Source organism: Erpetoichthys calabaricus, chromosome 12 (assembly GCF_900747795.2).
Source record: "Erpetoichthys calabaricus chromosome 12, fErpCal1.3, whole genome shotgun sequence".
In the NCBI taxonomy this organism is placed as follows: domain Eukaryota; kingdom Metazoa; phylum Chordata; class Cladistia; order Polypteriformes; family Polypteridae; genus Erpetoichthys; species Erpetoichthys calabaricus.
This window is the reverse complement of record NC_041405.2, coordinates 121047753-121119841: the sequence shown is the minus strand read 5'-3', so window position 1 is coordinate 121119841 and position 72089 is coordinate 121047753. Positions and strand designations below refer to the sequence as shown.

The following is a 72089-nucleotide window of genomic DNA, read 5'->3' as shown; positions in this document are numbered from 1 at the left end:
ACTACAGAAAAAAAAGTTGGGAAACACTGATCTAGACAATAACATGAGGCTAAATTGTTTTGGCAGGCTTAGTGAAATGACTCAATTTAGGCAGAAAGTAACAGATATGTTCAGCCCTGAAGAAAAGGAGGGCAAACTTCATGTTCAAGGAAATATAGATATCCAGATCATAAAGGCAGAATAAGATTTATCCTGGGTGTAGTGCAAAACAGGTTGGAGGCGAGTAATGTTTTATGATGTGGGAGTCTGTGGATCTTACAATGTGAATTTGTGCCCAGGTGCATAAGCCTGACAAACTTGCATAGGACTGGGCAGACTGGCAGCAAGAGTACTATACAATTAGGGTGTGAATGACTCTGTGGGTGTGCTAAATGAGAAACTGGGATGCAAGACTTGAGGAAAATCAGAGGATTGTAGAATGTGGATTTATGGAATACAGTGGAAATGGCCAAGAACTGGGCACTCTATTAGCAGAGGAAGAATAAGATTTGGATTGGACTTATGCTATGGATGTGCTATAAGACAGACAGAAGTGCTCATTATTGGAAGAGCTAGGTGTATGGACATTATGGTGTGGGTTTTGACAGAATGGGGAACTGGGTAGGTTGGCTGGGCAATTTAGAGCCAGGCGTAAATTTTGGGTGGCAGGTGCACCTGTTCCTATACACATATGTTGGGCAAGTTCTAGGAAGAAAAAGGGGACTGAGGATGTCATGGACTGAAGATTTGGAGCACAGTAGAAATGGGGGCATCAGGTTGGGAAGCATAGTGGAAAGAGTGTAATACATTTTAGTCTGAATTTGTCCTATGGGTCTCGTACTGGACAGGCCAAGATGTGCATTGTTGATGCTATGATGAGGACAATGAGAGCATGTGGAATGACCAAATAGATTGATAGATATGAAAGGCACTATATAATAGATAGATAGATAGATGGATGTGAAAAGCACTATATAATAGATAAGTGCTGCCTCAGTTTGCACCCCAAAAACTGCGCCCCCACCCAATATTTTTTCCCCAGCTGCACTGCCCACAGGCCATAACATTCATGGCCAGTGTGCAGTTTGCATGTTCTCCATTTGTGTGTGGGACTTTAATGTGAGTCTTTACTAAGTTACTTGGCAGTTCCAAGGTTCATTTCTGCTTTGTGTCTGATATTAGATATTTTTTATGACATCATTATTTTTGTGTTTATATTGTATGCCATATTGCCTTTGTAATTATTGTTTAATGCAATGAGCTCTTAATTGAAAGTATACTGTATAAGAACAAACTGAATTAAAATAAATATATTCTGTTAAATCTTCTGTAAATTGTTTTCCAAATAACAATCCCTGGATTATTAACCCTTTCAGGGCTGATGTCGACTTTTGTCATAAGGAGGAGTTGACGATGGTAATCAACTGTAAACTGTGAAAGAACCAACTGTTATGTTTTAGTTGGACTCTCGTTGCTAGAAGGAAAGTTAGATCCATTGGTTTGACCAAGACTTCCTGCGCTCGCGTGAGTAGCAAGGCGCAAAGAACGGCAAAAATGGGACTGGCATCTGGCGAGAGATCAAAGCGATTGTGTAAAGCAAAATGCTCAGCAGATGACATTTTGCCAATTATCTCTGAACTGGACTATGACTTGTCAGACTCCAATTTTGATATAAGTGATCGAAAAACGAATGTGAGGTTCCAGCTTCAGCTGATTGGTCCCCACCTAATTGTGGTACTAACAATGTTCGCCAAATAGGACTGACACTTAACAATGATAAGAGGTAGAAACCACATTGCAACGTACTGCGACTGTACAAGACAGCCTGGCAGCAAGCCTGCTGCACATTCTTAGCAAACTGGCAGACACAGCATGCAGCAACAGACGTTTTATGTTGATTTCTGTGTGCAACCATTGCTTTTCAGAAACTGTTTATTGGAAAAAATATTCAGCCCTCAAAGAGTTAAGGAGATTAAAAGTCTCCTGAATCTGGAAACCAGCATGTGCTAAAGAAAAAAGCTGAGTGAAGGAAGGGAAGCTTACAAAGCTAAAATAGGAAACAAACTCACTCATAATTGCATGAAAGTTGTCGGAAAAGGCCTGGGTTGAATTACTGGACTCTTTATTAGGTTTTCCCTCCCACTGCCACCTCCTTCCAATACCCAGTCTCCCCACACCATCCCTAAAACATCAACTCCTCCTACTGTTTCAACTGGAACGGACAGTGATAAGTGCACCCCTAACCATCAGAGTGGGCTGTCCATAACTAAAAAACCAGTAAGCAGACAACTGAGGAAACTACACATGGATAAAGACGTGGGACCTGTCTCTGTTCAGGGAGTGAATGTAGAGATGGTGCACTACTACACATATTTGGGGGTCCACATCAATGAGCCAAGCCGGCTCTTTTTCCTTAGGAGACTGCTTTCCTTTGGTATGGGAAGTGACTTCGTTCACATCTTCTATAACTCTGTGATAGCCAGTGAATTCTCTACGCTGTGGTGTGCTGGGCTGGTAACATCACGTGAGGCAAGGCCCACCAAATTAACAAGCTAATTAAAAGTGCAGGCTCAGATATAGGACACACTCTGGACCCCCTGGAGGTCGTAGCAAAGGAGAGAATTAAAACAAAACTGAGTGCCATTATGAACAATGCTGCACATCCTCTCTCTGACACACAAACACTGAGGACTTTCATCCATCAAATTATTCAGCAGAAATGTGTCAAGAAATGCTATGGGGAGTTCTTTATACCAACAGCAATATGCCTTTTTGTTACTCTGGTGTGTGTTCAGACCATAGTGTGTGTTTATTTGATTAGCTTCTATAAAAAGACACATTTAATAAAGATCTATCTATCTATTCTGTAACTCATTTCACATCATATTTACAATAGAAAAGTGCCACATAAAATGAAAAAGAAAAACCATTGCTGAATATTGGTGTTGGAAGCACTAGGTGGACTGGCTATTTCCCAAGAAGCAGAAACAACAAGCAGTGCGGCCATGGTTGTGATGACACAGCACTGTTGAAATACCGACATTTCATTCAACTGTTGCCTTCCTTGAGCCGTGTGTGTCTGCTACAACTGCAGGAAAGCTTCCACTGCAAAGCTTGAGAACCGTGAGAATTTTCAATGACATGGTATTTTCTTCAAAGTGTTTTGTACTGTAAATCTTCTCACAGCATTTCATACAAAGGCATAATCTTTTTTCTTGGCAGTCTCTACTTTGCTACTAATCCTGAATCCAAAAAACAGAGGATTTTTCCTGGTCCCATATCTTGATTCTTTTCTTAATTCTTTGCCATAAAGTTGATGTAGAAGGCAAAAAAATGTTATCTGTCGAAGGTAATTTGAAAAATGGGGAAAATAATTTCACAAAGCCCCTTTTTTAATATAAATGGGTAACTTATAACTGTGATTCCTTACAATGACTGTCTGAATGAACCACACCTGCTTTTAAACTCTAATTGTACTGAAAATCTAATTGCCAGGACTTGTGTTATATTTCAAACAAGTTCACAGACAGTAATTTGCTTCTTTTGGCCCTACTGGGTCACTTATCACCTTCCCTTTCACACCATGTACACAAAACTGAAAACAAACTTGGCTCCTTTACTAACATTATTCAGCTTGGAACAAACCACAACAACCTCAGCCCTCTTCATTCAATTAAGGATTCTGGGGGCCTGCTCCTATTCCACTGACCCCAGAGGCCTACTCTATCACAATGGTAAATCTCTTGAGCGAGTTCAACACGAATTGAAATAGTGGAACAGCATCACTAACCTTGTGTTTGTTTTTTATGTACCCCCAGCGTCTACTCCTTCTGTGATGAGCGTGTGCTCAGCCTATGACTTTCACCTTGACTCTTCACTACTCTAGCTGTTGTAATGTTACCTGAGCTACTGCCATCATTTCATTTTGAGATACGCATCCAGAATTTGTTTCCCAACTGTGTTTCTGTATTCAGTATATTCTATCATTTTGCAAACTTAAGTTGTTAGTGGTTAATAAAACTAAATATGTGCTTTTTGAATTTGTTGCATCATACATACTGTATGTTATTATAAAACAGAGCTATCAAGTCTGGTGAATCCTATGGCTCGACCATAACGAAGATATTTGAAACCTGCCTTGGTGTTCTAACGCACTGTAACAGCGCTCAGCAATACATGCACTACATTCACAAACAACAGCGCAGCTATATATTAAGGGGACTGAGGGAAATGAACGTTTTGCCTAACATCCTAGGGAACTATTAGACATGTCATATTGAGAGCAAACTGATGATTTCATTCCTGGCTGCTATGGGAGTCTGTCCGTAACTAATAAAAATAAACCTAATTGGAGTCTGCTTTCTGTAGACAACTGCAATATACAACTTCTTGAATTGTATAACAAAAAAAAAACAAGAAGAAAAGTTTGCAAATTTTAATATTCTAGAAGTGCTGGACAAAATCTAGAACAAACAGAAGTAGAAACAGCTTTATACCAATTGTAATAAAACTTTTAATTAGGCCAAATTCAATTTTGCTGAAATAAGTAACTATTATAGAATTCTGTTTTTATAAATATACATGCATCATTAGTTTTTATTTTGTGTATGAATGTAGTGTCATGTGCGGATGGGAGACAGCTTAAGGGCTTTGGTGACGATAGGTACCCACCGAACCAGAGCTTGATGCTATGTTTCTCTTCTCACCCCAAGACTGACAGCCATTCCGTCACTGACGTCACTTCCGTTGTCTGCCCACCTGGACCCGCCCTTTTCTCCCACATGACAATAAGGGTACCGGCCATCTTGTTGCCACATGTCTGTCTCCGCAATTGTTGTGTGCCTTTACTCTTTTTACTCATTCACTTATAACTCTTTATCTTTGTGCGTCTCATCTTTTACAGAAGGAATGTGCTTTTATATGTTCCTGACTGGACCAAAGCAAATTTCCACTTGTGGACAATAAGGTCAAATTAACCAACTAACTAACTAAACCAGGTTTTAGAATTAAGTGGAGGTTCAATGTGAAACTTCTCACATGTCACCATCATAAAACATTTACACCTCTGTAGTTTGTCTTTAATTAGCTTTTTGGGGGGCATCATGTGTTGCAGAAAATTTTTGTTGTTGCACAATGTCGACATCATGCCAAATTGTAGTTTTTATCATACATCATGAATGATTATAGGGGTTAGACTTTTGGATGCCACAAGTTCTTCTAGCAAAGCTTCTAAACATACAGAGCACCTCCAGTTAGGATTCTGTCAGAGCTCATGCGTGGCCTTGTTTTGTGTATGAGCCAGAGCTTTAGCAGCGCTACACTGTACCTCTTTGTGTTAACCGATTTTCCTCCTGGTATAATACCTTACTTTGAATTAATCATGTGTAATCTCTTTGGCTCAGCTTAACCTTGTGTATGTTTAATCACTCTTCTAAAATATTTAATTTAAGAAGAAAAAGAGAACTATTTAGCACTAAAATTCACAACAGAACAAAGGAAACATTCAGATACAAACTGTTCCCTCCACCTTTTTATTTACAGTTCTATTAAATATTTGACCAAACCAGTCCATACAGATGTGACCATTCCTTTTTACACTTGTTCATTCATCTTTTCTCTTGGCATACTGTCAAAAAATTCTGCACTCAAGACATTAGAGCTTAAGTGTGATTCTTCAAACAAAAGATTTACAGTATAAACTGGTTTTCATTTAATGAATTTCCCTGCCTTAAAAAGTTCAATAAATTTCATAAATGAAAACATTGTAAAATTGTTTTTTGAATTGAGAGAAAACTGACAGATTATTAGCAATTTATTGTTTAAACATAGTTTTTTTTTAATCATTAGTACTATTGTACAACACCGATTCACTGCCAGCACTGCAGCCTTATGCCGCTAAGCTCCCCACAATCCCGCATGTGATAAGTTTATTCAGAAAATGGATGATGAGGCCATGGAACAGTTAATGAGTAGATTTATTAGTTCATTTATTGACTTGCTCCGTCTACTTTAGGTTCAATTCCTGCTTCTTTTTGAACCCATTATACTAAGAACATATCAAACATTTGAATTTTGAATGACTTGCCAAAAGATTTTTCTGTAATGATTCCTCCACCGCTGCATGCATACAGTACATACATTCATGCACATGCTCGTTCTTTTTTTGTTTTGTGAGGCAACTGCCTTTCTCAACTAGAGTTGAGACCAAGTCCCGTCATGCTGAAACTGTGCAGATGAAACTGTGCAGATTGTTTTATTGGGAAAGCTTATTAATTTCTAAAGAATTATTATTGGTACCTGTGACTGTGGGAAGCATGAGGAACATTCAGAGATGAGCCTGCCAGCTTAGAGAAACGTTAAAGACCTTGTCCCAGGCGTGACATCACTGGTTGCCTGTTTTCTTCAAATGTTCCATTTAAATCTCTTACTAATGCATGCATTAAGATAGGGCAGAGATACAGTATATAGGAAGAAGTATGATTGGTTACGAGCTGGCTTTCGTGTAACAAGCTATTTACACTATATGAATTTGTTATGTTCAGTGATATGTGTGTGTAACTATGCAAATGTTATAAGGTTAAGTACCTTTCCTTTTCTATTTGATCAGCAAGTCAATTATGTCAACTGAGATATCCAGAAAAAAAAGACAGTAAAGCTCTTGAAACATCTATAAAAAGCTTAGTAACTTTTGCTGATTTGTACCCTGGTGTAACATTAGGCTACATCTGCCTAGTCCTAGCAAGACGTTTAACCTGAAACAAATTTAAATAAACATTACCCATCAGTCTCACAAGTATGGAGCATATTGAAATCAAAACCTGGACTGGCTCAATGCTAACGTCTGCTCTGTATCTCATGAGCATCACTAAGCAAAACCATTAGTGTCTCAACAAAGAAAGTTCTGGTGACTACGCATGTTCAAGAGTATTGCCGTGTGTTTGCATGCTATGAGGAAATCTTTACTTTAATGCTCCCCATAGACTAGTAACAGCAGCAGAAAGAAAATACACCACTACACGCTAAAAACAAACCTTAGACAATATAAGATACACTCATGCAGTTGTCAGAGCAGTTATGGTTGTAATGTGTGACCTAAAGCTAAAAACTGCCCCTGAAAGTGCTGCAGGACTAGTATTTTCACAGGAACCGTGCAGGAAGGCATATATTTTTGATAATATCACTTGCCTTTCCAAAACAGAGTGTGTTATAGATGTCCTGGAAAGATGGGAGCTGTGTACCAATAATCTTTCTCAGGTAAATTAACCATCATCTGAAGTGCTTTGTGCTTCTGAGCTGATCAGGTGCCATACTAGGATGCTATGAACCCAGTAAGGACTGACTCCACTGTGCAACTATGTTGGTGAACACAAACTAGGCCATCGGGGCTCTCCTCTGATTTCTGAGGAAGTAAAAGTGTTTGGGAGACTCCTTGACTATAGGTGAGATGTGCTGTATCCACCTCAGGCCATCACCTCTTTTGGCACAGGACTGTGCCCTACCGCTTGCTTCCTAATTTCCATGACTGGCTCTTGGTTTTGCTTATGTTAAAGAAGAGACTGTTATGCAGTCACCACCGTGTCAAAAGTCACAACACTTCTTAGTAAGCCGCCTCATCATTGTTTGGGAACAGGCCTATGATGGTGGTAACGTCATAAGTGAATTTATTGATGGAGTGGGTGATGTGTATAGGTGAACAAGAAGTACTAATGGGGGTTCAGTACGCTACCCTGTGGGGAGCTAGGATCATTGTGGAGGAAGTAATGATGCTGTACATGTGGTGTACTGATGAGTCAGAGAATTCAAATATTCCAAACAACCTCATCATTAAAATATCTTTGTTTACTTTATAAACATATCAAAATGATATGATGGAGACAAGAATTTCTTAATTAATCAATTTATATTTGCCTAATATAAAAATAGTTTATATTTAAATGACTCATTAAAGTGGTAATCTTAACCTTAATCTTGCAACAGTTCTTCCTAAAATCCACATATAATCTCAACTAGTTTTAAGAGCTATGCCTTGTGATATTTTTGAAGAACACGCCTGATTGTTTCAGAATCCCATAACTTTATTTTTCCCTTCATTAGCTTACATTACTGCAGTGGTTCTTAAACTTTTCTCCCCATGAGCAAATTTTGATTAGTGCTTGTCTTCGCAACCCATAACCTCATTGAATCGTTCCCCTGAAATTCGTTTCTTCCTTGGAGAATTGCCACCGAACGTCATCCAGGGGCGGGGTCCCTCTTGAAGAATGCCATTGCGGGACATTCTGCAATCTGTTCACAACCCTTCATCATTCATTTCAACTGTAATTCTTGACTCAGCTCGACCCCATTAAACCCATAAGAAAAACTGCACTACTGTATACTGTATATTCTTAGTCTTTGATACCTTTTGCTCTCCATGTCATCAAGAGACCTGAATTCCATATTTATGTCTTTACCAGTGTAATATAAGATATTATGGCAGACAGACGGTGCCTATGCCTGGCCAGAATGTCTTCTTAAGGAAGGACTGGGGAGAAAGTGTGCTCAGAGCATTATCTCCCCTGAATTGCTAGATAGCAGTCCCAGGCACAGGGCACATTAGGATTTGGAGTTTGGTGGCTCAGCCCTGTTGGGTTCATGGGGTGCTGCATGGATTGCAGAGCCCTGCATCATCAGGTTCCCACCTTACCCAGAAGTGCTTCTGGACCAAGCCTACGGGACACCGGAAGTACTCCCTGGTATTACATAAAAGGAGCCAGAGGTAGAGAGAAAAGAGAAGACAATTGCTGTGGGCTGCTTTATGTTTATTGTACTGTGCTTTAAATTGTGCACTGGTGTTGTGGGAAACATTTTGGGAAGTGTTTGCCACAGTATAAAAGCCTGTGTTGTGCTGAACTTGGGTCTGCATTTGCTTGTGTCAGGTTTGGGGAGCTGGTACACTACCCCTGCAGGCCACTATATATTCTATAATATTCTATAATCCTAATGTGAAACTCCGTTATTTTCTTTTTTGATAATCACTTCTTCATATTGTCTGCTTATAACTTACGAATTTCACATGATGTACTTTACAGCTCAATAGCAGCTATTTCTTTACTGTTTAATATATATTTTTTCTCCTTAAGTTAAGAACCAAGTTTTCTGCTTATGATCACTATTGTTATAAATTAAAGTATGCAATGAACCACAGTGTCCTACTTTATCATTTCCTTAGTCAGAAAAGGGATTCTTGCATTATAAACTACTTCCAGTTTGCAGTCATTTCTAAATCTGTCTTTCCCACGCACCCTAAATTCCAGAACAATGGCTTTTTGGATGTGAATGTAGATCATATCATTTGCACTACTCCCATTTTTCTACATTCTCCAAGAATTTTAACTGACAGTGAGACATGATTTTCCCAAGTTCCTGCTAACTGCCTGTTAAAATGTCTGTACTTGATCCCTTTTTTTCTTTGACTCTCACATCCATTACTGTACTTATAATTCAAGTGGTCATTCACTCCTCCAATTGGCTTGATCATCTGTGACACATGAAGATAAAATATTACCTAGCCTGCAACCGATAGTAATTGAATGGCTTATTGTTTGCTGGCACCTGTGGCATATAAATAAACTAAAGGGATGCGTGAGTGCCTAATAAAACTGACATTTTACACCAGTTTTGAAGCTTAAAACACTGAAACTTTGGTCCTCTGAGAGAGAGGTTGAGAGTATGAGCTGATAGCGCATTGCTGGACCCACCACATGATGAATCACCCAGATTGGAACCTGAGTGCAGCAGGTGACGCAGCAGCACCACACTGGAACAGTGTGAGGTTTTTATGGTGGCTGGAGTGCAAATCCTGCCACCAACCCCCATGTTGTCCCTGTAAGTTGGAGGACCTGCTTGCAGGGCTGGATGCAGATTAATGTCAAACCCAGGACAAAGCAATTGCAGGTTTAATGGCTTTGCTCAAGGGCCCAGCAGAGTAGAGTCACTCCTGGCATTTATGGGATTTGAACCGGCAACCTTCCGATTGCCAGAGCAGATCCCTAGCCTCAGAGCCACCACTCCACTGAATCAAAGGAAAAATTACTCAATTAATATGAAATCTGCAGGATCTGTAAGAAAGTAAAAATCCACAAAACTGTTGACCTGGTTTACCTTTAAACTTTGCAAGTTACCTAACCCTATCTTTAGTAAACAATCCTCTAAATAGTTTTAAGTCTTCTCATCTATCTCTCCTTCTGTTCTTCTAGGGGATAACTCATTACCCTCTGTCATTAAAAATGAGAAAGTACAATAAAGCCTAATATTTTTAGAGCTATGAAGAGGCTGTCAATGTAAGCATTTTATCTAAGAAAAGTATTCACAATTAACAACTGTATTTTCTTTTTCTTAAATAAAAGTATATTATAAAATAGATACTCATATTTTACAAACATAAGTTACAAAAACATGTTTGTAATTTAAAGTTACATCAAAGTTAAAAACATGAAAAATGAATTGCGGCTTATATCTTCTCATAGTAAACATAACAATAAAATACCACTTAAAAATATGTCCTATGGCTTCTGTTGTGGAATTCTGAATAGGCCTTGGAGAATTAACCCAGTGATTTCAACAGTCTGGCAACAACAGCATATCTGGCTTCCCTGTGCAGCCACATAATCAGAATATTGCTATTGTATTAGCAGCAATACTTAACAAAAAAATCTGTTTGGACTTCAGTGACCAACACTCATCTATATTTAACCCTCTCACCACAAAGCCCAGAACATGAGTCAGTGAACAGCAGCAAAGAAAAGAAAATGTCTATTTTCTTTGTTAAATGGTGCGACTCAAACCACTTACAACTGAACACCAGCAAAACCAAAGGGCTGGTGGTGGATTTTAGGAGGCCCAGGTCCCTCACGGACCCCGTGATTATCAGAGGTGACTTTGTGCAGAGGGTACAGACCTATAAATACCTGGGAGTGCAGCTGGATGATAAACTGGGCTGGATTGCCAATACTGATGCTCTGTGCAAGAGAGGACAGAGCTGACTATACTTCCTTAGGAGGCTTGCATCTTTCAACATTTGCAATAAGATGCTGTAGATGTTCTATCAAACGGTTGTGTCGAGCGCCCTCTTCTACGCGGTGGTGAACTGGGGAGGCAGCATAAAGAAGAGGGACGCCTCACGCCTGGACAAACTGGTGAGGAAGGCAGGCTCTATTGTAAGCACAGAGCTGGACAGTTTGACATCTGAGCGACAGGCACTGAGCAGGCTCCTGTCAATCATAGAGAATCCACTGTATCCACTGAACAGTATCATCTCCAGACAGAGGAGCAGCTTCAGCGACAGACCACTGTCACTGTCCTGCTCCACTGACTGACTGAGGAGATCGTTCCTCCCCAACAATATGCGACTCTTCAATTCCACCGGGGGGATTGGGGTAAACGGTAACATTATACGATGTTATTGATTGTGTGGCAGGTGGCCGGGTGCGGCCCTCAATCAGCCACCTATTTAAGGAGCCGCCGCCCTGCAATCAAGGCTGGAGTCGGGTGAGGAGGTGGACGAGGTCTGAGGAGGCGGCAGGAAGAGCCCTGTGTGTGTTGTGGAAAGGAAGAAGAAAGTGGCTGGTGAAAGCCTGGACTTTGGGGGACTGTTGGGGTTTGTTGGTGGCGGTGCACTTAGTGACTTATGTATAATAATAGTGTAAATAAACGTGTGGTGATGGACTGCAACGTGTCTGCCTGTCTGTGTCCGGGCTGTACCCTTCTACAGTGGCGTAGTCAGCAGGAGGCTGCACCTGGCACAAGGTGCGGACCTGCATTCAAAATATTGTCTGTGGAAGGCCCGGCACAGCAGGCGAACTCACCCACGTGCCGCAGGGGCGGCGTGCACCGAACCCCGCAGAGAAATGTGGAGTCGCAGACCATGAGCGGTCTGCTTTCAGACTTTGTATTTCAGGGGCAGCTTGGGAGCGCGGTGGCAGCTAGGAGAGCTGCCTGGAAGGAGATGCTGCAGCCGCAGCAGCCGCGGAGCTGCCCAGAACCTCGCCCTCGAGTGTGGAATGAGGGTGAGGAGGCCGCAGACCGAAGGTCCCTCCTCGTAGCAGGCACGGGATTGGGCGACGTGTCCTGTCCTCCCGCCAACGATTGGTCAGAGGCGGGAGCAGGGAATGTCCGTCTCGTGCCTAGAAGAAACCCGAGTGGGCAGCAAGGAAGTGTCCACAGAGAGCAGCCGGTGAGTGGAACTACTCGCGAGGTAAGCCCACCGCCGTCTGCTTCTCTCTCCTTGGCGGCGATATTGCAGGAGCTGCAAGAACGACTGCGCCTTGTGCTGTCGCCGCCGGCCGAGCGATGTGCCCTCCGGGCGGAGATGCTGGACTCGGGAGGGATGGCAGTGGCGTCGGATCGAGAGCCGCAGGCAGAAGAGGATCTGCGCACTGCAGGAGCTCCTGGACGGAGAGGCACAGCGGGGAAGGTAAGGGAGACTGACCCCGTTAAGCTCCGGACGCCAGCGAGGCTGGGTCTGCCCTCTTACAATGGGCAGATCCGAACCGCTGTGGCGTCACAAAGTAAACGGAGGAAGCGGCTTGGGGAAGCCAGTTCCTCCGATAAGCGAGGACATGCTGCTGGGTGCGCGTGTCCCGCAAAGGGCCGTCCTCTGCGGAGGCAGAGGAGAATCCCGCAGCTGGAGAGGTCGAAACGGAGAGTAATCCCACTGGTGATTCCGTGGCGGGGAGCACGGACTGCTCGGGCTGGGAAGCCGAGAAAGGGAGCATCGGGGCGCCGATCGGGGCCGAGAGCGTTGGCCCAGCTGAGGACGAGCCGAGGGGCTGCGTCAGGGCAACGCCTCCGCCCTTGTTTTTCTTTTGGATTTGCAGGATCGGGCCCTAGGCTACAATGTGTTGGCTTGCCGCCGAGGGGTTCCCGTCCTCCCGGAATGGTTCGCTGGTCCCAGGAGGTCTCAGCTAGCGGGGGAGTCATGTGGCAGGTGGCCGGGTGCGGCCCTCAATCAGCCACCTATTTAAGGAGCCGCCGCCCTGCAATCAAGGCTGGAGTCGGGTGAGGAGGTGGACGAGGTCTGAGGAGGCGGCAGGAAGAGCCCTGTGTGTGTTGTGGAAAGGAAGAAGAAAGTGGCTGGTGAAAGCCTGGACTTTGGGGGACTGTTGGGGTTTGTTGGTGGCGGTGCACTTAGTGACTTATGTATAATAATAGTGTAAATAAACGTGTGGTGATGGACTGCAACGTGTCTGCCTGTCTGTGTCCGGGCTGTACCCTTCTACAATTGTTATACCTGCCTCGCGCTCTCCACCTTGCACTTTTTAACTTGCACTACTCTTTAATTAATATTGTTTTTTATCAGTAGGCTATGCTGCTGCTGGAGTATGTGAATTTCCCCTTTGGGGATTAATAAAGTATCTATCTATCTATCGCTTGTAAATCTGGACAAAAATCCAACTACCAGCAGGTGGTTCTAGTTTTGGATTTCCCACACCAGTGCCCTGTTGCTCCTTGTTTTATCTCCAGATATCTCTCTCTCTCCTCCTATCTTTCTGGGTTAAATCCCCTTTAGGCAAACTGTACTGTCTGCACAGTGTCTCTTCCATTAAATGTGCACATCCTCATTTTCGCAAATTATACACTTAAGAACTGGGCAAACTAACATAAGGCCAATATTACATGTGGTACTCACAACAAGACATCAGTGACACAGTGGAGACTACAAACATATCAAGGATGTATCAGCCTGGCTTTGAATCCCAGACTTGTTTTTGTTTTTTTTTCTTTGTGGATTTTGTTAATTCTGTAGTGTGGTGAGTGTTATGTTAATTAGTGATTAAAATGTCCCAATGTGATTGGAAGAGTGTGCATACAAGTGGGCTTGTATGTAGTCTCAGCTATGAAGTTGCACCAAGAAATTGTACGTCAATGGGGTGCAAGTTGATTGTACTTATTCATATACATTTTGCTTAAACCTGCCAAAAAAAAAAAAAAAAAAAAAAAAAAAAAAAAACAGTATCGTATAATTCTTTGGATTACTTAAAATAATCTAACAGCTAATATTCTTTTTCCCAAGATATAGATTCAATGCTACATCTAGATAGAGCTACCACCATGTCATTCGTCCTTATTCTCCTTGATTTTTCCACTGACTTTGACTCAGTTAACTATCGGATTCTCCTTCAGAACCCTCTTTGACCTAAGCATCAATGGGACTGCTCTCAGATGGTTTGAATCCTACCTTGTGGGTATATACTACTACTATATGTATCCTAGACAGGAGAGATGTCAAAGCTGCATAAGGCAAGCACTGAGGAGTCCCAAGGATTTGTGTCAGTCTCACTGATTCTCAGATCAGTGCTATGCTGATCATACTTTGATGTACTTTTCATTTCTTCCATAGAACTACATGGTCTTTGGTAGAATCTCGTCATGTTTCACTGAAAGCTTTGGAAGTAGCCAAAGTATATAGACCTTTTACTTTGGTTTACTAATGTATATTTAAATAGCTTTGAGAGTATTGATGGGCAGCATGGTTTACATTTTTCTAAATTCAATAGGACTTCAAGAGAAGATGGAGCAATACTGAATGTTAGTCAATTACAAGAACTGAATGACAAAACAGCTTGTGGAACTGTTTCCTATTTTCCTGTTTATAACTTATCATATATCTTAATGTTAGTCAATAAAAAAGTTTGATTTAAAACTGTCATGCATAAATTCTGCCATTTCCCAGCTGATTGAAACATCTCTATCCAATAACTAAGGACTTACATTTAATACACTGTGGGTCATGGTCTGATTAGAGTTAAACATTTAATTTTAGATCATTTGCAAGAATATAAATGTTTACAAGTTGGGTCAAATTGATTTTTATTTTGTCTGTTCATTGTTTTGGATGGTCCTCACTGGCACAATTTCTAAATTAAATTAATGATCATCCTTTTTGGAGTAATAAATATTCATTCCGGATAACAAAACAAAATAAAAAGAGTTATATTTTGAAATCATGGCCAATCCAATGTACTTCATGACCCATGTCAGTCTCCTAGGGAGTGTCAACAGCTATGACTTCAAATAAAGACCCCCTTCTGCTGGACTTAGCAGCTGGGTCCCCATTGAGAGTCAAAACAGACAATACAAATGCCCCGTAAACAAGAACAAATTTACAGGAATACTGAATGATCTTTTTGATCATACACACAGCAGTCACAATTAATGGCTGTAATCCTGTTGCATAACATTCTGAATTACTATTTTGTACAGGCGATTGTAGCCAGAAAACAGCAGTCGCCAATCTCCTAGGAGTCTCCTATCTACACAGGAGTTCTTGGAAATTTCTGACTAAACAATTTTTTTGGTTCCGGAAAAAGGGAAACAAAGAGCTGAAAGCAATAGAGTGACAACTGTGCATTCAAATATGTTCATAAAATGGTTTAAAATGTAACATATACAGATTGAAAAATCATATATTAGAGTGACTTCAGAAACATTGTGATCTTGCCATCAAAATGCATGTCATGTTTGATTGGTTTTATAAGAGTTAAATACTTGTGTAGCTTAAATCTAAAATTTACGTAAATAAATGATGTGACTTGGATATTGGTTAGCTTTCCCATATTTACTAAATTTTAAGTTTAATTTCCAAAGCCAAAGGAATGCATTTGTTTAATTGTAAAGCTAAACTCACCCTATGTTCAATGTGCCCATTCACATCTGAGAACTTGGGATAAGTTGTATACACAAGGTCCATAAGTTATTTAAACACTGCAACATAATAGCACTTCCTATGCACCATTTAAATGAACCAATTGCTGCGTCTAAATCTCAAAAGCCTTTTGTCAACAAAGGGTATACGTTTTTAAGCACCGATTTTCAAAGGATGAGGTTGTAGTGAAAAAAAAAAACTTTTTGAACTCCGACGCAAAGTCAATGTCATACAGAATGTTAGAGTGAGACCAAAGGGCAGGTTCTATCATAGACATAATTATGACTATCCAAAAACATGACTTTTGAATAATTAATATTTCTAGGCAACCGAACTTTATGAACAAAATCACATGCAAACTGATGGCAGAGTAAACGTAAGAAGGCTTGAGAGATGACGTTTTGAGCACATCCTAATGATAGGATAGATACACTTCTATATTTGTTTTTGATTTTTCACTTCTGGAGTTCTCCTTATGTTATATTTCCACCTAACTAAGGTTACAAAACTGAAATACAGCAGTGTACATTGGATAAAAGCTACAGAAATATCACCTTGCACTTTCCTATGTGGGCGGCACAGTGGTGCAGTGGTAACGTTGCTGCCTCGTAGTATACACACAGCAGTGACAATTAATGGCTATAATCCTGTAATATCCTAACACCGGGTCACGGGGGTCTCCTGGAGCCAATCCCAGCCAACACAGGGCGCAAGGCAGAAACAAATCCTGGGCAGGGCGCCAGCCTACCGCAGATAAATAAATATAAACAAGCAAATAAAAGGAAAATGTTAAAATGGACCAAAAGAACAGACATTGGATGACTGTAAAGGCGTATGATAGGCAGTATCCTGGAGTCATCTTTTTACTGTTTCAGACAGCAATAGTATTTGGCATGTATTTAAGGAAGAAGCCAACTGAGGACTTGTAAAGTGTGTCAATAAATGGACACTTGAGGGCACTGTTGCTTTGTGAAACCCATCAGACAGATGCAGACACAGGTTTAAAAGCTCCCTAGAAGTATTTCAATTTTCTTCTGTAAAGTGCCCAAAAGCACCTCCACCACCATAAACAAGTAATCACTATAATAATCACACAATATTAAACGCAATAATTCTCCTCCTCTCCTCCCAGCAGCTCTGTCATACTCCCTCCCAACTCCGGTTCACTTGATGGGTTCCCATCAGTTCTTTACATAGTTCTTGACCCGGAAGTGTTTCTATTCTTCCTCCCACATGACTTACTAGCACTACTGGGTCAGCTGGAGAATTCAGGTTTTCAATCGGCCCGGAAGTACTTCGGGGTTTCCGTTGTCATAGTCCATTAGTACTTCCGGGATGGTGAGAATTTATTTTCCCACCAACTTTCCACAGCATCCCCTGGCGGCACCCACAGTACCCCGCGGGCATCTGGGGCACCACTGCAGTCCAGGGAAGCTGCCATCTATCGTCTTGGGGGAAGCAGTGTCGGCAAGTTGCTGCCTTCCCCCATCCTTTTATTCCAAGGGCATCCTGGCTGGGTTGAGCTGATGGCCGTCCATCACAAGTGTTTGTTACTCAAACTACAGACTTCGATGTACATATCCATTCATGTAGTTGTACATCTGGCCCTTCCATGTATTTATCTGTCTTAGTTAGATTCAGTTTGCCCTCTTCTGTGAAGAGATTACTGTACAACATTGTATGAAATTCTGTGTTTCTTGGCAATCTGTCACACAGAGTAACCTTCATTTCACAGAACAGACTGACGTGTCTAGAAGCTGTTTTGTTTTGGCCATTTTTGGATCCACAATTGTACTTTTGCAACCCACGCAAAGACAACTTTATTGAGAAACCTACATTATTCTAGACCGTGACAAAGAGATTCAGAACAGTATGGAATACTTTTATAGAGGGAGCAAAAACAGCACATTTAATCTGCATACTGGAAGTTGAAAATTAATTTCTTATCACTTTTTTGCACAAGTATTAAGCTGGTAGATAGTGAAGTGCTTCAACTAAAACTCTGTTCAGCTTCAACACAACATGGAGAATATGGAGCTAAGAAGTCGAATAACATTACATTGATGGTGGCTGGTGCACTGGGTCAACCTTGTTTGGATGCAATGCACAGTTTCTATCACACGGTTGTGCAACAGTCTCAGGAAAGCGATGCATTTGGTAGAACATTCAAGTCTACATAGGGTCTTCCTGATGGCTTCTCAATTCAGGTGGTCAGACACCTTCACCACAGTGCTATGTTCAGCCCATGGACACTACAAGACTATTCCTCATACTTGGGAGGCCCCTGGTAGTGTCTCTCAAAATGCTGATTACTCCACCAAAAACATCTTATAGAGTATTAATTAAAATATCACAACTGAAGATCCACTTTATTTTCACTATATGTCTTGTCCAAAGCTTTACTCTGCTACAATCCTGAAGAAGACTACCAAATAACTGCAGCAAGAGAAATATGCATTTCAGATATTAGCATTCATTGTTAAATACAGATCACTGGCCTTAACTCATATAATGAAGGACTACTGGTCTCAGTCAGATTTCTGACTGAAAATCAAAGTCTTTTATAAATCACTTTGTCTCTATATGGAACGTCCAGAGAATTTGCTGAATTTGACAAGAATTAATTAATTCTATTCTAACGTTAACATCCTTGGGTCTTTCCTTAACCTCACTGTTGTGGCAGTATATATGAAGGTCTACCTCATAAAGGGCACTCTGATCACACAAAGTAGCTCTCTGAATTGGGTAGAGAAGGGGTATGAGTTTTAATTTATTTCATTTGAGATATATATGTGTTTAATATATTGTTTTTGTTATTGAATTTTTGACTGAACTGTGTTTTATTTATTGTAATGATGTTATTAGCTTAATACAATGTGAACAATAAAATATAAAATAACAATATAAAACAGATAAAATCAATGTGTAGCTGGCCATTTTTATTTTAAGTAATAACAAGAGTCAAGCAATTGTTGAATATCCAGCATGAGAAAGAATGCAATCAGTTGAGTTGGCAAGGTACTAGACAAGCCTCAAGACAGAGCAAAGCTCCTTTGTGCCACACTGTAGCTGGACAACAAGGAACAAAGGAAATTCAAATCATAGCAGGATTAACTGCATATTCAGAGAATTATGAGAGGACTGAGTGGAGGTCTTTTCTATTGAGACTAGACCACCCAGATTTTGCTACTTTTAGGTCTGTGCTTGGACACTGCATGTAGATATTTTTAAAATATATAGTTCTACAGATCCTTTTTCAAACTAGGTTCTTAATAATGGGAATAATATAAATATGAGCAAATACTAACATAATGTGAATTAAGCTAAGAATATAAGAATAATATAATGGTAAAATGAATACCCTTGAAAATTTTAAACTTTTAGTTTTAGCCTAGATGTGTCCTCTAATGTCCATAAGTGAAAAAATCATAATCCAGTTACAACTGACATGTTTAGAAAATGCCAGTTTAGGAAGGCATCTCAGCTTAGCAAATGCCCTTCATTCAGAACCTCTTACTACTCAAAAGAGCACTTTGTAAAACATAATGAGAAAATGCTAACCTGCAGTTTTTTTGAGTATAGTAGAATACAGTGACATACATCTAAATTTTACAGTTTCAATCCAAGTTGTGTTTTAAAGAAGGCAGTTGTATTCTTCTGTTCATTGGAAGAGAAACTGTGTAAAGATTAAATATTTTCAAAGTTCAGTGCTGCCATCTGTTGGAAATAATAAGTAGAAAAACGTTCCAACAAAACATGGCACGCAAATACAATTTTTCTTCATTGTTTACTGCTTTTATTTCACAAGGTGGTTTGGCCTTGCAATGGTTTTGCTGAAAAACTGCAGGTGCCATTTTCACTGCCACGCCAGCTGAGGCAAAGCTGTATTCAAAATTAATAGTTTGGTCTGCAGCTTTAATGCTTACAGTAGATAAATAAACCATTGTTTTTGGATGTGTCTATTAGGATAATTACAAAGTACAAAAAACATCAAACTCTTTGCTTTTACGTAATTAATTTTAAAGCAATTAAAGTATTTGTGCTGTAAAAATAAAACTTGCTTAAAAAATACACTTTTTGAATAAGCACATTCCTTCTAATAAAAGTAATTTACATAATAGCTACATATTAAAATTGCAGACAGATAAATATACAGTACTACATTGCTTCAAAGTGTCCCTACTAGATATTTGTAAAAGCTCGGCACAGCTTTGTAAAGTCACATGGTACAGACATTAGGATTTCCATCTGATTTTGTTTTCGTAATTATGTGTGCAAGGCACGATAGCATAGTTTTTACTGATGGTGCCAAGTACTGTTGCTTCAGCATTTGGATTTAAGACCTAATAATAATAATAATAATAATACATTTTATTTATATAGCAGCTTTCCCATGCTCAAGGCGCTTCACAGACTCTTAGAAAAAAAAAGCAGGGTACATGTAACATTGGATACAAATGTTTTCCTGAATAGAACAATGAAACAGATAACAAAGCATTAAATAGAATAAAGGACAATAAACCACAGTAAAATACTAAATTCAATACTAAAAGAAAAACCTAACAAATATCCTAATTTGTGATATAACAGACACACAAATTATCCTGAGCACCTGGACAGAAAGGTAAACTGAAAGGGCAGAATGTTAAGTTAAGTTAAAAGCCTTCCTAAATAGATGAGTTTTAAGTTGTTTTTTAAAAGAATGAATGGAGTTAGCTGATCTAATTAATTGCGGGATGTCATTCCAAAGTCTGGGTGCTATGGAGCTGAAGGCCTTGTCACCCATAGAATGCAGGTTAGTGTGAGGCACAACAAGATTACTAGAATCAGAGGACCTTAGTGGGCGAACAGGAGCATAGTGATTTAGAAGGTCACTGATGTAGTCCAGTGCAAGGCCATTTAAAGCTTTGTAGGTTATTAATAGAATTTTATATCCAATCCTGTAAGACACAGGGAGCCAATGAAGGTGAAGCAGGATGGGTGTGATGTGCTCACTGTTGCTGGATCGAGTAAGGACTCTTGCAGCAGAGTTTTCAATCAACTGGAGCTGTGATATAAGATTAGAAGGGGCACCTGCCAGCAGTGAGTTACAATAATCGATGCGGGATGTGATAAAAGCATGGACAAGTTTCTCAGCATTAGAAAAGGAGAGGAATGAGCGAACACGGGATATGTTACGGAGGTGAAAGTAAGAAAGTTTCTTAGTGTGGTTTATGTGGGCGGAATAAGAAAGGGAGGGATCAAAAATGACACCCAAGATTCTTTGCATCAGAAGAAGGTCTGATGAGATCACCGTCAAGAGTGACTGAAAAGGAGCTCATTTTCTTAAGTAGTGCTTTAGTGCCAATTTACAGGAGTTCAGTTTTGTTGCAATTTAATTTTAAAGAGTTCTGCTCCATCCAGGTTTTAATTTCACTGAGGCAAGTTGTGAGCTGAGAAAACTCTGATGAAGTTGCACTTTTGACATTGAAATAGAGTTGAGTCTCATCTGCATAAAAATGATAACCCAGTCCATAGCTACGAATAATATGGCCAAGGAGAAGCATATAAATACAGAAGGGAAGAGGGCCGAGGACAGAGCCCTAAGGAACTCCTTGTGTGACTGGTGCTGAGCTGGATCTGCTGTTGCCAAGACTATCAAACTCTTGCCTATCAGTCAGATAGGACTTGAACCACTGGAGGGCAGTGCCAGAGAAACTAGCATGTTCTCCATTCTGGATAGTAGAATGTCATGTCTGACAGTGTCAAATGCTGCACTGAGGTCTAACAGAATTAATATGCTGGTTTGTCCAGAGTCTGCTGCCATAAACAAATCATTGGTTACCTGAAGAAGAGCAGTTTCACAGCTGTGCTGCACCTTGAAACCAGACTGAAAGGGTTCCATCAAATTATTAGAGGTTAAGTAATTGGTGAGCTGGGAGGCTAAAACACGCTCCAGAAATTTTGACAGAAAAGGTAAGTGGGAAATAGGCCGACAATTGTTAAGATTGTCACCATCAAGAGCAGACTTTTTTTAACATGTGGGTTACAGAAGCGATTTTAAAAGTGGCTGGCACAAACCCAGTGTCAAGGGATGTATTGATTATTGTCGTAACAGTTGGGATTATGGCATGAAGGCAGGATTTAAGAAGTGTGGTGGGGATGGGGTCCAGTACACAAGTAGTTGGCCTCATCTTACAAAGCAGGTCATTAACAAATGCCGATGTGACTGGTGAAAATTTAGAAAAGGAGCTGGATGGAGTGGGAAGACAGGGAAGGATATAAATGGATGATGGATTTATGTAAGTTGAATTATTTAGATCTTTAATTTTATTCCAGAAAAAGTGGAGGAATTTTTCACAGACTTCAGTAGAGGAGGTAATTGGGCCAGATGCAGGTTGAAGTAATTTATTAACTACAGAGAACAAAACCCTTGGGTTATCATGGCCACTTTCTATTATTCTGCCATAATGTGTGTTTCTGGCTGCAGTTAGTGTATCCCTGTAAGCCCTTTGATGGTCAGAGAAAGCCTGGATGTGAACAGTGAGGCCAGTCTTATGTGACATTCTCTCAAGGTATTCGCCAGCTGCTTTCATAGATCGTAGCTCTGAATTATACCATGGAGCTGAACACTTAAAGGAAACCTCCTTATGTTTTAAAGGAGCTGCTTTATCGAGTGCTGAATGAAGGGCTGAGTTATAGTGGTCAACAAGACTATATAGTGTTGATGGAATAGGTGAAATGAATCCAGCAAGAATAGACAGATATTTTTAACGTTTCAGAAAGAAATTTGATGTTTACAGGTAAGAGGAGGGAGAGGTAATGAGACAGTGAAAAGCACTGCTTTATGGTCAGAGAGTCCCAAATCACTGCTATAAGTGTTGCCGACAGATATGTGCAGATCAAATCCAGTATATGACCACCATAGTGGGTGGGAAAATCTACATGCTGCATCAAGTCAAAACAGTCCAGTAAGGATAGGAATTCATTTCTCAGTTTTGTCAATATGGATGTTGAAATCGCCAAGAAGAATGACTCTCTGGGAAAATGAACTTAAGTGGGTTAATAATTCAGCCAGATCAGATAAAAAAGATGCATTGTATTCCGGGGGGTGATAGACACAATAAGTGAGACAGGACCAGATTTTGTTATTAGCTTAAGAGCCAGACACTCGAAAAAGACAATGGACCATCAATGGGGATTCTTAACTTTGATCTAGCAATTACTGCTACTCCTCCGCCTTCTCTTGATATGCGAGGCTCCGTGAAGTGAATGTATCTGGGCGGGGTCACCTCCGTGACAGATGTAAAATCATTTGGTTTTTGCCAAGTTTCTGTTAAGCATAGCAAGTCATGGTTTGAGTCTGTAATAAATTCTGATAGCACCAGTGCTTTTCCATTAAGAGATCTTGAGTTAAACAGTGCAATATTAGCCGATGTGGGTTTGTTGTGCACAGATCCATGACCAGAGTTTATTTTAACATACAGGTAAAATTCCGTTACAACGAACTCCCAGGGACCTAAAAAATATTTCGTTGTAACGAAAATTTCTTTGTCATAAAATTCTTTATTTGTTACTATAGTGCTTTCTTTAACTTGCGCCCAGGCGTTTGCAATCATTTCAATAGCTTCTTTCGCGTTAATTTTAACCTCCTCTTGCCTACAAGTTATGCTGACGAATGATGCCCAAATCCAATGGCTGAAGCACTGCTGTGCAATTGGGTGGGAGGAATTCAACATGAACATTATCTAAATGTGGAAGCATGTTGTGTGCAGCACAGTTATCAATCAGAAGCCGAATCATGCTTTTCTTCTTCATATTGTGAGGTTTCTGAACTCTTTTGTGATCCCCCCCCCCCCCCCCAACAAAACACACACACACACACAGACTCCCAACCCAACGGGAATGACACACTCAAGTGCGTCCTGAAGTGCGATTGCAGCGTCTATGGAAGATTGTTTGTCCGTTGCCAGTGTTCTGACGATTTGTCCTACTTTGTCGAAGTATCCTACCGTAGTTTATTTCGACAGATGTATCTATCGATTGGTGCTACCTTATCGAAACATCCTACCTTTATAATGCATATGGGTAGATCATCTCGATGGAGTAAATAACACTAACTAAACATCCTACCTTTATAATGCATATGGGTAGATCATCTCGATGGGGTAAATAACACTAACTAAACATCCTACCTTTATAATGCATATGGGTAGATCATCTCGATGGGGTAAATAACACTAACTAAACATCCTACCTTTATAATGCATATGGGTAGATCATCTCGATGGGGTAAATAACACTAACTAAACATCCTACCTTTATTATACACATGGGTAGATCATCTCGATGGGGTAAATAACACTAACTAAACATCCTACCTTTATAATGCATATGGGTAGATCATCTCGATGGGGTAAATAACACTAACTAAACATCCTACCTTTATTATACACATGGGTAGATCATCTCGATGGGGTAAATAACACTAACTAAACATCCTACCTTTATAATGCATATGGGTAGATCATCTCGATGGGGTAAATAACACTAACTAAACATCCTACCTTTATAATGCATATGGGTAGATCATCTCGATGGGGTAAATAACACTAACTAAACATCCTACCTTTATAATGCATATGGGTAGATCATCTCGATGGGGTAAATAACACTAACTAAACATCCTACCTTTATTATACACATGGGTAGATCATCTCGATGGGGTAAATAACACTAACTAAACATCCTACCTTTATAATGCATATGGGTAGATCATCTCGATGGGGTAAATAACACTAACTAAACATCCTACCTTTATAATGCATATGGGTAGATCATCTCGATGGGGTAAATAACACTAACTAAACATCCTACCTTTATTATACACATGGGTAGATCATCTCGATGGGGTAAATAACGCTAACTAAACATCCTACCTTCATAATGCATATGGGTACATCAGTAACACATTTCCAAGGACTGAAATATACTGCAAAGCTGACACATTATATACTGTACAGTATAGTATAACAAAATAAACAACAATTGTATTACATACAACATTATAAAGTATGTGTAATATTTTCTATTGAACATATTAAGTGAAACTTTTAAGGTCCATAAAGCACCTTATTTGAGGGCATTTCAAATAAAACAATAGCACATCATAGGAAGAATAGAAAGGCTTTAATTTACATACATTTGTGAACAATAAAACACTCCAACAACAAAGACCAAAGAACAATAATTATTTATCTATACATTTTTTACAAACATATGTTATTTCAATTTTTTCATTGTATTTTTCACATTCAAAATGTGCCCAGCGACTGCACATATCACACTGCACCTGAAAAATAAAACATAACGTTTAGTCTGAACATGGAAACAGTAATAATAGTGACTGATTCAATTAACTATTTCTTCCGATGCGGCCAAGCAGGTGTAGAAGCAGTTAATATGTTACTTGTTAAGTTATATTACTAGACCCCAAGAACAAAATTATGAAGACTGAAAATGAGCATAGTAGGATATTATATTATTGTGGATGGTACATGTTGAAATATTGTTACCATTTCAATTGTGCTTTTGTTGGGATCATCTTCCAGCTTGGAACAAACCAAGCAATAATCTTCTGCATTGCCTATAATCACAGTTGTTCTCATTAGTATACAAGCTTTAACATCAGTCATTTGATTAATTTTCAGTATTTTGAAAAAGCAATAGTAGTGTTAGATGTAACACACTGCTGTTATTCAAAATAAGAAAATAATCTTCACTCAATATTTAATTTACTTTCAATTATTTTATTGCTAGTATGCTAATATTTGAGGCTTCTGACAAAATAATTCTTCAAGCAAACCTAACTTAAAATTTGAAAGTGTGTTGCATCATGTTAGGTTTTCCAAAATGCAATATCAAAGATGTTAATCAGATATCATTACAAACAAGTATTGGACCTTAGAACATTGGGATGCTCCTTTCACATTAACAGAACTTTTGCAGAAGAATCCTTATGAACTGTATGATAAAATATATTACTGTATGTGAATCATATCGTTGTATTACCTCTGTATTCAAGGAGAGCACAGGCTATGTCCGTCTTTGCAGTTCTCATGGCAGACTCACTGGTTAACACATCCATTAGCCCTCCTTTTGTGAGTTATAAATTTCTTCCCACTTTTTTTCCATAGCTTAAAAAAGCAAAATAAACAACTTGTAATTAGCACATTAAATTAACAGTTTATTTATTACACACTATGTCAACAAAAGCAACAGATTACTTGGCATGAATGGTATATACACCGTATATGTTACACCCATCCGTTTATTATAAGTCGTAGCATTAAACTTATAACGTTATACCATGTCATCAGATCGACAAGCAGTTGGTAAGCTTCGAGAAAAGTTGCGTAATTTTGGTCTGCGCATGCGTAGTATCAGTAAGTAGATCATTTCGATGGGTAGAATGTTTCGTTAGAACACGGGGCAGGGCAAAAACAGGCTCATAGAGCTGCAATGAAGTGACACAGAGGCAAATCATAAAAGGTCGGGGTCGCGCAATAAGTCCCTGTCTTGCACCCCAAAACACGAGGCTGAGTCTCACTACTTTAGCAAAACCAGCTTTATTCAGCTTGAAACAGGAATGGCACACTTGCTTATTGTAGCGTGATCTGCCACTCTGCTATATACAAGCAGTCGCCTGAGAAATAAACTGAAACGTTACTCACTCGTGATTTTTATGTCCATATGGTAAACGTTTTGTTGACCAGCACATTCTGATTTCAGCCGTTTGAATTACATCTTGATATACAACAAGCGCAAAGAAAGGTGGTACGTATACTGTATCGCTTTACGCACCCACAGTCAGCTTACTCTGTCACCGCAAATGCTGTGTCACCAGCCGCTGTTCACTGAATGAATATGTGCGGGCGGTTCATGGTGGATGACTTTCTGAGTTAAAACTTACAAGGGTTAAAGACTAACGGCAAGAATATTCATTCAAATACGAAAACTAAAAATATTTTAGTAAATTATTATTTTATTTCAGTTAGTCTTGCAGCTACTTTAATAGTTTTGTTTAGTTTTAGTTTTTCATTTCGGTTTTGTGAATTATTTTATTTCAATTTACGAAAATGTTTTTTTAATAATAGTTTCATTTTTGATTTTAGTTTTCGTTAACTATAATAACCTTGCTAAGCAGTGCAATGTCACACTGTAATGGCACCCAACAAATATCATCTCCAGGTGGCCAATTTAAAGACTGTGCAGGATTGTCTGGATGCATAAAAACTAATCAGGATGTCTGATTCCGCTTCACTATTGTCAAAAATCAGTCACAAACAGTCCAACATTTTTTCATCAATACATGCACTCCAATAGGACACTGGTCTAATGTGAGGGACACATCTGATCCATCAGGAGTGGTGAATATTTGGACAGTCAATTGACCGTCTTCACCAAACACCCGGCTGACTTTGAGTTTGCCATCTCCTGTAGGGATGTAACAGTGGTATTCTCGAGTACCAGGTAATCTTTTGACCATTGAGAATCACATTCTCTGTTCAGCAACATGAAATAGGATATCATCATTTGATATGAAAAAGTTTGACATTTTTGATAACTCAATGATTGAAAAGTCAATGATTACCATTATGAACAAATGGCACATTTAGCCTATTTTTAAGATGGAAAATAAACATGAAAGATTTGCACAAAAAAGTAATGTTTGTGTTTTGAGAAAGAAGGGACAATGTAGTATAAACGAAAAATATTTTTTAAATGATCTGCACATTCCCACATGCCATTAGGGTGCTCTGAAAATGAAATCCAAAATGATTTTTTTAAAAATAAGAACAGGACACCCCATTTGTTATTTAGAGCTGTGCATTTTGCAAGTTATGATAATGACTTAGAGGAGGAAAAATAACGGTGCTAAAGTAAAGTGCAGTGTTGTGCATAGTTGACTTCTGTGTGTATGAATACTTTTAGTAAAATATTTTAAATTATTGGAAGCAAATGCAATAAAATAATTCAAACATTTCATATGAAAATGGCCGTTTTTTCCTGCTTTGAAATGCAGAAAATATTCTGCTTACTTCTGTACTTAACAGAGTACAGTTTGTTAAGTTTAATATCTTACCATTTATCAGATCTTCTATATACATTTACATTAATGAGTTGTATTTAACACTTCACCCGTACTTTTCTCAAATACTGCATTTTGGTATTTTTCCACATTAAGGAGGATAAATATAATCATGGGATAACTTGTACTGTTTTATATTACAAATTACCGTCTTAATATTTGAAATCTTTTTTAAGTTCTGTGATTTTATCTCTACTGCTCTATTGCTTTTTTGCAGCATCTCCTGTGCCTCGTTCCACTCACTTCCACTTTCGTCCTCCACATTCTCCTTAACAGCGTCTCATCTAGTTACTTATTTCTATCACACATTTTAACCGCAATAGAGCAACGCCTGCGGATCTAAATGCGATTAAGAAACTTTATATAAAGATTTTGCGCGAATATTATGTTACTTCACTTATATCGCTTCCATTCTTTTGCATAATCAGTGCAATTCTGGGAGGAAGTGCTCATATCCACAGCTTTCTACTGGCCACGAGCTCTGGTTCACCATTTGAATTTTACTGAAAAACGCTTATTGGCTACGCATTCTTCTTAGTAGCATACTATTGGCTACGTCGCGCGTCGGTTGCGTCAAGAAATGAAAGTAACGTGCATCCTGACTGGGTTTCAAGGTTGGCGGTGAATATGCTTGCTGTAATGGTCGTTGCGTTTCACTGGAAAGGGTTTGTTTTTGTTTCTTAGAAAGTGAGAAGAATATTAAAGTATAATATATAGTGAAATTTGGTAGTCGAGATGAGTGAAGACGACTCCGCCGCTACATCAACCTCACCCGATCTTGACACAGTTGCTAAATACCAGAGGTGAGTTGCTGTATTGATCTTTACATAAACGTATACAGTAAATATATTTACCAGTGATTGCGTTCAATTGTTTTTCCCTTCGTGTTACCGTTTTATTTTAAGTGGTTTTGCATCTCTAAGCTTCTGAACCAATAGCTGAATACTTTGAAAGGGCAGTTATTCTCTCATTCCTGTCAGTTATACGTGGGTGTATGCGGCACATGCCAGATCGTAGAAAGCTTTCACTTATTCTCACATTCTTTGTTTTACCTGATTTCATTTTGAAATAAAGCAGCAGTCAGAAGAATGCCGTTTCCGTAATTTTTGTTTCAATAAAATATGAAACGAATTAGATTAGTTTTTAAAAAAGGAACGACGTTTTCCTGCAGCCTAGTGGATGTATCCTATGCCACACCATCACAGAAAATCAATTTGCAGCATGTAGTGACTTCGTCAAATAGAGCATATTATGCTGATACCTGACAGCAGTTCGATTACATAAAAACGTAGTTATTCAGGGGTAATGTAAGTACTGCGCATAAAGAGTTTTGGTATGGAGGCAGGAGTGGTGGCTCTGAAGCTAGGGATATGCACTGGCAATCGGAAGGTTGCCGGTTCGAATCCCGTAAATGCCAAAAGGGACTCTGCTCTGTTGGGTCCTTCAGCAAGGCCCTTAACCTGCAATTGCTGAGCGCTTTGAGTAGTGAGAAAAGCGCTATATAAATGCAAAGAATTATTATTATTATTACTTTCCCCATTAAAAATAAAGCATCTCTTTTGGAACTAGCATAAAGGTTTAATAAATATGGTCTAAGCTTGTTCAAGCATATCAAGAAGCCAGATAAAGGTCATGTGAACAACAAGGAACAAGAACATTTTATGTGAAAATGTGGCCCACTGTCATGTACTTGGCAAGTTGTCTTGTGTACACAAACCCCTATGTCAGGGGTGGCAAACTCCAGGCCTGGAGTGCCACAGTGGCTGCAGGTTTTCATTCTAACCATCTTCTTCATTAGTTTTTGCTGCTTATTAACTTCTTTTTCTTTAATTAGCTGCCAAACAATAATGAGACACAAAACAAGCTTTCACACATGACCAGCTCACCTGTGCCAATTACACAGTATCTGAAAATAAAGAAAGGTGAAGGTCTCAGTAAGGTTGATCTCTCAGGTCCCCAAAACATTTTGACAATGTTCTTAGAAAAAACAGAAAATCAAAAGTTATGGAATTGTCTGCTGTGTCAGAATGAGAGCAGCAACAAGCCATAGAATTAAAAAACGAGTTTAATTAACAGCAAGAATTGACTTCTCATTAAGAAACTGGTTGGAGTGAAATTAGTTGGAGTTTGAAGCCCCAATTTAGCTGGTTAGCTGTTGACTTGTTTCACATTTGATTTCTGTTTGGCTGTCATTTAATGAAGAAAATAATTCAGAGCACTGAATCCTTAAAAACAGGGCTATTAAAATGAATGGGGAAAAAGAAGTTAATTAGTAGTGAAAAGTGGTCACTGATTAGGAAAAGGGTTAGAATGAAAACCTGCAGCCACTGTGGCACTCCGGGACTGGAATTTGCCACCCCTGCCCTATGTTGTAGAATTACAACACCGACATTACAAGCTCAAAATCTAATTTGATGAATATGTTCCAAATTAACTAAGTATCTATATGCTCAAGACATTATAATAAACACACAAAAAATATTTCAGGCATTTTCCTTACTTGAATCTTGTTATATCCAGTCCAGTAAAACAAGTAGATGAGCTTCACAGACAGTTTGCAGGAAGAATGAGTTGATGGCCTGATGGCCAGGTATATACACAGTTACTATCCAATAGTATTGCAAGACTAAACAAAAGGACCCATAGACCAGGGGTAGGCAATCTCGGTCCTGGAGTGCCACAGTATGTGCAGGTTTTTGTTCCAACACAGTTCCTTAACGAGAACTCAATTATTGCTGATGAAGCACATATTGCTTAAGTGACATTTTAATGCTTCATTTTAGTGGTCTCGCTTGTTAAGGTTCTCCAACCTTAATTGCTTATTTCAATCTTAAACTGCTGCATTCAGTGTTTTAATTGCTCCTTATTAGCAATAAGATGTAAAAGACAAAGCAGCCAGCAGTTCTTCAGCTAGCTTTTTTCCAATTCCATCTGTGTGTGTTCATCATGCACGGTTTGATTTAATAAAACACTTAATAGAAAAATGTGACAGACTGAAAATGATCTGTTTTAGGCTTCAAATCATTTGGATGATATCCTTGGAAAGGAAAAAAATCTACGATATAAAAGCCTTACATTGCACAGACTAACAAGCCATAAAATTAAATAAGGTCTGAGATTGGCAATGATTGGTTTCTAATTAAGCAATTGGTTTGGAATGAAAACCTGTAGCCACTGCGGCTCACCAGGACCGACATTGCCTACCCCTGTTTTACATCTTATTGCTAATAAGGAGCAATTAAAACACTGAATGCAGTTTAAGATTGAAATAAGCAATTAAGGTTGGAGAACCTTAACAAGCGAGACCACTAAAATGAAGCATCAAAATGTCACTTAAGCAATATGTGCTTCATCAGCAATAATTGAGTTCTCGTTAAGGAACTGGGTTGGAACAAAAACCTGCACATACTGTGGCACTCCAGGACCGAGATTGCCTACCCCTGCCATAGACTATTTAAATGTGGCCTTTAAATATAATAATAATAAAATACAGGTGTATTTTTTAGGAGAGTTAAGGTAAGAGTTATTAAATATGGGCAAATACAGGTAAATAAAATTGGTAAATGTTAAAAGTAGAAGCTGCACTATTGTCAAAGTCATGAGGACCAATGCTGCAAGCCAGTCATCTTATTTTAAGGCAGTATACCCAAGATTATAATTCAAAACCATTATTAAACAGTTTGGCTATATGTTTAGTGGACCCTGAAAAAAAACTAAACTAGTTTATTTTTCATTAACTTGAATAATTTATATTGTTACTTTCATATTTAGTTTACTGTGCTGCAAAGCAACCAGCACAAAATACAGCTTCTCCTTTAATGGATCATTAAAAAGTACAAGTTTTACTGCATTTGATTTCAGCCAGTTTTCTCCATTGTGTTGAACACATGTGGAAGTGATTAAAGCAGGTTAGTCTGCATGGCATCTGGCTGTGGAAGCAGCTTAATTTTTGTAGTGTTCCTGAAAATTGTGAAAGTTGAGAATGCATTTGAAACTAGTTAAAAATGTATACATTTCAATTAAAATACATGATTACTGAAAAGGAAAAGGTGATTGTTCCACATAAGGTAGTATGGTGTAATGGTTAATGCCTTGGACCTCAAACCCTGAGGTTGTGAGTTCAAATCCCATTGTTCACATGGTGCAGGTCGCATCTCCCGCCTTTGCCCCCCAACTGAAAAAACAAAAGAATTTCAACCAGTTATATCTTTCAAATGTTGTAATTTGCCTTGGATAAAGTCATCAGGCAAATAGTATAATATGGAAAATAATAAGATTCTAACAGACTGGTGTTGAGTCTCTTATAGAAAATTGAAAACATAGTCATGGTACAGAAGATGCTACTATATGAATGGGGGGGGGGGCAGGGGTTGAGGCTTGCTTGACAATTTGTTACAAATCTCTTGGGTACAGTGACTGATTAGCTATTTTATCTAATTCTGAAATAGCATTTTGTTTGTCATGTTCAGCACGTAAAGTGAGGCCTTTCCTTTGGCATAAACAAAGAATTCAGACTTTATGTGGCTTGCTTTATTTCATTTTTAACTAGCAAGGCTAGGAACACTTGTCCCTCACTCTCTGAATTACAATAAAAGAAATGGTGTTAGAGAATGTCCTTCATGGATGCCAAATCCGAAAGCTTTATTGACATGGATATACTGGATTAAGTGGGTTCAAACATTAATTTAAGTAAGGTGATGTGATATATAAGTTATCCTATTCAATCCTGTCAAATGTGTTTTTTGTGAAGTTAACAATATCTTATGGGATTCCAAAGCAGATGACATGCATACTTTGTAAAATATGTTTCATAAATTGGATAGGAATTTATGCCCTTGAAGAACTTGGTTAGGTTGTTGATTTTTTATTTTATTTATTTATTTATTTATTTTTGGTGCTGAAGAAATAATGAAATAGGAAAATCTGTTGTTACATTAGTTTAGAGTTGTGTAATGTTTGACTTGGAGGGCTTTTGGTTTGGTCCTGATATGTAAAACCAAAGAAATTAAGAGGAAAGAAAACCCTCTTATAATTACTATAAGTTATTACAATTTTTTTGCATCTTTGTTTTTGCGATTCTTACAGGAGTATTATAACTAACTAGTTAAATTGTTGTTCATCTCTTGGTATTCAGTTTTTGAGCCTTTAGAGGTATCATTACTTTCTGTACTAGTGGTTTTTGTTTCGTTCTTGTATAATCTGAGTTGCTGAGATCTTTTTAGCCTTTCTTCATGCTCTCAATATCATCCATCCATCCATTATCCAACCAGCTATATCCTAACACAGGGTCACGGGGGGTCTGCTGGAGCCAATCCCAGCCAACACAGGGCGTAAGGCAGGAACAAACCCCGGGCAGGGTTTACCCAGCGCTACCACTGCACCACCATGCTGCCGCTCTCAATCTCAGTGGTATGATTTAAGTAATAATTACTCTGTTGTGCTCAACAGAATGAGTTCTGTTTGGAGGCCTCTAATTTCCTCTTATGCACTATGTACTACATATTTTGCCCACTTAAAAAACATTGAGAGCTTCCCAAAAATTGTTGCAGAAGAATGGAGGTTCTTTCAATAAATTGATCAAATTATAAATAAAATGTATTTACTAAAAATCAGCATCTGCCTGAAGTAATAAATTAAATCTGAAGTTGCTCCATCAATTAAAAAGATTTGTTACTGTGATCTCTGAAATAAGGATTGCATGATTGGAAATAACAGTATTATTCAGTCCCTTCAGGATTTCGCGAGGTTTTTTTTTTTTTTTGTGATTGTTGAATCCTAAAATGTCTGATTTTTGTGGCAGCTGTTTCAAAAAGTTGTGGAGAATGTTGCAATGTTTGGAGCCCTTATTTTTTTTTCTATAACATTGCAAGAACAAATGAATTTACAGAAATAGTTGCAACTGTTTTAGTATTCTATGTAACCTTTCCAAAAAAGCACAGGATTTCAACAATATTAAGGTTTAAAGAGCACAGAACATTGATATCAGCTGTCAGTGACAACAAATCTGTTCAAGTACTTTCTTAGACTTAATGTAAAAAATATAATTAAATGAAATGTTGAAAAACTCCATTAATAAAAAAGTGCATATCCTGCATCCAAGTTCAGAAATTCACATTACCTGTATGCACACAAACAGCAAAGTACCACTGAACCTCTCTTAACATTGTTTTTACAACACACCATATAAAGTGTAAATCAGCAAAAAAATAACTCAGAAATTTGGTCTACAGACCAAAAATATTAATTTATACTGGCAGACATCCACAACAAAGCTGAACACTTTATTTTTCTGAGAACTCATAACTCATGAAACCATAATTCCTGAAGTCAGAAATGATGAGAGTCAGTCCTGAAAGCTGCCTAAATGTTCCCCATGTCTCCCTCTGAGTCTTCCTCACAATCTTTCTCCATGTCATCCCTTTCAAAAGCCCCACTGGTAAGGCGTTGGTTGTGGTACAAGAAGACCAAGGCTTTGAGGTTGTTGTTAGTGATTGATCTTCTTTGACTGGACAACACCAGCTTGTAAATGCTGTTTCTTCGTTAAGCATCTGCTGAGTTTATGATGACGTCTTTGTATCTTTTGGCTAAGACACTGAGCACAGGAAGTCTCTCCTGTAGCCCATTCCAAAACACATCTAGATCAATCGCTCCACACAATGAAGCTCTGAGTGCTGCTGGACCCAGGCTGTTGTAGTAGGCCTCAAACTCCTCTTGAGGTACAGTACTGAAGCCTGGGATGTGTTTGTAACTAGAAGCACTGTTATTCATAAATGAAGTGTGATGAGGGTCAAACACCCTGACATCCTGAAGAAAGTTAATGGGATTGTCCATCTGACATGTATTTGGTGAGCTTTTCCTCTGCATTATTGTATGCTTGTTCCACTGTATAGAGGATGTGTATTTTAATGGCAAAGGAGACGTCAAACCCTTCAAAGTACTTGGCACATGCTTTATACTGCATCTGTTCATTTGCAGCAAAGTTCATCTGTAGATCTTCAAGATAGTCAAAAATCTTGGTGGTTATAGGGCATCGGCTCTGGAAGATGTTCAGAAGCTGCACAATAACTTTACACTTGTCTGCCACGAGTCTGATCTGGACCTGCAGATATGCACCAATGTCTGGATTTTGTAGCATTTCATGGAGTCTCTCCACAGACAGTGGTATGCTTTTGCCACACGTCTGTGGGTAGAATAACAGAAAACTTAGTCAAGAGTTTCAATGCAATTAACTAAATTAAATTTAAAAATTACCGATGCACATGGCATCTGTAAGAAATACATTTTTAATGTGTGTATTTAGGTGCAAGTTAGCGTGAGTAGGGTGTGGACGCTAGAGGTGCTGTTGCCCCGCTAAACCCACCAGACAGACGTCCAAGACACACTTGTAAAAGCACCAAGAAGAATTCTTTAATTTTCTTCCAATAAAGTGCACAAAGCACTGCTAACTCCACAAATCAATAATACAATAAACATAATCCTCCACTCCCAGCAGCTTAGTCACCCAACCTCCCAACTCCGGCTCTTTTTGCTGGGTCTTAACCAGTCCTTTAAATAGTCCATGACCTGGAAGTGTTTCTCCCAGGTTCAATGCCACATCATCCTTCTCAAATAGCCCGGAAGTACTGCTGGCTTCCGTCCTCATGACTCCAAAGTTCTTCCAGGTTGTCGTAAGAGTAATAGTCCCCAGGTTCTTTGTGAGCTCCCTCTGGCGGCACCCAACAGGGCTGAGGAAACAGACTCCACGTCCCAGGATGCTTTGTGGGAATCCGGGGAACCGTTGCCATCCAGGGGAGCTGCCACCTAGTGTCCTGGGGGATGCAGTGCCCTGAAAAGGCTGCTTTCCTCCACTCTTTTCTTTCAGGGACGTCCCAGCCGATCTGAACCGCCGGCTGTCCATCACAGGGTAAAGTAAAATGTTATGTTTACACATGTTGAGTAATTAAGATACTTTGTTAAGACAGGAGGAAATGGTCTTTACCTACATTTCTAAAGTATCTATCTATCTATCTATTTCCATCTCTATGAACTCCTTGTAGTGTACAAAGTGCTCTGCATGGTACAGTACTGCACTGCACTGAACTGTTGTTACAGCAGGACAGCTTGTTGGTTTTTCTTTTTTGGGCAGTTGCATTGCTGTGGAAAAGCTATAAGAATTTTATTTAGTAGGCACTTACCAAAAAGGAAGAACAGGTTCACCTGCACGTTTAAAATGTGATTTGCTGTTAATTATGTCCCTTGTGAAAGGTGTGTCCACTGCTTCCAAACTGTAAAAGATTTTATAACAAGATCTACTCTAGTTTTAATGCAAACGTAACTTAAATACCAAATCATCCAACAATATATTGTAAAAGCACCTCCACCAGCGCATTCCCTCAATATCCAAAGGCACACTAGCAGTACAAATTGTTACAGTATAGAAGTTTGTGTTGGAGCTCTTAAAATAGCGTCACACTTATGTAGAATACGCATTATGTGACACAAGTCACACTTTATTTGAGGTGAGACACAAAAATAACCGGATTGGTAAAAAAAAAAAAAAATTATTGATGAATTACAGCATTCTAAACATTGTAACCTTCTATATATTCCCCCTCCTGATCTCTACACCGCTCCATACGTATTTTCCATTGATTGAAACAGTGCTGGAAGTCTTCTTGCTTGAGGCTTTTCAACAGGCTTACCGTTTCTGTCTTCACTTTATCCATTGAAGAATAATGTGTTCCGTTCAGGTCACTTTTGATTTTCGGGAACAATTAAAAATCACAGGGAGCTAAATCGGGCGAATAGGGAGGATGATCGAGGACAGGAATGTTTTTGTCAGTCAAAAACTGCTTTACGGAAAAAGCACTTTGTGCTGGAGCGTTGTCTTGTCTCGCTGTTCGCTTTTATCACCTGACATTGTTGCGGCAACTCGTGTAGCGATTATTGGGCAGATACTGACTGGGCTGTTCAAGGATATACCTAGACGGTCGGCGGTTTGAGAGGGTATGTAGGAGGGGATATAGTTCTATGCTTCATGTCCAGCTGACCTCCAGACTGTTTTCCAGGAAAGCCCCAATCCCAGTCCGGTTATGTTTGTGTCTCACCTCGTATAAGCTTAGATTGTCCATTGTATAACACTAGCTGTGTAAGCGCGTGCTGTAAAAAGCCCGGGGTCCTAGAAACTATTGAAATCGTCAAAAAAAAATTGAACTGTAGAGATGTCAGATGATCGAAAGGAACTACTCTGGTCATCTCTCTCCTAGGAGCTCGCATTGCTTGAACATTAGCAGTGGAAGGAAAAGTAAAAGGGGTACCATTTTGCAGATGTTAGCGGCTAAGTGACTTTGTCTTTCTCCTGAGGTTTTGTTTGGTGATGTGATGGCCTTGCTTGTGTTATGAGCAGTTAAGTGAGTTTTATGTTTCCTCAGAAGTGGAGCCCTTACCCCAACTCCACCTCTCACTTCCGGGCAAGACCGACACACGCACACACGCGTAGCCATTTATATATGAGACAAGCTGTTATATTTCAAACTTATAACGTCTTCAGCAGCACTGGTTGGCCAAGACATTTTTGTCAGCCTAATGATTTTTTTTTTTTTTTATTATTATTATTATTATACGGTTAAATATTTCTACACTTGTTGATTTTTCCATTTTGGCAGCTGAACAATTATATCAGCAGGCCCCTGCATTTCCAGAATAATAATAGTGCTCATCGGTATTGGAAAGAAAAGCAGCTGTGCTAATGAACAGGCAGTATTATTCATTGTGGTCTATGAAAATACTACGTGTTAAAATACCACACCTATATTCTAGCAATGCATGTTTGCAGTTCCAATTGGACAGTAATTTTCACTACTTTAGTTGCTTGTTTAGATGTGCAGTCAGAAGGTTGATGCTGTGCAGCCTTGTCTATGCTTCACTGGTGTTAGGCAGATTTGTTGCTTTGAGTGTTTTAAGTATTGACACCTGCATCGGGTGTGGCTCTTGCAGAGTGTACAACTGAGTATGAGTGGAGTAAAGCTGTTTTCATGTTATGCAACTTCTAGTTGTAGGGTATGTTACACTGAGTTTCTGATCTTGTCACTGGATCATGTCAGATTATATGACTGAAATCGCTGGGCATGTCAAATTTTATGACTGCATTACAACTTTCCTGCACAGTCACGCTTGTCTCTTTTTCTGACAGCTAAATAGCTCTCTGATGTAGCAGGTGCTATACAAGGCATTAACACGAATGGTGAGCTTAGCTACAATGTTTTCCCTTTTTTCTTGTTCACATTCTGTCGTAGTAGGTAAAACAGGAAACATCATGCAGATGAGCCTTTTTTTTCTGGTTGTGAGGTGCAAAACACCTTGTGATGATGCGGGTTCACTCCACGCTTCCATCGTCCTTCTGGGAGCCCTGAACCCGACACTGTTGGTAATGTCACTGATGAGCTAGGCGGTGAGGCACAACAATGAAGCAAGGGAATGGTGCAAAAGTGTAAAGTGCTTTTATTTAAAAACAGCAAACAAAACAAGTGTTCAAAAAAATAAGTGCAGTGTCTCAAAATCTTCTAAATAAATAATCCATAAAAACGGGTGAAAGGTGGAAGTTAAAAAGCACAAGAGAAAAAAAAAACAATCCTTTAAAACAACGATGTTAAAACAATGGCATGAAGCAGTCTCTTTAAAAAATCCAAAGCACGGTGCGACTTCTCTAACACTGGCAACTCTCCTGCTTCTCCCTTCCGAGCCCCTCAACAGGGAGTCGCCCAACCAGCAAAATGCATCTCCCTCAATACAGGTCCAGTAGCCCTCCGATCCCTGGCTACGTCGGGCTCCATCCAAACCGAGACTTGGGTTCTTTCCCCAGAGGCCAGGTCGCTCACGTTGGGGCTCAACCAGCCCAAAGCCTCCATGACTGCCGCTGACTTTCAACGGCCAGTCGTCTTCATCACTGGTCACTCCAGCTCCTTGATCGCTCAGCTGGAGCGACCGCTTCCTTCAGCCCCACCTAGTGTTGGCCTAACACTCTTTCTTGGGGCTGTCCTTCCAGCTGCCCCTGCTCCATCAAGCCTGCTTTCGCTCGCGCCAGCGTTCTCCCTCCTGTTTCTTGCTGTCTTCTCCTCATTAACCTCCTGTTCGTTTTTTCTTCTTCCTTTTTTTTTTTTTCATCCACCCCTACTAGCCGCCACGCACTTCTATATATCATGGGGACGTGGATCAGCTGTGTCAATCAGCAGCTCCCGGGAACAATTACGGATGCAGACAACTCCTCACCTGTGCACTTAAGCGAGGTTCACCCGCATCACAAATTCCCTGAGAACCGATCTGCCACACACAATACGCCCCCTCGCTAAGCCATAAGTGCAGCGATTATTTATTTAAAAAGTGGCCCTGTTGACTTGAGCTGTGTACCCGCTACACCACACACCTGCGTTAATTTATTCTTCATTGTGGCATTATATGCATTGTACTTCTGGAAAGGCATTCATTGGCTGTTGGCTCTCATGCACATGAAGCCTAGTTTTATGACCAAAGACAGAATCAGACAATTTTTAGATTTTTGTCTGAGAGAGCTGCTGACTAGTTGGAGCGTGTCAGACTATGCAACTGGCCTTAATAAGCTTGTGCCGCCGACTGCTTCTGACTTGCTAAGATGTGTAAATCAAGGCAACGACCGAAGATCGCTGTGAAAGTCAAAAAATGTGACATGTTCTTTTAAGGTGCATGATTGGAACATATATATAAATCTTTCTGAAACATGCTCTCTGAAAATTAACATTATGTTCTTAACATTCATAGAAATTTTTACACTATAGTATATCTTTTTATTTTCAAATAGTACTTGTAAATTTACTTTGTGTATTTTTAGAAACCAAAAAATATTCTTCATTTCTTAATTTTTCTTTTCCCTTAGATTGGTAAAAGAAGGAAAAGAAGAGGCCAGAAAAGGAAACCTGGTAAAGTCTTTGGAACTGTTCAGTGCTGCCTATGAAGTTCATCAAAGTGAAAAGCTTAAGAGCCGAATACAGAGGCTTGAAGAAGCTGTTAAAGAATTTGGGATTGGAAGTGATGAAGATGATGAATTTGTTAATATAAATAACAGTGGTTTAAAAATATACAGGGAACTTCATGACAAACTCTTTGAACACCAAAAAGAAGGAGTAGCATTTCTTTACAGTTTATTCAGAGATGGACGAAAAGGTGGAATTTTAGCAGATGACATGGGTTTGGGAAAGACTATTCAAATTATTGCATTTCTTTCTGGAATGTTTGATTCTGACTTTGTCACGTGTGCTCTTCTTGTTATGCCCACAACTTTAATTGGTAATTGGACAAAGGAATTTAAAAAGTGGACTCCAGGAATGAGAGTTAAAGAATTTCATGGGACAAGCAAAAGAGAGCGCACATTGAACTTGGAAAAGATTCAGAGACGAGGTGGGGTACTTATAACCACTTATCAAATGTTAATCAACAACTGGCAAGCATTGTCCAGTTTTTCAGACAGAGAATTTACATGGGACTATCTCATTCTAGATGAGGCACATAAGATTAAATCAACTTCAACCAAAACAGCAAAATGTGCCCATGCTATACCTGCAAAAAATCGCATTCTTCTAACTGGGACACCGGTACAAAATAATCTGCAAGAAATGTGGGCATTGTTTGATTTCGCTCTAAAGGGAACACTTTTAGGTACAGCAAAGACCTTTAAAATTGAATATGAAAACCCTATTACTCGTGCACGAGAAAAGGATGCTACACCCGGAGAAAAAGCACTGGGGCTAAAAATTTCTGAAAATCTGATGTCAATCATTGACCCATATTTTCTGAGAAGAACAAAGCAGGATGTTCAGGATAGGAAGCAACAGCTTTTAAAAGGGGAACAGGATGCAGAAATTTTAGAAAACCAAGAAAATATTAATCCTAATGTGAATTGTGAGATGCCTTCTCTTACAAGAAAAAATGATCTGATTGTATGGACATTTCTGAGCTCAGTTCAAGAAGAAATCTACAGAAAGTTCATCTCCTTAGACCAAATCAAGGAACTTCTCATGACGACTCGCTCACCTTTAGCTGAACTGAACATATTGAAGAAACTGTGTGATCACCCACGTCTCCTTTCTGCAAGAGCTTGTTACCAATTGGGCCTTGAAAATGGAGATAATAATGAAGATGATCTGGTTGAGAACAGTGGTACCGCTGGAAAAATAGACCACCTTTCAGATGAGACACTAATTCAAGAATCTGGCAAGTTAACCTTTCTAATTGGGCTTTTGGAAAGACTTAAAGGTGAAGGCAACCGTACTCTTGTCTTCTCACAATCAAGAAAAATGCTTGATATTATTCACCGGGTTTTGGTTAATCGAGGTTTTAATGTGATGAGAATTGATGGAACAATCACACATTTAGGTGAACGAGAAAGACGCATTGCTCTTTTCCAAAATGACAGTTCTTATTCTGTGTTCCTTCTTACCACTCAGGTTGGAGGGGTAGGCATTACACTTACTGCTGCAAACAGGGTTGTGATTTTCGATCCCAGCTGGAATCCAGCTACAGATGCACAAGCAGTAGACAGAGCATACAGGATTGGCCAAAAGGAAAATGTTGTCATATATAGGCTTATTACATGTGGCACTGTGGAGGAAAAGATATATCGACGTCAGGTGTTTAAGGACTCTCTGATTAGACAGACAACTGGTGACAAAAAGAACCCTTTTAGATACTTCAGCAAGCAGGAGTTAAAAGAGTTATTCAAACTGGAAGAGACCAGGTCTTCTTCTACACAGATCCAACTTCAAATGTTACATGCAAGGCAGAGACATACAGACATTTCTCTGGATATGCACATAGCATATCTTCACACTTTAAACATGTTTGGCATCTCTGATCATGATCTTCTCTTTTCTTGTGATTCAGCAATTCAAGACCATCCTGAAGATCTAGAAGCACATCACTATATTGAGAACAGAGTTTTAAAAGCACAAGAACTAGTGAAAGCAGAATCTGAACTTCATCAACAGTTTAATGAGTGCATTAAATCCAACACTGAACCAGGGTGGCTTCATAAACAAATTCAGCCAAAGCAAACACTTGAGAAGACATCTAAACAAGAGATACCAGTTTCTGCACAGTTGACTATTAGTGATGATTCTGCATCACCATCAGCAGTTGTGGATTTAACAAATGAAAGCTTTGACCACGAAGAGGAGATTAACAATGTAAGCCACAAAATAATTGATCTTGCTCTTGACAGTAGTCATGAAGAAGCAGAGGCAAACGACATGGAAATGCTGAATTCACCCCGTGAATGTTCAATAAAAAAGGAATTTAATAGTAGTGTTACTAAATCAGGGAGTGAAAATCTCAGTAAAAATGAGCTTATTAATGGCCCTTCAGATTTTGTGAGCAAGGTTGTTAACATATCTGATATAAATATGGCATCACCAAGCTTGAAACACAACTTGTTAAATGATGATGCTGCTACTTCAGAAATGATGTATTCACCCAATAAACATTTAAAGGACAATAGTTCTAGAAGAAGCCAGTTACTGTCGCCTAACAATCTAGCACCTAAAAATGAAACAAATGATGCATCAATGACTTCTCCTTGTGCAGTTAAAACAAATGTAGCAAATTTCAATTTGTCTCGGCAATCCTTTTATGACATGGACAAGTCTAACAAATTTGATGCGGCAGACCCCGATTTGTTTTCTGAATCGATGCCTCAGTGTGACTTTAAACTTCAGATTGATGACAGTATGGACGATCTGTTTGAAGCAGACACATCTGACATCCCTAAACCTGACTTCAATTTGCACATCTCTGCAGAGAAGAGCTCTGGCAGCTTATTAAAAGAATCTCCAAAGATGAGTACAAGCACTGAGAATGGTTATATTAAAGGCAATACTGAAAAATCACCTACAAGAAATATATCCTTTGAACATGAAAGTGATGGCAGTCCTGAAAATGGAGAGGAAGAGGAGGATGAGGATGATATGTGTAATATGCGAAGGAAAAAAAAGGCACATGTTATTTATGATAGTGGAGATGAGGAAGATAATGCAAATTGCAGTTATGAAGCAGAAAATATTTCTGTTAATGAACTAGACTATTTTAATTCAAGCCCATTACGTTCTTCTTTCACTGGGATCAGTGTATCAACTCCAAAGCAAAACTTTCCTGTACTACACACATCATCTTCATCTTTGACGCCTGGTCATAAGGCTGCTGCTCCAAATGCGTCTGTAGCTTCTAGAACCTCTTTTGTATCTGCTGTTGTGGAGGATATTGAAGATATTAGTGAAGGTATGGAGATGGAAGAGGAGGAGGAGGATGAAGAAGAAGAAGTATCAAGTGATAACAAAAGTGATGATATAGAGCCACGCAATGAAGTAAAAATGCAGGAGGATGATAACATGTATGAAGTGTCTGCATCTGAAAAATCTACAGAGGATGCTTCTGTCACTGGGGAAGATGAGGAGGTAGAAGAGGAAAGTGAAGCAAGTTACTCTGAAAGTGATAACAGTGAGTCTTTAGAAGACGAGCAGAGCATTCAAGATGAATCGACTGGCAATTTTGAGCTTCAGTCGGGTGAAAATGTAGACTGCTTTGCTTCTCAACGGCAGATTCCTTTCATTGAACAAAATGCTGAAATGCTTTGTGCTAATGAACTTCAGTCACAAGACAAAGAGTATGATAATTTAGTGAACAAAGGTAAAGAACTTCAAAAAGGAGGGAGGTTAAAAGAAGCTTTAGATGTATTCTTAAAGGCACTTGATATAAAAAGTGGTGATCCTGAAATTCAGCTTACAACTATAAGACTGTATCGGCAACTCAGTACTAGTTAAAGTCAACACGTGTTTTTCTCTGTAATTGAGTTTACTGGATTACAATATTTTGGGTTTTTTCTATGTATTTTTATATATGATGCCAGTGCAATGACTTACATATAAAATATTTGCAAAAATAAATTAATCTCAATGTATCTTTTGATTGGTTTTGTTTATAAAGTAGTGTAAGATTTAAACTCCTGAATTATTCTTTTATTAGTATATAAGAGTAAAACCTAACATTCTTGGATCCATTTAATCAAATTCACAATTGATGGGGAGTTAAAGATAAATTAACATTTAGTGAATAGGCAAAGCTGATGGTAACTTTTCAGAACCTGAATTCTATTATTTCCTCTGGTCTAGACTGTCTTGTACCAGTGTGGCTATTTACTACTTGTAACTTATTAAGCAGAGATTTCCAACAGGTCTGGGTGTCATTCATCATGTCCGGTGATAGTATAAGGTATGTGTGTGACTCTCGGTATACACACATACAAGACAGTAATGCACAATGTGTTTTATTTAAATCTTGTATACATTTTAGTACTTGCTTTCACAATGCCATAAATTTCAGCTTTTGGCTATATTTTAGGCATGATCAGAACTTCCTGATAATGCTTTTCTTTTCTTTTCTATTAGGGGGAAAAAATGCAACTGTTTTATAGTAGAAATTCAAACTGCAGATGAATTAAATCTCTGCAATACAAGTTGGTTATTTATTTCCATTTTAAAAGTAGACCAAAATAGGTCTCTCCTCAATAATTACCGATAGGTGGATTAAAAAATTTGAGGGTACAACGATTATAGATGATGAGAAGAACTCCATGACACAACCTGCTGTACAGTATTATTAGTGTTCCTCCCTTCCAGTACCACCAGCATTTATTTACATGACTTCCATTTGTCTGCAATATAAGTCAACCCACAGCACTCTTCAGTGTTTTGCTCTTAATTTTATTATTAGCTGAGAAAATTGCATGTTGTTTACATTAAGGAAATATTTTTAAATTCTTTAATTTTATTTTGCATCTGTTATTCCAGTTGTTTTCATATTGAATTGTACCCATGTAGCAAAAGTAAGTAAACAAATATTGGAAGAATTGTAATTTTGTGTTAACCAGCATGCTGTAATACACCGTCCTTTCTTTTCAAACTGATTCCTGCCATGGCCTGTGTTGATTCCCTGTGTTGACTTGCTAACCTTTGTTTTTATTGCAGTTAGGTGTATAATATGAAACTCAAAATATTGAATGTCATCACCTCCAAGGATTTTATATTGATTTCACAATCTGGGAGTTTTTTTTTTTTTTTTTTTTACTAACACTTGTTAACACATCCAAAAATTATATTTTCTAGTCAAGCTTATGTGTAAGGGAAAAGCATTGGGAGTGACTGAATAAGGCCACTTCAACACTTTGAAACTTTGTTTTATTTGAAAACATCATGATAAACTTAAAAAGAAAGGTTCATATTTGCCTATTTTCTGAAACTATAGACAAAACTAATAGTTCAGACAAAGTAAAAATTTAAGCTGTTTCTTTCATAAAAATGTTAACACATGACCGTCAACTTCCCAACAGTGTTCAGAAGCCATTTAGAAGGCAAACAGAATGTTAGGTTATATAGCACAGTGTGTGGAGTACAAGTCCAAAGAGGTTATGCTCAACCTTTATAATGCACTGGTCAGGCCTCATCTGGAGTACTATGTGCAGTTTTGGTCTCCAGGCTACAAAAAGGACATAGTAGTGCTAGAAAAGGTCCAGAGATGAGCAACTAGGCTGATTCCAGGGCATTAGGAGATGAGTTATGAAGAAAGATTAAAAGAGCTGAGCCTTTTGAGTTTAAACAAAAAAAAGATGAAGAGGTAACATGTTTGAAGTGTTTAAAATTATGTAGGGAATTAGTACAGTGGATAGAGACTTGTCTTAAAATGAGTTCATCAAGAACAAGGGTAAATTATGTACAAACATTAGGAAGATTTCTTTACACAGGGAACCATAAACACTTAGAATAAGCGACCAAGTAGTGTGATGGACAGAAAGACTTTTTAGGGACTTTCAAAACTCGTCTTTCTGTTTTTTTGGAAGAAATAAGTGGATAGGCCTGGCAAGCTTTGTTGGGCTGAATGGCCTGTTCTTGTCTAGAGTGTTCTAATGAGAAGTTTTAATCTAGAGATGTTTTGGACCCTGTCTTTAAACTCTAGCCCTGGACAGATATTGGAATATAAAGCACATTTCTGTTCTCATTGGTGAGAAATTGTGAGACATTTAATGTGGCCTGCCTGAGGAAGAAATAGACCGATTGTATCTTTGATTTAGCAAAAGCTCTATGTTGACATTTGAAATGGACAAAAGCATTGAGCATGGATTTTGATTTTGTCAAAGTAAGATTTTTCTTTTTCCTTGTTGCAGAGTAGAATAAAGAACAAACTTCTAATATATCTCGGCTGTAAAATATGGAGGGAAAGGCAGAACCGTTTTGCTAAAGGTAGGAAAATGTAGACTACTATCAAAGCAACAAGTTTACAGAGTTGAGATAACAGCAGCACTTTCATCCTTGCCATCCAGTTTCTCAGAAGAGCAGTTTCTTTAGGTGAGAGAATTAGAATTACAGGCTTAGATCCAGCTGTCTGTGAGACACTGAATTATTGAAATTAAATGGGAACAGTCATAGTTTTTATTTTGCATTTGTGAAAAGTACTCTTTCATGTGGAGGCTTTAAAAATTTATGTAGAGTGAAATGATGCTGCCATTTTCATATAAATCGCTATCTTGTCCCTTAACTGCCGTGTCTGTTCTTGGCATTTGAGTTCATGTACTAGACCAGTGACTGACGTCAGTCCGCTCTTTTCTGGGTATTTATACATAATAATAACATGTTGAACAGGTTTAGGTTAAAAAGCATGTTGTTTTCTGGATGTTGAGCATTTATAGATGGACTGCATGGTTATTAGGCCTGTGCTGTCACAGTCCCACAGTGCTGGTGCTGAGTGCTGGCCAAGCCACTGTGTACAGTTTTTATGTTGCATGTGTCCAGAAGGGTAATTTTATGGCATTTGTTGTTTTCCTCCCACAAACCAGTGGTGTGCTGGTTATTTTGAGGTCTGTTTCACTACATCCATACAGTGGAATAAGATGGTGACCAAGCCTGAATCTAAGAAACACAGCTAATTTTTGTTAACCTTTAGTGCACAAAGTGAAATAGTATTAAATATATCGACTGAATGCAAACTAATGGCATTTTTTCTATCCCAGTTGATCCAGTTTAGCATTATGAGTCCCAAGCATTTCTTTGCAGAAATCAGCTGTGAACAGGAAAGGATAATAAGTAAATTACATTTAAAAAATATAAAAAGAAGCTAAAAAGTTGTGTAAACTACTCTCTGACAAGCAAACCTGACAACAACAAACATTCTCAGAGTAAGCAGTTGCAATATGTGTACTTGTACGCTGTCACTGACTTAATTTCCCAAATTTGTAATATTGAGATCACAAACGGAGGACTACGGGCCTCATGTATAAACGGTGTGTAGGCACAAAAATGTTGCGTACTCCCGTTTCCATACTCAAATCACGATGTATAAAACCTAAACTTGGCATAAAGCCACTCACATTTTCACGGTAGCTCAAACCCTGGTGTGCACAAGTTCTCCGCTCGGTTTTGCAAACTGGCGGCACCAAGCTTCAAAGCAGTGCTTTTGCTGCAGTGTGGTTTCCCTTTCTTTTTAGATCCACATCCCTGACGCAGCTTTATCATATACACTGAAATGAACCGCATACTGTTCATTAGTTTAAGGCATCTGATTGTAATTAACCTGTAACAATATAATGGTCCACGGAATGGCCAAACTATTCCATATACCATAGCTGCTTTAGCACTAGTACTCTCACTGCACCTTCTTCTACTTTCAGCTGCTCCCGTTAGGGGTTGCCACCACGAATCCTCTTTTTCCATATTACTCTCACTGCACCACTCGAAGCAGCTGATCGGGAAGAGAATTATCGGTATACCGAATCAAGCACACGTTGCCTCAGCCGTTCACTATTTGAACTGCTCTCATCCGACAAACGCTTCAGAGCCTTTCCTGTACCAACCTTGAGGTTCAGAAACCGTTTCATCCCAAGAACTATAAACATACTCAATCAATCCATCAAGTGCTCCTTATAGAACTCTTTGTACTTGCAAGTGCAATCACCTCACTGTAATCTTGCAATAGTTATAATATTGCACAACCTGCGCCACTTTATTAAGCGCATATTTACATATGATGACACTGAAAAGACAGATGAATAGAATAATTAAACATGTACTACGAAGATATTTCAATGTTCCTTAAAAGTTTTGAAGAATCTGCATACTAAGCTTACAGATGGCTTAACATCTATTACAGAGCTGATTGTGTGGCGATTGGTTACTTGGAGAAAGAAAAGGAAGGACAGGAATTGGGGGTTAGTACGTTTGAAAGAGACAGTACTGCTGCATTAAGTTATTTCATCGAAGGTCGTGCATGTCGCAGCAAGCATCTTGTGGGAGGCAGGAACAATCTGGACGAGGCGCTTGCTAGTCGCTATCACTGCGCCACTGTGTTCCTATGTTTAATAACATGCTTAAATTCCTTTTGTCATGAAAATTATATCAAATATACATCTCAGTATTTTAATTATTCAGAGAGCTGTAATATCACAAATGTAATGGATTCTGTGTCCTGTTGGAGGAAGCGAATGCCCGTTTAAGAAGCACGTAGTGATTCACATACATAGAGAACATAGAAGAACACATACGTACAAAACAAAGCATTTAACGTGCTACTTTAGTTACAATGGTATTTGAGAAACTAGTAAACAATTTAAAGATGAAGTTTATGATGTTCTACTTTAATGACAAAATAAACTACATGATTGAAGTGGAAATTTCGAGATTAAAGTTGGCATTTTGAGCTTTTTTCTTACTGTGTCCCTATTTTTTTTTTTCTCTTACCTTAATAAGCTTTCATATGACACTCAGACGTTGGGGTGCGACTTGCCTTTTCACGGCGACTTTGATATCTGACCGCTTCTTTTTTATTTCGGGTACTGTGCGATTTTGTGAACTTGAACTTTTGCGTTTCTCCGACACTCTGTCACTCGGTCAAGTTCCTTTTGTTGATTATATCACTGTTTAAACCAACAAATATTAAGTTTTTCCTTGCCTCCACTTGGTATTCGCTGAAATTCTTCAATTTTCCCCCATGCTTGTGCCATTGCCTTTTCACAGAAGGCTGAGCTTAAGGGCTATTTATATTGATTTGCATATTCAAAGAGGCGTAATTCTGGGAGGAGTTGGGGCGGGATAGCAGGTGCGTGCACGTGTGTTACTTTTCACGCTGACTGGGATTTATGCAGCAGAAGAACGTGGAAGTTGGCATTCGCACAGATTTATGCATCTGGATTTTTTTGTGCGTACTAACATTTCTGCTTTTGTCAGTACGCCATGTTATAGTGTAAATTCTACGCACGGTGTTATTCATGAGGCCCCAGGTCCTATAGCTTTGCAGATTTTCTAAGTTTTCAAGGAGTGTGCAGTTTCGTAATGTGGTATAACTATGTTTGAATTTATTGTCCTGTTATTGCTTTTTAAAAGACGCATGTACAGATGGACACATGGATTTAAATACCATCTCCAGTTATGTGGAGTTGTCTTATTTTCTCCTTATCTGCGTGAATCTACCTTCAGGTACTCCAGTTTCTTCCAACATCTCCACACACAGGGTGATTAGGTTAATTGGTTATTCCAAAATTGGCCCTTTGTGAGTGGGCCCTATCCAGAGCTGTTTCCAACCTTGCAGCCAGAGTTAAACTGACCCTTTGCAACCCTAAATGATTTTGGTATATTTTGCTAAATTTCTAAATACATGTGCCCATGGCTTAAAAGAAAATTTAATTGAGGTAAATTGCCACAGTTTGAAAACTATTGTGTAATCAGTTATTATTTTCATAGTGACTGAAGCTTCCTCCCATTTTAAAAATGTATTTGTGCTGTGGCCATGTTTTAGGAGTTGCAAAGATTAAATATTTATATATGGCAAATTTTAGTAGACTAACAGTTTGATATGATACATCTGTACAGTCACACACCCATTCTATTTTATCTGCATGCTTCATGTTTAGTTTCATATTATGTAATGTGAATGAGGTAAAAGTTTTGGGGGTTTTTTTGGTCCTATCAAAAATATAATGTGCTGTGTGCTTGCCAAGAGTATGTGAGCAGTTGTTTGCTAATATTACTGTATACCACTAGATGGTGCCAAAATACACATTTTCTCCACTGACTCTAAATAAATACTGCTAGTTAAGAACAGCTTTGACTGTTTACACATTTTGTTTTTGTGTATATGCGTAGAGTGCTGTGAAAAAGCCCTAAGTCACCTAAGAGAATGACTTTTAAAATTGAGCAGTAAGTTTTTAAATGCTTATAAAATACATTAAAAGTGACAAAAGCCACAAAATAAAGAAAGACTTCAACAACAGAAACAAATACCATATGTGTAGCTGAATGTATGTATGTATATATACAGTACTGTGCAAAAGTTTTAGGCAGGTGTGAAAAAATGCTGTAAACAAAGAATGCTTTCAAAAACGGAAGTGTTAATCATTTATTTTCATCAATCAACCAAAATGCAGTGAATGAACAAAAGAGAAATCTAAATCAAATCAATATTTTATTTTGCCTTCAAAACAGCATCAGTTCTTCTAGGTACACTTGCACACAGTTTTTGAAGGAACTCGGCTGGTAGGTTGTTCCAAACATCTTTGAGAACTAACCACAGATCTTCTGTGGATGTAGGCTTACTCACATCCTTCTGTCTCTTCATGTAATCCCAGACACACTCGATGTTAAGATCAGAGCTGTGTGGGGGCCATACCATCACTTTCCAGAACTTCTTGTTCTTCTTTACGCTGAAGATAGTTCTTAATGACTTTGGCTGTATGTTTGGGGTCGTTGTCCTGCTGCAGAATAAATTTGGGGCCAATCATACGCCTCCCTGATGGTATTGCATGATGGATAAGTATCTGCCTGTATTTCTCAGTATTGAGAACACCATTAATGACCAAATCTCCAACTCCATTTGCAGAAATGCAGCCCCAAATGTTCAACGAACCTCCTCCATGCTTTACTGTTGCCTGCAGACACTCATTATTGTACCGCTCTCCAGCCGTTTGACGAACAAACTGCCTTCTGCTACAGCCAAATATTTGTCCAGAGCACCTGCTGCCATTTTTCTGCACCCCAGTTCCTATGTTTTCGTGCATACTTGAGTCGCTTGGCCTTGTTTCCACATCGGAGGTATGGCTTTTTGGCTGCAACTTTTCCATGAAGACCACTTCTGGCCAGACTTCTCCGGACAGTAGATGGGTGTACCTGGGTCCCACTAGTTTCTGCCAGTTCTGAGCTGATGGCACTGCTGGACATCTTCCGATTTCGAAGGGTAATAAGATTGATGTGTCTTTCATCTGCTGCACTAAGTTTCCTTGGCCGACCACTGCGTCTACAATCCTCAACGTTGCCCGTTTCTTTGTGCTTCTTCAAAAGAGCTTGAACAGGACATCTTGAAACCCCAGTCTGCTTTGAAATCTTTGTCTGGGAGAGACCTTGCTGATGCAGTATAACTACCTTGTGTCTTGTTGCTGTGCTCAATCTTGCCATGACATGAAACTGTCTTCCACAACCTCACCTTGGTAGCAGAGTTTGGCTGTTCCTCACCCAGTTTTAAGCCTCCTACACAGCTGTTTCTGTTTCAGTTAATGACTGTGTTTCAACCTACGTGTGACATTGATGATCATTAGCACCTGTTTGGTATAATTGGTTGATCATACACCTGACTATAATCCTACAAAATCCCTGACTTTGTGCAAGTGTACCTATAAGAATTGATGCTGGTTTGAAGGCAAAAGGTAGTAACACCAAATATTGATTTGATTTAGATTTTTCTTTTGTTCGCTCACTTTGCATTTTTTAAATTGATAACAATAAACAATCATTATTTATATTTCTGATAGCATTCTTTGTTGACAGCATTTTTTCCACACCTGCCTAAAACTTTTGCACAGTACTGTATATGTACAGTATGTGTATGTATGTGTGTTAAGCGACATGTCCGTTTTTCCCTTAAACTGTACAGCTGTCGTTTTATGATGTTTATTTAAAAACACCAAAAAAAATCTTAATTGTTATTTCATACTCACAAACACCAAAGTGGCAAAGCAAAGCACTAAGTATTTCCATTTATGATTTTGTTCAACTTACTTTTACCTCAAAAATAACTTTGGTTTTATTTTTGCATGTCCTGTTGTCCTGCCCGTGACACATTCCATGGTGAAAGGCAAATGGTTGCAAAATGAGACATTTTTAAATCCCATTACGAGTTCTTAAAATGCAGTTCATTAAAGATATACCCAAGATTCACTGCAGCTGCTGCTCAAAAGCTACTTCTGTTCTTTAAACGCTTTCTACAGTGAACACAGGTGATAAAGTCTATACAAATGCTGTAACATTATTTACAAAGTTCTGTTACTTACAAAAAGCAAGGACAAGTAAAGTAACATCATTAGGTTTATATAGAGAAGTTATATATACCAAGTACTAGTGTGTTACTAGACACACTGTACCCAGAAACCTCCTAATTGTACAGCTTGTTTTTATGGTTTCTGTGTCTCTCTATTATGTGTGTAGGTCAAATGATATTCTTATCATTTGTAATTTTCTTTACAATTCCAATTATGTGTAGTCAGGGAGACTGGCAACATCAAATTGTCTTGCATTCAGTGCTGCCGTGGTCAGCTAACCCTGTACTTAGGGTCAAGCTTCCTGTAATCCTGTACTTTAGTGGAGTCACTAAATGGACAGATAGTTGGATTCATACTCTCTGTGGTCTTACAAAAACTATTTACCACCCAGACAGCACCTCAAAAGCTATTTGAGAATGTGTATATGTGTGCCTGTGAAGTACATTTATAGCGTCCCCATTAAAAGGAAGTTATAATGACTCCTTCTCAAATACCAAAACATTTTATCCAGTTAAAGATTATTAAGTACACTATAGGAGGGACATTCCAATGAGAATATATAGGCTGAAACATAAGGCCCAATTTTCCAAATTGGATTTTTAACTTTCTGGGTTTCAAATGAATGAATCTAGATTTCTTGATGCCATTCTAATTTTTATGGACATTTTTGTTTAAATGTTTAGTGCAAATTGTCTTAACCTAGTTAATGGTATATTGCAGAATCCACAGTGTGTTGTGATGTATGAAATTGTTTTTACTTTCGTGAAAGATGACTTTTTACTTGTTAAAAAGATGCTTACATTTTTGTAAACATCTTTATGCTGAGGAATTGGAGTAAACTATTGATAAATAAAGTTGGATCTTGGTAAACTCTTTGGCCACCTGGAAAATATGCTCTAACTAAACACCAAACTGTATATTATTAAAAACACCAGTAACTGTACATTGCACGATAACTTGTAGTGAATACCCTTGACTTGAGCATTCCTAGTTTTCAGACTCTTTCTTTGTATGTTTAGCATTCGTTTGCTCAGAGGTTGATGCGCTTGCTGCTTCCTGAGCAGCTCTTCTTTTCTCCACCCTAGCGGCCCACTTCTTATCTTCTTTCATCGGGATCTTTTCATGTTAAAACTGATTAAGTCAGTGTTTGTGTTGCAATTACTTATTACGTTTTCTTAAATTTTTCACTTAAGTCTTCAATCTACCTCAAGAATGATTTAAGAAATGAAGAGGCAGGGGAAGAGATGGTGAAGGTGGTAGGGATGAGAACTGTGCCCACACACATGCGCCGCACAGCTCCCCTGCTGGCCACTGCCAAGAGTTGATTCTACAATAAAATAAAATAGAAATATAAAAAAAGGAATAACCTTGGAGGTCAATCATCACCCTGAAAGCGGATAGTAAACGTTATGTAGTATATGTGTACCAAATTTCAGGTTAATAGTTGAAACGGTTTGTGAGCTACAGGTGATTTAAAATCCTGGACAGACAAACGGACAGCCATGTTACAGTATTATATAAGATGAGCTAATGACTAGTGATATAATTGACAGGTCAGACAATACGCAGATTCTAATGTGACACTTAACAGTTAATGCAACAAATATGAAATGTATTAAAACAAATATGTATGCCTGAATAAATCCCCCCAAAAATCAGTTAAAAGCTGATATTTTGTTCTTAGTATAAGGCGAACTTGTGTATAGAAAGTGCATAGGTTACACTAAGACATGCATAAGTCTGGAGTTCTACCCTATGAAATGTCCATCAGTCCATTCTTTGCATGCAATTTCCTGCTTTGGTAATCTGCATGAGCATTTGAAGTGTGCAGCAAAGGTATTAACAATCGCAACTTGTGTTTCAAACTGGTGTCTAGCAGTATAGATTGTTAAATCACAGAAGATGGCCACTTTCTGTATAGCTTGCTCAAAATGAGTGCAAAAGACCTTTTAACATTTTACCAGCTATAAAAAAAAAAAAAAATGGTGTATTCAAATTTTGCTGTGCTACAGAATTGCCAAAATCTCCAGAACTACATTGTGTAACCACAGAATTCAATTTATATTTAAAGCCGTTTCTACACTTTGGTGGTCATTGAGATGCTCAAGAAATGTGCACCCCATATCCCTTCCTTTTTCAAATAAGCGATTCAGTGTTGTTTTAGAACCCTAAGATAAAGTGCTGTATAAACACACTGTGCTGGCTCAGTTCCTCTTTCAACAGATTTACTGTAGATGCTTTAGTTACCCACTTGTTCCCAGAAACCTAGCTTCTAAAATGCAATGGAAACCCTTATTCTGATTAGAGAAACTGATTTTTTTGGTCCCTGTGGACCCAGGTTAACAGATGCAGATTTCTCAGCAACTAACCCAGTTATTTGGTGAATGTAAACCTTTAACCAGGTAACAATGAATGATTTCTTAAGGCAAATGCTTAGGTGATTGCATTATTCCCTCTTCTGGTGTAAATAACCTGCCTCAATATTTCAGAAATTGCAAAATTTATGTTGATCATTTGAATCTACAGTGCTAAGCTCAGTACCATTGTTACGGAAGCTCTGCTTCCGTACAGTATTGAGGTAACACATTTAAAGTAGTTTGCATTAAGTTACTAGCTGCTTAAAAAATAAAACTACTTAACACAATACTTATTTTATATAAATTAAAATACTGGTGTTATTATCCTAGCAGCAGTGGGTGTTAACGCGTGTTCTGGTCTGCCACTCCTTTGCAGGGTTCAGTTGAGCAGCTAAGCAGAAAAGAGTATGCTACGTGCAATCCAGTAACAGAAAGCTATTAATAAGGTGTCAGTTTAGTTTTAATCCAGCTGTTTTCTGTGGATATGTTGATCCAGAGTGATCAGGTGACATGCAGTAATGGCCCGCCTTCATACCGCGAATCACTGGTAGTCTCATTTGCTTCACAACACATGAAGTGCTAAATGTATTTATAAAACACAAATAAATGATCACGTTTGGCTGTGTTTCTGGTCAGTTTAATGAAGGTTCATAAGTGAACTTAGGATTTAATTACAGATGCAAGCCAGTTACATATGTAGTTTTTCATACAAAAGAAGGTAAGATAATGTGAACTGTAACAAATTGCATTTTATAATTATCAACTATAGAACATGTTTAGTTCCTTTTTTATAAGTAATGAGTAAATGTAACCATGTCATTTTTAAAAGTAAGGTTCCCCATGCTGCCCAGTAGACTCCATGCTTTTGGGTTTATAACAACCTCCAATAACATTCAGCTTTTTCTTTTTTTTTTTTTTGCACAATTGAATTACGTTGGAGTGTTTTGACAAGCTCCATAGGTGGAGTCGCACATGTAAATGTGGGTTTTTAAGAAACCAGTCTGCCTTGACCAGGTTACTCACCTTATCCCGTTTTTGTGTGTGTGTATAAACCTATTAACTGAGTCCACCGCCATGGCTTGATGACGAGATCTCTGTGACTGAGAGAGAACTGTAAGTGGAGCAGGACAGTGACAGTAGTCTTATCGCTGAAGCTGCTCCTCTGTCTGGAGATGATACTGTTTAGTGGATGCAGCGGATTCTCCATGAATGATAGAAGCCTGCTCAGCGCCCGTGGCTCTGCCACGGATGTCAAACTATCCACCTCCATGACTACAATAGAGCCTGCCTTCCTCACCAGCTTGTCCAGGCGTGAGTCATCCCTCTTCTTTATGCTGCCTCCCCAGCACACCACTGTGTAGAAGAGGGTACTCGCCACAACCGTCTGATAGAACATCTGCAGCATCTTATTGCAGATGTTGAAGGACGCCAGCCTTCTAAGGAAGTATAGTCGTCTCTGTTCTTTCTTACACAGAGCATCAGTATTGGCAGTCCAGTCCAATTTATCATCCAGCTGCACTCCCAGGTACAGTATTTATGGGTCTGTACCCTCTGCACACAGTCACCTCTGATGCTGAGTTGGTTGAAAGGGTAACTGGGAGAAGGAAAGAAGGCTTGCATCGACTCTGTAATAAAATCTCCACCTTTGTTGGCAGGTATGAGGAAATCCTGCCTGATGAGTAAGATCATTTCTTTTCCTGCCAGGGGTATGGGCAGTGTTGGTCCTGGAGGGCCGCAGTGGCTGCAGGTTTTCTTTCCAATCCAATTTCTTAATTAGAGACCAATCCTTGCCAATCACAGACCTTATTTAGTTTTATGGCTTGTTAGTCTGCAATGTAGATTCTTATATCATGGATATTTTTTTTTTTGTTTCCAAGGATATCCTCCAAATGACTCTGTCACATTTTTCATTAACTGTTTTATTAAACCAAATAGTGCATGGTGGATCCACACAGGTGTAAATGTTAACAAGTTAGATGGAGAACTTCTGGCTCCTTTGTCATTTGAGTCTTTTTCTAATAAGGAGCTTTTAAAACTGAGCATGCAGTTGCTTAAGACTCAAATGAGGGGGACCTTAACAAGTGAGACCGCTAAAATGAAGCATCAGAATGTCATTTCAGCAATAAGTGCTTCATCACCAGTAATTTACTTCTGATCAAGAAACTGGGTTGGAACAAAAACCTGCAGCCTCTGTGGCCCTCCTGGACCAACAGTGCCCACCCCTGCTCTAACCCTGTTGGTTACTAACTAAGTCAAGCATCATTTGAACATCAGAATCAGAAAGGTATCCTCTGAGTACTCCAGTTTTTAAAGCCAATGTGGTCTGAGTGGTCCTTTAATGTGTTTTCACTTGTTACTGTTTGTCTGTTCTTCCCAGCACTTAATAGCTATTCTTAGGCTGGTACCCAAACTCTTTTCCTATTTCTGTCGTGCTTTTTCTTCACAATGCATTGTATTGCAGGTGATGTAAAAATAATAAAGCAGGGCAGTGCAATTTACATACAAAATAACAAATACAATCTGAATTCAGATGCTTAAGGTGTTATGTTTTGCTTTTAGCAGATTAAAACACTTAACAACTGACCTCTGTGCTCATGGTTAATCTTCATTGAACACTCTTGCAAATTTACCTTTACCGTCATTCTGGCCAATTCCTTGCGAAAGTCGATATGTTCTAATGATTAAGTGTGGCAGATCCCTAATCCTACTTCATCGTTTCATTAACCTTACCAGCTGACAGCAGCAAAATAATATCATTAGGGAAAAGGCAGAGCCCAACTGGCAGGCAGCAGGCATGTATTGATTTCTTTTATAGGTGAAATCATTATGGTTTTGGGCACCTCACCGCCAGGAATGAAAACATTTCCAGCTAAACCCTTTGATTACACTTGCTGGTCTGTGCTTTTTAATTTTACTATGGTCAGTTTTGTACTTCATATGTAATAGTGTACTGCCAGCCACTGTAATTGGCATTTCAAATGACTGACTGTTCTCGGTTGTTTCTTGTCTTTTTTTTTGGCAATATACTTACAGCATGTAAACAAGCTGCTGCCTTTTGTTTAACCCAGAAAGGCTTGCTGATTATTGCCAAGCTTAAACTGTGCTCTGTTACTTGGAATGTAGCTACTTTAATCACGATGGGGAATCAATAAGAATAAAAACTCTTTGTAGCTGATGGGACAAAACCTCTGAATAATGGCCACCAGCTTACTCCTAAACATGAAGCACAACTCTTAGAAATGTTCAATGTTTCTACACACTGTGTTTCAGCTCTGCCGTCTCCTGTCCTTTGAATATTACGTCTTTACACTCATCTTCACAATTTGTTGGAAGAATTAAAAGTCTTATTTGATATTTTGTTTACACACTTCAAGAACTTAAAGAGCACAATTGCGTCTCTCTTCCTTCTCCCCATTCCATACACAATGTGCTGTGTAATTCAGCTCTCCCATTCCACGAGTTTCTCATATAGTACATCATTTCTTTTGAACACTTCCCAGGACATTAATCTCCAACTTAAAAGGCTGTGTTTAGCGCTGCACACAAAACTTCGCCTTAAGGTTTGCCCTAAAAATCTGTGGAAATAAACTGTTCTTGAGTCCGACTCCGGGGCTTTGTTTTTCTGCTACTTTGATTGCCTTCCAGCTTTATAACTCTTATGACTCTTATACGGCTTATATCTAATTGAGTTCCTTAATGATAACATGGTTTTAATAGATAGATAGATAGATAGATAGATAATATAATAATCGCGAGACATTGCTGATTATTCCTTTAGGTTTTTTACTTTAAAAATCTTTTATTTATGGTGGTCTTAGCTTTTTTCTGTCTATGTAGATGAGAAAAGCCACATTTCCTGTTTCAGAGAAGAAAGCAAGGGGTTCATCTGAAAGGAGAATGTCAATAATTTCAGTTGAACACTAATTCTAAAAACACTGCCTACTCTTTAATTTAAAATCGACTTGTTGTACAGGAGAATGAAAGATAAAAGGAAATGATATCTGTCAAAGTTTTTTGATAGTGTCTTAAATGCAGGGTTCACATTTTCTGAGCTTATTCTGCCCTTTCCAGAGCTACTTCTCGCCTCGTGCATAGTGCTGCTAGAACAGGCTCATCTTGGACTCTGAGTTAGACTAACTTGGTTTGGAAAGGTAAGATTTTATGTTAAGTTAGGTTCACTTAGCTTAATGATTTACCTTCGTAACTTCCTGAAGCTGGTAGTCTCTCATACTTTATCAAATAATGCTGGTTTAACCTGTAATGTGAATGAAATCAAAGTGTAATTCATTTTACCAAGCATCACTTGCTGCTTCATTTTGACATTAGTATCCATAATAGGCAGCATAATTTAAATTGCTTACCTTATTTCTTTTCCTAGATCAACCATGGCAAACAACTTATCTGTTCCATTCACACTTTGATTTGAAAATGACCTTAACCTATTATATCATGTTTTAAGGTTAAATTCAAAAAATATTTTTTACTTATTTAAAGACTGTGGCTCGGATGTGGTTACTATTGCTTTTCCTTGCATTTATAGAAGTTGTTTTTCTTTTTCAGTTTTAATTAGTAAGTCACATCCAAGATTGTTGTTTGATAAAATTAATACTGTACCCAGGAGGGACTGACTTGTATCTTCTTTGAACATTTTTAATCGGAAGTGTGAAGGAGAGCAGAATGACCCAGATGTGGAGATCAATGGCGTGAAGCAGGAACAACAGGAACAGGCAGCTAGTAAGGTTAAGCTCTGAATAGATGACCAGGATTCTATAGGTTTGTTGTTATGGTGATGTAGCCTGTGGTCCGGACAAAACAACTGCAAAAGAAGTAAATAAAAGTGTCTCAAAATTTTAGGGTGTGGGTACGGTTGTACACTGTTTGTGCCATCTCAAGACGCAGATTACCGTATATACTTGCGTTTAAGTTCCCCCTCGACTAAGTCGGGGCTTGATTTTACAATATAATTTCCGGTGTTTTGTAATGTCGGTTGTATAAGTCTAATGCATAAAACTTACACTATTGGTCCGAGAGATTATGATATGCTAACGCCCACCTGAGAGAGTAACCACAGAGCGCACTGCCTTTTTTTTTTTTTTTTTCCTCCTATATATTATGCCTACGATAATACCCAAACTATTCTGAAACGACATTTGCACTGTTTTGTGTTTTTTGTATCTCACACCCTCATACACCTTTATCATAAGAGCATCCCTTATCTATGATGGAACGTTCGATCAGAAGATAATATGAAGCTGCTTTTAAATTAAAAGTCATTGAAGTGGCAAAAGAAATTGGTAACTGTGCTGCTCCAACAAAATTTGGTGACCCTGACAAACTGGTGCGAGATTAGAGGAAGCAAGAAGAAAAAAAGAAAATTTAAGTGTTGTATTTTAGAACGGGCGTATAAGGTCTGATTTTATGATCGATTTTTTCGGGTTTCAAGACCAGACTTATATGCGAGTATATACAGTAATACCCTGTAACATTCTTCCCTTAAACGATGAATGTATTTAGTAAGTTTAAGCCCTTTTTTCATGCTTGGACACGAGTTAAAATAAATCTATTTTAAAAAAAAAAAACTTACCAAACTTATCCTTTGTCACTTTACTAAAAGTCCTCGCATTTCTTAAGTGAAAAGATGATAGTTAGGATGTTGTTATGAGTTGTGAACAAACTTGCTACCCTAAATGCAGTGAAAAATCCATTAAAGTCAATTTTGTGTCAAAAACTTCCTGAAAGACATGGCAAGATAAACATTTTTTATATACAGCAAAAAATTATTGAATGTTTAATTTTTTACTGTTGATTATTTTTGTTAAAATGTAGGAAAAAATTACAAAATTTCATCCTGAACAAAAATAAATGTAGTGTGCTTTTACTCATTTTTGTAAGAAGGCTGTTTTGTGACGCTGGCACTGTAAAGGCTTTTTTCTTTCAACTCGACTGTGCAGTCCATTTTTGTTCAAATACCTCTTTATGGTGTTCAGTATTTTGAAACAGCAACACCACTTCATTGCAGAGAAGCCCATATCTTAGCTGAACTGGCTTGTGGATGTTTCTTGGCATCTCGACAAATGATCCTGGTAGTTGTGGCTGAAATCTTGGTTGGCCTACCTGACCGTGGCTTGGTAACAACAGAACCTCTAACTTTCCACTTTTTTATCAGACTTTGAACACTGCTGACAGACATTTTCAGACATCCGAATATCTTTTTATATCTTTTTCTTGATTTATACAATTCAACAACCTTTTCTCACAGGTCCTTTGACATTTCTTTTGCTTTCCCCATGGCTTGGTATCCAGCAAAGTCAGTGCAGCTCTGCATGAATTTAAATTGACTAATAATACACAGACACTGATTATAATCCAAGAGGTTACAGATGTGGACACTCTATCTTAATTGCCATTAATTTGAACCCATATATGTCATCTTGAGTGTATATTATCAACCCCAACAGTGAAGAGTATGTAAACTTTTGATTGGGCCCGTTTGGGTGATTTCAGTTATCATTATGATTTAAAATGGGCACACACAATTATGTCATAATAAACAGCTTCACCTGAGCACACTCATATTTTCAAAACGACTCCAATCCAACTACAAACATATGAGCTCAATTATATGTGGAGCACACCAGTTTGTTTCTCAGAACAAAAATAAAAATTAACATCGTGTCCCCTCGGAGGCTCCAAATAAATGAAACAGATAAGTGCAAACTCTGCTCATAACTTAGAGCATAAGAAATTTGACAAACATAGAAGACCATTCAGTCCATCAAGCTTGTTTGTTTAACTAATAGCTACAGCTAATGTCCTGCTATATTATCCGGATGCTTCTAAAAGGTTGTCTGTCTGAAGGGATGCCTCGGGCACTTATCTAACAGCCACAATAATAAAATTACTTTTGGTCTCTTCTTTCATATGTTTTATGAACACTGCCTCCACTTATCTCCTGACTCGTAGTTCACTAAAGAAATAAATGGAATGGATTTAGAAGTCTAAACCAGTGAATATTTTCAGGGTCAGAATTGTCCTTGGACCAGCATTCCTGAGCCCCATCCTACTCTCAATTTTCTGGACAGCTTTCAGGTAGCCTGGAGTCCAAACATACTTTAATGAGCTTCCTTGTTTCCATGTATCAGACTGGGATGCTTCATCCAGCTGATCATATGTCCCCCGTTGATCTCATCCAAGTTATTATTTCACCCGTAGTGATATTTTATTAAGCTTGCAGGTTATCATTTGCCTGAAACTTTGGTGGCTTTCTGACCTTCCTTCCAAACGAAGGTGTTCTTGTAGTTTTTTTTCTTAAGTTGTGTCCGTTTTCTAATGCTGTATAAATTTAATTGAAATGTTTTGAATCAGGCGGCACAGTGGCGCAGTGGGTAGCGCTGCTGCCTCGCAGTTGGGAGATCTGGGGACCTGGGTTCGCTTCCCGAGACCTCCCTGCGTGGAGTTTGCATGTTCTCCCCGTGTCTGTGTGGGTTTCCTCCGAGCGCTCCGGTTTCCTCCCACAGTCCAAAGACATGCAGGTTAGGTGGATTGGCGATTCTAAATTGGCCCTAGTGTGTGCTTGGTGTGTGGGTGTGTTTGTGTGTGTTCTGCGGTGGGTTGGCACCCTGCCCAGGATTGGTTCCCTGCCTTGTGCCCTGTCTTGGCTGGGATTGGCTCCAGCAGACCCCCGTGACCCTGTGTTCGGATTCAGCGGGTTGGAAAATGGATGGATGTTTTGAATCACATTATCTCCACTCCTTTAATCTTTTTCCCATTTCATTGGATTCATTAAAGGAAAGTGAAATACATCTGTAGTTTCATTGCGTTACTCTAATTAATGTGACACTTCAAATGAATAAAATTAGAGGAAAATCATAGTCTTCCAATCTATTCTACTTTGTATATCCCCCTCTTCCACACACACCATTGTAATCAGTATTTGTTGAAGTATGGTTTGTTTCTCTTTTTTGATTGCAGACGTTTGAGTCCAGTTGCTCTTTTTTTGTTTTCTTGAAAGTGATTTTCAGTTTTGTAGCTTGATTGCTTTGGCCTGCTTTGGGCTTTCGCTGTCCAGCAGAAAACACCAGGACCTCATTAGCTTTGCTGTGATTGCTCAAATCCCCGAGCTGTTTGATGTTTTTGGATCCCTTTGAAGAAAGCCTGCTTGTTTAAAATGTAACACTCTACTCTCGTTTTAATTGGATTTGCACTGTTGAGGGGAAATATTTCTTTTCATCCTGATGTAATCAGCCTGCTACTCTGTCTTCGCCTAATTTTCATCCTGTCACATTATTGCTGTATCCCACATGTGCTGGTGCTTTTTGGAGTTTAAGTGCTGCTTTTCTAAGCCTGATTAACTTATTCTGCGCTTTGTGCATAGCCTGAAAGTCAACTGCTTTTATACATCTGTTCATAAGTTGTTGTTTATTTCACTTATTCGTCTCAAATATAAACTATGTGTCAAATGTTAACTCTTCATATAACATTTCTTAGTGTGATGCACGTTAAGATCAATATTACAGCATAAAACCTAATGTGAGGCACTGAGGATATATTATTAAGGAAGATCATTAATTTACAAAGAAGAGAGCAAGAAAAAGAAAAGAAGACTTAATTGTAAAGTCAGCCCCAAAGGTACTCAGACAGGGCTTAACGTGATTCCTGTCACATTCCCTTAAATTTCTACTGTGAAACACACAAGTCAGATGTAACACAGTCCCTGACGTGAATTCTACTTCTTCCCATAGAGTGGTTTAGAACCTGCCTGAAGAACTGTGATGTTATTTCTGCTCCACCCCTGACACCACCTCTTCTGATGAACCAATACAACAAAGGAACATAACAGGAAGTGGGTCATCATTTAATGCACCAACTCTGTTTCCAGAGCATTGAAACTTCAAGGACCACACAGATTTAATGACAGGTGACCCTGCTGTCCTTTATTTTTCCACCCTTTCTTGTCTAAAGCAATTAAGCAAGGTTTTCCTAGCCGAGACCTCGGCTCTCTGTGAAAATCATATTTTTTCACACTGTTGGGAGCATGCGCTGCTGCGCTTTCACACTGTGCACTAATTAAATTATAATAAGAAAATGTATAAAAGAAATCCATATATTGTAATGAACTGCAGTATTTTCACCACTAAATGCAAAAACTCCTACACACTAACAAAAGGATGTATAAAATAAACACTAATTACTTTAAATGCAGCAAACCGCTCTAAGAAAAGTCAAAATGTGTGTATAAATTGTTTGGTACCAGCTGGAAATCCCTCATTTGATATCCAAACTGATGGGCTAAAGTAAAAGAAAAGATACAAAAAAGGGTAGAGCCCGGCCACATCAGAGTGTATTTCTTTACAATTGATCTTCAAGTAGCACCATCTTCCATCACCACCAATCACCATCTTGATTTATTCAGAAGCAGGGTTAAAGAGGGAGTCTGTCATGAAGTAAGTGATCTTCTTCTGGACAAAGGATGGAAGAGGAAGACTTGTTACATCTTAGTTCTTTCCCCCATGTACCAACAAGATCGGTCCCCATTAAAGGTACACCTTACTCCCACATTTGATACTGCACAGGCTAGGTTTCAGTGTTGCAGACAGTGCAAATTATGAGTCCAAAAACAAATCAACAGGTTGTTGTATAAGGAGAGGGAATGGTGACGTAGCTAGTGATCTCTTCTGGAAAAAGAATAAACTGATCAGTTATACTGATATTGTGAAATCAAGGAGATGTACACAAGCAGTCCTACACAGGTATTTACAATCATTAGAACAATCTAGATGAGAACAGGCCATTCAGCCCAACAAAGCCCGCCAGTCCTTTCCACTTATTTCTTCCAAAAAACAAGTCAAGTTTTGAAAGTCCCTAAAGTGCCTCCATTTCAGTGTCAGGAAGTACACTATTGTAGCATTTCTTTAGATCACTAGTCCAAAATCCCGCGATTCCTTGGATTTATTACGTTGAGTTTTAGCCAAAACTACTTGAATATGTCACAGCTATCAGTTCTCATTTGTTCACTGTCTATCTTTTACTGTATATGCCGTATATACACAGTATATATGTGTGTGTGTGTATTTTATATATATATATATATATATATATATATATATATATATATATATATAATGGTGAGTAGGTATGCAGTAACCCATCAGAGGTTTAAATGTAAAGTTTAGGTTAGCAAATCCTGCAAAAAGAGGAAATGTCAGAATATTACAGATGGGCCTTCTTCAGGAAACAACTAATAGGTTACAACGTACAGATGTTCTGCAGCAATTAAAGAAATTTAGCCTTGCAAACAATTTGCACAGGTGTCCAAACTTCTGTTGATTACTTAAAGACCCTCTGTCTGTCTTAAAGCAGGGCTGGAGCAGACTGTGTTAATATACTCTCTGAAGTGCTACTTGGACCATATTACACTGTAGAAAGTTGTAAATTCCAGTGGTAATGGCACAAAAACAGAAACTACAGAATGAAATGAGACAGAGCATGAATACCCTTGAAAGAGTAGGCCTTTTATTAAGAGAAATTGCAAAAAAAAAATCAGTGTCAGTGAGTATGATGTCCTACACAATCTGAAGACAATTGCAAACTGGAAGGAAAAGATCTGTCAGACTGAAAGACACAATCCTATCAGAAGACAAGATTTGGAGGGTCCTTAGCTTGCATGATGGGCACCTCCCAGCACAACAGCTTCAAGCACAGCTTAACAGTTGTTGAAAAAAGCAAATCTTTGTTTCTACTGTGAAGATCAGATTTCATGCTGCAGGTTTGACTGATTAGACCAGCGACTTAAAATGAGAGCAGTTAAGTTGAGATGTACCACCAAACGATTGGGATTGACATCAGCATCGGTATCTAATTTTTTTTTTTCTCCCAAAACAATGAGCATTTGGCATCAACCAGAAATTTTCATATCAGTGAATCATTAATAAAAGCCTTTGTTTTTCTTTTCATTAAAACCTGAAATTTGGAAGGATTTTACATGTAGGTCAGTGGTATCCACTAAGAATGGACATTTTGATACATCAGTATTTAGAGGTAAAAAAAAAACAACATCTGAATAAAATTGATTACATTTCTTTTGTGTTTTCAATTGGAGCACAAGCAAGTAAAGTGACTTGTTCATGGTCACACAGTGTCAGTAACAGGATTTAAAACCTCAGGGTTTGAAGTCCAAAGCCCTCAACCACTACACCACACTGCCTGCCAATAATATTAGCTTGTTTTAAAAAGCCTCCAAACATTGTACACAGAAAAGCACTTAGTTAGTTACATAATACTTCTGTTACACCTGATTAACTGATGACATGATAACTGAGGCCCATTCTCTTATGAAATGTTACAGATTGTTGTCATGCAACAGGCTATTTCGAGTCGGCAGGTGGTCTGCTTTAAATCTTGTCGATTAAATTATTGAATGAAGAGATGAGAGTCTTTTGAATCGGCGAGTTGAGTCAGTTGAGTTTTGAGTCCGCAAATTGAGACCTGTACTCGTCTGTTCTGATTTAAAGTAAGTTAGAACCTGTCCTGGGCAAATAATTCAGCTGAGCTTTGCTAGTATTCCTTTGCATGGGGTCATTGTGGGATCAACCAGCAATTGTAAAACAAACCTGGTTGCAGTTGTGGCAGAGTCCTGACATAAATGTACTGTGAGCACATCCACACATTGTGGCCTCATTTAACAGTCATAGTAGCTTTAAAAATGTTGTTAATTTTCTTCAAAAAAGAAACTAGTTGTGTACAATAGAATGCCAGATGCTAAGTTGTAATTTTAAAGCATGCAAAATTTGTTTTATATAATGCTTTTATATGGTCAACACTATTCCAAGTCTGTATATTTTATTCACATTATTATCATTGTGAGGGTAATTATGTTACATAAGGCACAGCTTAAAGTTCAAATCTTCATTCACCAGGCCACAATGTCTTCCTGTATAATCGTGTATCTATAAAGGTAGCCTTTTCCATAGCATTGCCACGTCTTACTACCCCTACATATAAACTATCTACCTAAATCCATCTATGTTTGTTGTATCACCTCCAGGATGATAATCCAACTTTTCTACTCCTCTGCATTTTGAAATTGTATTTTTAATTTGTGGAATGGTGACAGTTGTCATCCTCGATCTTACCTTTACCGTTTTGATGCATTGCACTCTCCGCTGTAATCTCTACCCCTAAGGGAGGCCCATTAAATGAATGACTCAGTCAATCTTGTACTGGAAATAAATCCTTTTTCTTTTTGGCCGTTCTCACATATGCACTTTTAATCCATGCCTGAGCTGGCCCAGGGTCACCTTTTTACAAATCTGAAAGCTTTAAGGATAAATGTATGACCCAAGGTGGGATTAACTTCTGTCTGCCTTTTCAGTATGGTCCAGGGTTTGTAAATGTGGGACTAAATGCCAAAGATAGCAATGTCTTTCACTGTCTTTTGATGTAATGACTAATAGTACTCAAATGTGGCAAAAATAAAACAAATTAGCATAGAACAAAATCAGCAGGGGATGCCAGCTGCAGACACGAAATTTGCTTTGCAAAAAAAGACCTCTAATTTCCTTTGTGTGTTTGTGATTGCAACATGGAGTAAAATCAGCATGTGAGTTAGTTGGTGATTTCAGTGACATTTATTGAATAGTTTCATTTTATGTCTCTTCTTAACTGTTCTTATTCTTTTTGTAATTCCATTAAAGACATTTTTCCTAATTTCCAACCCAGCCACAGGGGATGCACAAACCAGTGTGTTTTTTCGTGCCGGTCCCAAGCCCGGATAAATGGGGAAGGTTACGTCAGGAAGGGCATCCGAGTAAAATTTTGCTAAATCAATATGCGGACAACCATACAAATTTCCATACCGGATCGGTCGAGCCCCGGGTTAACAATGACCACCACCAATACTGTTAGCCAACAGGGTGCTGGCAGAAATTGGGCTACTGTTGGCCGAAGAAGAAGGAGAGGAAGAAGGGGGAGACATGTCCGGAGGTAGGAGGAGTGGAGGAAAGTAAAGAGAGTGGAACTGAGGGTAGGAACTTTGAATGTTGGCAGTATGACTGGTAAGGGGAGAGAGTTAGCAGATATGATGGAGAGAAGGAAGGTTGATATATTGTGCGTGCAAGAGACTAAATGGAAGGGGAGTAAGGCCAGGTGGATCGGAGGTGGATTCAGATTGTTCTATCATGGTGTGGATGGGAGGAGAAATGGGGTAGGAGTTATTCAGAAGGAACAGTATGTCAAGAGTGTTTTGGAGGTGAAACGAGTGTCAGGCAGAGGAATGATTATGAAGCTGGAAATTGGAGGTGTGATGATGAATGTTGTTAGTGCATATGCACTGCAAGTTGGGTGTGCAATGGGTGAGAAAGAAGATTTTTGGAGTGAGTTGGATGAAGTGATGAACAGTATACCCAAGGGACAGAAAGTGGTGATTGCAGCGGATTTTAATGGGCATGTTGGTGAAGGGAACAGTGGAGATGAGGAGGTGATGGGTAGGTATGGTGTCAAGGAGAGGAATGAAGAAGGTCAGATTATAGTGGATTTTGCCAAAAGGATGGACATGGCTGTGGTGAATACGTATTTTAAGAAGAGGGAGAAACATACGGTTACTTACAAGAGTGGAGGAAGATGCACACGGGTAGATTACATCCTATGCAGAAGAGTTGATCTGAAGGACATTGAAGACTGCAAAGTGGTGGCAGGGGAAAGTGTAGTTAAGTAGCATAGGATGGTGGTCTGTAGGATGACGTTGGAGATCAAGAAGAAGAAGAGAGTGAGGGCAGAGCTAAGGATCAAATGGTGGAAATTGAAAAAGGAAGACTGCAAGGTTGAGTTTAGGGAGGAGGTGAGACAGGCACTGGGTGGCAGTGAAGAATTACCAGACAGCTGGGAAACTACAGCATATGTAGTAAGGGTGACAGCAAGAAGTGTGCTTGGCGTGACATCTGGAAAGAGGAAGGAGGAAAAGGAAACCTTGTGGTGGAATGAGGAAATACAGGAGAGTATACAGAGGAAGTGGATGGCAAAGAAGTGGGATAGTCCGAGAGATGCAGAAAGTAGACAAGAGTGCAAGGAGATAAGGCGCAAGGTGAAGAGAGAGGTGGCGAAGGCTAAAGAAAAGGCATATGATGAGTTGTATGAGAGGTTGGACACTAAGGAGGGAGAAAACAACCTGTACTGATTGGCTAGACAGAGGGACCAAGCTGGGAAGGATGTGCAGCAGGTTAGGGTGATAAAGGATAAAGATGGAAGCGTACTCTCAAGCGAGGAGAGTGTGCTGAGCAGATGGAAAGAGTACTTTGAGAGGCTGATGAATGAAGAGAACTAGAGAGAGAGAAGAGGTTGGATGATGTGGAGATAATGAATCAGGAAGTGCAATGGATTAGCAAGGAGGAAGTAAGGACAGCTATGAAGAGGATGAAAAATGGAAAAGCCGTTGGCCTAGATGACATACCTAAGGAAGCATGGAGGTGTTTAGGAGTGATGGCAGTGGAGTTTTTAACCAGATTGTTTAATGGAATTTTGGAAAGTGAGAGGATGCCTGAGGAGTGGAGAAGGAATGTACTGGTGCCGATATTTAAGAATAAGGGGGATGTGCAGGACTGCAGTAACTACAGGGAAATAAAATTGATGAGCCACAGCATGAAGTTATGGGAAAGAGTAGTGGAAGCTAGAGTTAAGAAGTGCGGTGATGATTAGTGAGCAGCAGTATGGTTTCATGCCAAGAAAGAGCACCACAGATGCAATGTTTGCTCTGAGGATGTTGATGGAGAAGTTTAGAGAAGGCCAGAAGGACTTGCATTGCATCTTTGTGGACTTGGAGAAAGCATATGACAGGGTGCCTCGAGAGGAGCTGTGGTATTGTATGAGGAAGTCGGGAGTGGCAGAGAAGTACATAAGAGTTGTACAGGATATGTATGAGGGAAGTGTGATTATGGTGGGGTCTACAGTAGGAGTGACGGATGCATTCAGTGTGGAGGTGGGATTACATCAGGGATCGGCTCTGAGCCCTTTCTTATTTGCAATGGTGATGGACAGGTTGACAGACGAGATTAGACAGGAGTCCCCGTGGACTATGATGTTTGCTGATGACATTGTGATCTGTAGCGATAGTAGGGAGCAGGTTGAGGAGACCCTGGAGAGGTGGAGATATGCTCTAGAGAGGAGAGGAATGAAGGTCAGTAGGAACAAGACAGAATATATGTGTGTAAATGAGAGGGAGGTCAGTGGAATGGTGAGGATGCAGGGAGTAGAGTTGTCGAAGGTAGATGAGTTTAAATACTTGGGATCAACAGTACAGAGTAATGGAGATTGTGGAAGAGAGTGCAGGCAGGGTGGAATGGGTGGAGAAGAGTGACGGGAGTAATTTGTGACAGACTGGTATCAGCAAGAGTGAAAGGGAAGGTCTACAGGACGGTAGTGAGACCAGCTATGTTATATGAGTTGGAGACGGTGGCACTGACCAGAAAGTAGGAGACAGAGGTGGAGGTAGCAGAGTTAAAGATGCTAAGATTTGCACTGGGCGTGACGAGGATGGATAGGATTAGAAATGAGTACATTAGAGGGTCAGCTCAAGTTGGATGATTGGGAGATAAAGTCAGAGAGGCGAGATTGCATGGATTTGGACATGTGCAGAGGAGAGATGCTGGGTATATTAGGAGAAGGATGCTAAGGATAGTGCTGCCAGGGAAGAGGAAAAGACGAAGGCCTAAGCGAAGGTTTATGGATGTGGTGAGAGAGGACATACAGGTGATGGGTGTAACAGAACAAGATGCAGAGGACAGAAAGATATGGCCCTAACAGGAGCAGCCGAAAACATTTTTCCAAGTAAAGGTTGAATTGACAATTAACAACTTTGAAGTATGATAGCTAACTTCTTGATTGTTTTGTAACAGAGATGGATTTCCGTAACTGTATTTGTAATGTGCGCACTTTTTTTGACAGTTGTGATGCCATCCCTAGCAGTCTCAATCATTGACTCTTTACTTTGTTTGCCTTTTAAGACTCATTCTGCTTTCATTTTGACTTTTATACATACCTGGCGCTTGCTGGCATGTACAGTGGCTTCAGTTACTAAATACAGTGGACCCTTGACTTACCAACTCAATTTTTTCACGAGGGCTGGTTGTAACTCAAGTTGGTTGTAAGTCAAGTCTATTTTTCCCATAAGAAATAATGGAAATACCCATAATGCAGTCCAAACCTCCCTCAGCAACATTTACTTAACCTTTTCATAATAAAAAAACCAAAGCACCAATAATTTTTCTAATGTACTAACCAAAAAGTTATAAAAAGTGCCTAGCCTACCAGAAACAACAATTTCATACTGTACTCACTATTTAATTTGACATCTTTGGGTTGCAGGAAGGGAGGAGGAGGAGAATGAAATGGAAGGTGGTTATTGTTTGGAAGGAGCCTCTTTATACAAATCTTTTCTTTGTAAAATTGTCGAGATGGTGGATTTCGACATGCTGTACATATTAGTGAGATCGGTCACACGAACACCACTCTCATATTTCCGCACAATTTCTTTCTTCGTTTCGATTGTGATCGCTTTCCTTAGCAATTATCGAAAATAATTATATAAATCACTGCACTGACCGAAATTACGTCCACAAACACATGTATCTGGGCTCCGACTGACACTTACAAATGCTCTCGGCTGTTTGTTTACAATCGCGCAAGTGGATACACGTGACCGCATTCAGGTCGTAACGCAAGATGTTGGTCGTAAATCAAAACAAAAATTTTGGTCGTAAATCAAGTTGTTTGCATGTCAGGCCGGTCGTATATCAAGGGTCGACTGTAAATACATTTAACTGTAAACATTCTGGCAGAGAAACTACAGCCATATAGTTTATTTTTAAGCTAATGAAAAGAAAGCAACTGAGAAAGAAACACTGCAGCATGACATTTGTGTATTGTCCATGTGCCAAATGAGTTTCTGAACTGACTGATGGCTGTCTTTCAGAAAAATCTACTCATCCAGGGCCATTCTGGAGTCACCAGTTAACGCAATACTCACTTCTATGAAATGTGGGAGGAAACCAGAATGGGGAACAGAAAATATATTTATAATATATATCCATCCATTATATATAGATGTGTGTATATATTCTTAGGTCTGGTCGCAATCTGATTATTTGAATGGTTACCTACCAGGTAACGCTTGTGGTTGGTCGGCCAATCAGCAAACATCTGCCACGTCCTCTGAGTTGTAAGAAGCAGATCATAGATATATGATACAGTACCTGCCAAATAATACAAAGAGTACACAACACGTGTTTCACCCCTATTGGGGCTTGTCAGATGTACGCACTTTTGCATCCCCGTACGGAGATTGAACCTCCAATCTTCACCCTGTCAAGTAAGCGATCTGGCTACCATGGTGCAACGTCAGAGGCTTCACCTCAGGCTCTGACATCCGAAGTTCAATCTTAATCTTATATATATCTTAACAAAAGGACAAGTACCTGTTTGTCAGTATGTTGCTATGTGTCCGTAATTCCAACAGATGCCGCATGACAAATCATAGTACTGCTTTTATGACTCCCATACCAAAAGGCATATAACAGTGACATATGTATTGCATTTGTCATTCCA

At 38.9% G+C, this 72089-nt stretch overlaps 1 protein-coding gene across 1 annotated transcript; it reads left to right on the top strand.

Annotated features, from left to right (window-relative positions):
• Positions 1-28267: 28267 nt before the first annotated feature.
• Positions 28268-43749, top strand: ercc6l (excision repair cross-complementation group 6-like). Its single transcript, XM_028816078.2, has 2 exons — positions 28268-28594; positions 39679-43749. The coding sequence occupies exons 1-2, from the start codon at positions 28527-28529 to the stop codon at positions 43610-43612; spliced, it is 4002 nt and encodes a 1333-aa protein (XP_028671911.1). The 5' UTR covers positions 28268-28526; the 3' UTR covers positions 43613-43749.
• Positions 43750-72089: the final 28340 nt, after the last annotated feature.

Excerpts from the sequence above, each read along its gene's own strand:
- ercc6l (XM_028816078.2), top strand. The coding sequence starts at position 28,527 with ATGAGTGAAGACGACTCCGCCGCTACATCAACCTCACCCGATCTTGAC. Across the intron at positions 28,595-39,678 it reads ACAGTTGCTAAATACCAGAG|ATTGGTAAAAGAAGGAAAAG; the intron begins GTGAGTTGCTGT and ends CTTTTCCCTTAG.